Source organism: Bos grunniens, chromosome 19 (genome assembly GCF_055505025.1).
Source record: "Bos grunniens cultivar Pamir isolate PY7600 chromosome 19, Bosgru_T2T1.0, whole genome shotgun sequence".
NCBI lineage: Eukaryota > Metazoa > Chordata > Mammalia > Artiodactyla > Bovidae > Bos > Bos grunniens.
In genome coordinates, this window is record NC_141183.1 from 21935449 (window position 1) to 22006553 (window position 71105).

At 41.9% G+C, this 71105-nt stretch overlaps 5 protein-coding genes across 27 annotated transcripts; 2 read left to right on the top strand and 3 right to left on the bottom strand.

The window, feature by feature from the left end:
• Positions 1–12612: 12612 nt before the first annotated feature.
• On the top strand, positions 12613–13380 carry LOC147351634 (keratin-associated protein 9-8-like). Of its 8 annotated transcripts, XM_086360977.1 has the most exons (4): positions 12613–12659; positions 12840–13010; positions 13095–13141; positions 13181–13380. In XM_086360977.1, exons 1-4 carry the CDS (start codon positions 12613–12615, stop codon positions 13378–13380), a joined length of 465 nt encoding a protein of 154 aa, XP_086217103.1. The 8 variants fall into 8 exon arrangements, with proteins under 8 accessions (XP_086217103.1, XP_086217101.1, XP_086217102.1 ...); XM_086360975.1 differs by having other exon boundaries at positions 12840–13141; XM_086360976.1 differs by having other exon boundaries at positions 13095–13380.
• A 9959-nt stretch (positions 13381–23339) lies between these two features.
• Positions 23340–24208, bottom strand: LOC147351635 (uncharacterized). Its single transcript, XM_086360979.1, has 2 exons — positions 24162–24208; positions 23340–24095 (listed from the first exon to the last, which is right to left on the bottom strand). The coding sequence occupies exons 1-2, from the start codon at positions 24206–24208 to the stop codon at positions 23555–23557; spliced, it is 588 nt and encodes a 195-aa protein (XP_086217105.1). The 3' UTR covers positions 23340–23554.
• A 2841-nt stretch (positions 24209–27049) lies between these two features.
• Positions 27050–28096, top strand: LOC147351636 (uncharacterized). 2 transcript variants are annotated; one of them, XM_086355389.1, is made up of 2 exons: positions 27050–27146; positions 27285–28096. In XM_086355389.1, exons 1-2 carry the CDS (start codon positions 27050–27052, stop codon positions 27623–27625), a joined length of 438 nt encoding a protein of 145 aa, XP_086211515.1. In that variant the 3' UTR covers positions 27626–28096. The 2 variants fall into 2 exon arrangements, with proteins under 2 accessions (XP_086211515.1, XP_086211514.1); XM_086355388.1 differs by having other exon boundaries at positions 27050–27111; positions 27154–28096.
• Positions 28097–39859: 11763 nt separating this feature from the next.
• Positions 39860–40627, bottom strand: LOC147351637 (uncharacterized). 8 transcript variants are annotated; one of them, XM_086355375.1, is made up of 3 exons: positions 40605–40627; positions 40313–40490; positions 39860–40213 (listed from the first exon to the last, which is right to left on the bottom strand). In XM_086355375.1, the coding sequence occupies exons 1-3, from the start codon at positions 40625–40627 to the stop codon at positions 39860–39862; spliced, it is 555 nt and encodes a 184-aa protein (XP_086211501.1). The 8 variants fall into 8 exon arrangements, with proteins under 8 accessions (XP_086211501.1, XP_086211503.1, XP_086211502.1 ...); XM_086355377.1 differs by having other exon boundaries at positions 39860–40145; positions 40230–40400; positions 40581–40627; XM_086355376.1 differs by having other exon boundaries at positions 39860–40059; positions 40144–40400; positions 40581–40627.
• A 15644-nt stretch (positions 40628–56271) lies between these two features.
• On the bottom strand, positions 56272–57039 carry LOC147351638 (uncharacterized). 8 transcript variants are annotated; one of them, XM_086355383.1, is made up of 3 exons: positions 57017–57039; positions 56627–56902; positions 56272–56524 (listed from the first exon to the last, which is right to left on the bottom strand). In XM_086355383.1, the coding sequence occupies exons 1-3, from the start codon at positions 57037–57039 to the stop codon at positions 56272–56274; spliced, it is 552 nt and encodes a 183-aa protein (XP_086211509.1). The 8 variants fall into 8 exon arrangements, with proteins under 8 accessions (XP_086211509.1, XP_086211511.1, XP_086211512.1 ...); XM_086355385.1 differs by having other exon boundaries at positions 56272–56557; positions 56642–56812; positions 56993–57039; XM_086355386.1 differs by having other exon boundaries at positions 56272–56471; positions 56556–56812; positions 56993–57039.
• Between the last annotated feature and the right edge of the window lie 14066 nt (positions 57040–71105).

Genomic DNA, 71105 nt, shown 5'->3' on the forward strand with positions numbered 1-71105 from the left:
GACCTTTTAGAACTAACACCCCCAAAAGATGTCCTTTTCATTATAGGGGACTGGAATGCAAAAGTAGGAAGTCAAGAAACACCTGGAGTAACAGGCAAATTTGGCCTTGGACTATGGAATGAAGCAGGGCAAAGACTAATAGAGTTTTGCCAAGAAAATGCACTGGTCATAGCAAACACCCTCTTCCAACAACACAAGAGAAGACTCTACACATGGACATCACCAAATGGTCAACACCGAAATCAGATTGATTATATTCTTTGCAGCCAAAGATGGAGAAGCTCTATTCAGTCAGCAAAAACAAGACCAGGAGCTGATTGTGGCTCAGACCATGAACTCCTTATTGCCAAATTCAAACTTAAATTGAAGAAAGTAGGGAAAACCACTAGAACATTCAGGTATGACCTAAATCAAATCCCTTATGATTATACAGGGGAAGTGAGAAATATATTTAAGGGCCTAGATCTGATAGATGGAGTGCCTGATGAACTATGGAATGAGGTTCGTGACATTGTATGGGAGACAGGGATCAAGACCATCCCCATGGAAAAGAAATGCAAAAAAGCAAAATGGCTGTCTGGGGAGGCCTTACAAATAGCTGTGAAAATAAGAGAAGCGAAAAGCAAAGGAGAAAAGGAAAGATATAAACATCTGAATGCAGAGTTCCAAAGAATAGCAAGAAGAGCTTAAGAAAGCCTTCCTCAGTGATCAATGCAAAGAAATAGAGGAAAACAACAGAATGGGAAAGACTAGGGATCTCTTCAAGAAAATTAGAGATACCAAAGGAACATTTCATGCAAAGATGGGCTCGATAAAGGACAGGAATGGTATAGACCTAACAGAAGGAGAAGATATTAAGAACAGGTGGCAAGAATACACAGAAGAACTGTACAGAAAAGATCTTCACGACCAGATAATCACCATGGTGTGATCACTGACCTAGAGCCAGACCCTGGAATGTGAAGTCAGGTGGGCCTTAGAAAGCATCACTATGAACAAAGCTAGTGGAGGTGATGGAATTCCAGTTGAGCTATTTCAAATCCTGAAAGACGATGCTGTGAAAGTGCTGCACTCAATATGCCAGCAAATTTGGAAAACTCAGCAGTGGCCACAGGACTGGAAAAGGTCAGTTTTCATTCCAATCCCAAAGAAAGGCAATGCCAAAGAATGCTCAAACTACTGCACGATTGCACTCATCTCACATGCTAGTAAAGTAATGCTCAAAATTCTCCAAGCCAGGCTTCAGCAATATGTGAACCGTGAACTTCCTGATGTTCAAGCTGGTTTTAGAAAAGGCAGAGGAACTAGAGATCAAATTGCCAACATCCGCTGGATCATGGAAAAGGCAAGAGAGTTCCAGAAAAACATCTATTTCTGCTTTATTGACTATGCCAAAGCCTTTGATTGTGTGGATCACAATAAACTGGAAAATTCTTCAAGAGATGGGAATACCAGACCCCCTGATCTGCCTCTTGAGAAATCTGTATGCAGGTCAGGAAGCAACAGTTAGAACTGAACATGGAACAACAGACTGATTCCAAATAGGAAAAGGAGTATGTCAAGGTTGTATATTGTCACCCTGCTTATTTAACTTATTGCAGAGTACATCATAAGAAATGCTGGGCTGGAAGAAGCACAAGCTGGAATCAAGATTGCCGGGAGAAATATCAATAACCTCAGATATGCAGATGACACCACCCTTATGGCAGAAAGTGAAGAGGAACTCAAAAGCCTCTTGATGAAAGTGAAAGTGGAGAGTGAAAAAGTTGGCTTAAAGCTCAACATTCAGAAAACAAAGATCATGGCATCCAGTCCCATCACTTCAGGGCAAGTAGATGGGGAAACAGTGGAAACAATGTCAGACTTTATTTTTCTGGGCTCCAAAATCACTGCAGATGGTGATTGCAGCCATGAAATTAAAAGATGCTTACTTCTTGGAAGGAAAGTTATGACCAACCTAGATAGCATATTGAAAAGCAAAGACATTACTTTGCCAACAAAGGTCCGTCTAGTCAAGGCTATGGTTTTTCCTGTGGTCATGTATGGATGTGAGAGTTGGACTGTGAAGAAAGCTGAGCGCTGAAGAATTGATGCTTTTGAACTGTGGTGTTGGAGGAGACTCTTGAGAGTCCCTTGGACTGCAAGGAGATCCAACCAGTCCATTCTGAAGGAGATCAGCCCTGGGATTTCTTTGGAAGGAATGATGCTGAAGCTGAAACTCCAGTACTTTGGCCACCATTGGAAAAGACTCTGATGCTGGGAGGGATTGGGGGCAGGAGGAGAAGGGGATGACAGAGGATGAGATGGCTGGATGGCATCACTGACTCAATGGACATGAGTCTGAGTGAACTCTGGGAGTTGGTGATGGACAGGGAGGCCTGGCATGCTGCGATTCATGAGGTTGCAAAGAGTCAGACACGACTCAGCGATTGAACTGAACTGACTGAACTGATGGATGTGAGAGTTGGACCATAAAGAAAACTGAGTGCCGAAGAATTGATACTTTCAAACTGTGGTGTTGGATAAGACTCTTGAGAGTCCCTTGGCCTCAAGGAAATAAAACCAATCAATCCTAAAGGAAATTAACCCTGAATATTCATTGGAAGGACTGATGCTGAAGCTGAAGCTCCAACACTTTGGTCACCTGATGCAAAGAACTGACTCATTGGAAAAGACCCCGATGCTGGGAAAGATTGAAGGCGGGAGGAGAAGGGGCCAATAGAGGATAAGATGGCTGGATGGCATCACCGACTCGATGTACATGAGTTTGAGCAAGCTCCAGGAGTTGGTGATGGACAGGGAAGCCTGGCGTACTGCAGTCTATGGGGTTGCAAAGAGTTGGACATGACTGAGCGACTGAACCGAACTGAACTGAGAAACTATCACAACCTTGTAAGGCAACTATACTTCAATGAAGATTAATTAAAGAAAAGAACTTTCTACTCTGCTTTAGCCTGAGGTCTTACATGCAATACCCAGAGATTTGGATGTCCCTTCATCACTTTTCCATTCATACGTGCCCATTTTTGGTTTGTATTTTCAATGCATCATCAATTCTCTGCATCTGGTCAGGAAGGCTATAGATCATGCCCACTTAATGAGAGGTCATTTATGCATTACTCCTATGCTCATCCATGTGTTTTCAATCGCAGAAGAAGACAGGAGAGGTGGGGCCATGGAGATTGAAATCAGAGAGATGAGTATCTGCATCATTCATGTTCTGTTACCTACTAACTGCAGGCTTTGGAAAGAATTACTCTATATATTCCAACCAGTCAGTGTTCACTGTTTCTGCATATAAATTGTTGGGGAACTTCTGCACCCATTTAAAAAAAAATATCTATCACCCTTTAATATTTTTCATGTGGTAAGTTGATTCATGGAATCAATATGAATTTTCCTTCTTTCTTTCTTCCTCCTCCCTTCTCTCACTCTTTCCCTTCATCCTTCTCTCCATCTCCTTCCTACCCCCCTTTCTTTCTTTCCCTCTGTTTGGGTCAGCCATATACAATCCTGCTTACATATAGTCCTCTCAAACCACTTTTTCCATATCATTAGTGATATATACTCATAATTCCTACTTCTGGTGTATAAATTTTATTTCTTTGTACTCCACTAAGTACAGTGAGGATTGGGAATTTGAATTTCTTGTTTATTTCTATAGTGCCAATCACCTGGCATGGTATTTAACACACAGCTAAGTACTCAGTGAAGCTTGTTGAGGACTTATGGGCACAGTAGGGGAAGGAAAGGGTGGGACAACTCGAGAAAGTAGCATTGAAATATATACATTACCATATATAAAATAGATGGCTAATGGGAAGTTGCTGTATAACACAGGGAGCTCAATGTGGTACTCTGTGACAACCTAGAGGGAAAGGATGAAGTAGGAGGTAGGAGGGAGGTTCAGGAGGGAGGGGACATATGTATATCTACGGGTGATTTATGTTGATATATGGCAGAAACCAACAGAACATTGCAAAGCAATTATCCTCCAATTAAAAATAAATAAATTAAAAAAGTAAAGCTTGTTGAAATAAAAAAAAAAAACAACCACTTTCACTTCCAGATGTAACTCTTAGTTTTTATTCTCTCTTGCAAATGCATAACTACTGATAAGAACGTGAGATGAAAATGTGTGAAAGCACCAAGTAATTTGCCTTCATGTTCAAGGCTTCATAGACCAAGTTCTCTCCCCAGCCTGCTGGGAGCAGGGAGCACAGGGCACCCAACGAGTATGATGCAAACAGCCTGGTGCTTGAAGCCAAGTAAACTGTTGGCTAATGGCGCAACCTGAAGCAAGTCCCTTAGCCTATATCTCCTCCTCTGTAAAATGGGGAAAATAAAACCTTTTAGTATGGCAAGATTATGAATTACAAATGATGAGAAAATATCGAGCTTAATACTTGTATTAACTCAGTAAATGACAGTCCCTCAGCTTACCCCTCCGCATTATGAAGAAAGCCTGGCAGTCTCTTCACAGAATCCCCGTCCCTGTAAGATCTTCTGGGATCTAACACAAGAAGACAGCTCTGGTCACAAAATATTCTTTTCCTTCCAGAGCCAACATCAGGTCTTTTTTCTAGTAAATATCTGGAGGTCTTTATTGTTCAGTTCTTCTTCAGAAAATACGTCTCCCACCTTGCAGGACTACACCGCCATGGCTTCTAGGAGTACCCGGTTTCTTTTCTTTATTGAATCCTTCCATATTCAGCTAGCACTTTGATATTGAATCTTTTAAGCTCCATTTTTGCCTTACAAAACCTAGACTGGTTGGATCAGAGGGTTACATATCATTGCTCAATTACTCCTATCCCTAGGACTCTAGGGTTTCCCAGGTGGTGCTAGTGGTAAAGAATATGCCTGCTAATGCTGGAGATGGAACAGACTTGAGTTCAGTCCCTGGGTTGGGAAGATCCTCTGGTGAAAGGCATGGCAACCCACTCCAGTATTCTTGCCTGGAGAATCTCATGGACAGAGAAGCCTGGCGGGCTACAGTCCATGGGGTTGCAAAGAGTCGGACATGACTGAAACAATTTAGCAAGTCTCTGGAGAGTAAACAGGACTATACCTACTGCTGTGGCCATTTTTTTTGCGGGGACGGGGGAGGGGGTGTGGAAGAGGGTGGGGGAAATAGTGTCTGACACCAGATGAATGAGACCTAGCAAGACTTCCATTTCCATGCTATGGAGGAAAAAGTACTGTAGGTGAGTTTCCTTTTCAATGCCCTCTGATAGTCAGGAAACACAGTGGAATGAACTACTCAGCTGCAGACCAGAGCCCTCAGGCAATGAGAGTCTCTTTTCACTTTCTTGAGTCATCAAAACCAGTTGCTATTTTTTGTAGGTATGTGGGAAATGGAGTTGGAAACTGCCATTTTAGGTAGAGAAGTGACCCGCACGTGCAAGGTATTATTACTCCCACTGGCAGACAAGCAACTCAAATTGCAAAACTTCTCCAAACTCAGTCACCAGAATTATTTTCATTTACAGTAAAATCTAAATGAAAAAGTCCTGGATCAGGAGTCAGACCATCTGGTTTGGGCTATCGGACTCAATTCTATCAGTTATTAACTGTTTCACATGAGGCAAGTGACTTTTTCATTTGTGGAAATAATCATCCTTGCTCTGTTTGATTTGTGGGGTTCCTATGAGACTCACTATGAGACTAGAAGACATAAATGAGATGCAATAAATGTGTAAGGACTTTGAAAGGAATAGCCATGCAAAACAAAATCCCAGTGTATGGTTCACTTCCCTTGTGGCTCAGCTGGCAAAGAATCTGCTGCAATGCGGGAGACCTGGGTTCGATCCCTGGGTTGGGAAGATCCCCTGGAGAAGGGAAAGGCTACCCACTCCAGTATTCTGGCTAGAGAATTCAGTGGACTGTCCATGGGGTTGCAAAGAGTTGGACACGACTGAGCTAATTTCACTTTCTTTTTCTTTTGGAAGGTAATTCTAAGTGCTCATAAAAGTGAGGAGCAGGACACGGGGGTAATGAGCACATTGATATAATGTGGTTGATACTGATCATTTGCACATATACTGATCATTTGCAGATCCTTAAGGGAATAAGCCTAAGAATTTGCTTTCTAAGATTCTTTTTTAACCTGCACATATTCTCTGATATACTTATTTTGTTTGTTTTTTTAAGTTGATTTACAATATTGTGCTAGTTTCAGGTATACAGCAGAGTGATTCAGGATGTTTGCAGATTATACTCCATTGTAGATTATTACAAGATAATGATTATTATTACAAGATAATGTAATTCCTTGTGATATATATTCTTATTGTTTGTCTATTTTTTTTAAACTTTTAAAAAATTTGAGTATACCTGCTTTATAATGTTGTGTTAGTTTCTGCTGTACAATGAAGTAATTCTGCTATATGTATACATATATCCCCTCCCTCTTAAAGAGAAAGGATATAAACGTTTTTCTAAGACTGAGATCATGATATTGTGTTGAGGACAAATGAAAGAGACCACAAGGAGCTGGCACAATAATCTACAGGAAATCAAGACGACAAAAATCAAAGCAGGTTCCACTCTACTGAGAAGCCTCACAAATTAACAAGATAATTAGCAGAATGTTTGACTGTCAACAAAGTTGGGGAAGTGGAGTTTACTGGCAAGTTTGATTGACGGGCCTGTCATTTAGGAGAGCTTGTTTCCGGTTTGTTTCCTAAAGTGGCTGTGCAAATTTATGTACCCCCCTCCACCCAACTCCAAGATGTAAGGGATTCTGTGGATTTACGTCTTCTCTAATTGTCAAACTTTTAAATGATCTTTCAGATTTCAAAATAGTTTTCCAATACAGTGGTGTAAACTACAATCTAGTTGAAGTTTTATTTTCTCAATACACTTAGGATTTTGAGTATTTTTTCACATGATCATTGTCTAAGGTAGCATTACTATCCACATCTTTTACCCAATTTTCCATTCGGTGGTTTATGCTCACTCATCTTCAGGAGTTTATATGTTCTTGAGGCCAATCCTTTGCCCCTTGTATGTACTGTGAGCATCTTCTCTAAGTCAATGCTGTGTGGTACAAAAGAACTGAGCTTAGTCGGCCAAAGAGATCATGAGACATAGTAAACAGCTGTTCTTTAGTAATCAATAGTTACACAACAACAGATAATTAAAATCATGTTTGCTATTTTAAGTCTCTGTTTAATCTATATTTTATGCCTAATTTTTCTTTTATAATATTAATTTTGTCTTGTTTCTTTTTAGCTGCTCAATCTTCCCAGAGTTTTTTTCTATTTTGTTCACTTTTTTAAAAGACCAAATTTTGGCTTTGTCAAGCTTCACTATTTTTCCTTTATTTTCTGTTTTACTCATCTCCACTCTTCTGAGTATTTGTTTTCTTTTATGTGGTTTGTGGGCAGTGGTGTCGTTTTCCCTTAATTTCTTAAGATGAGACATCTAACACCTTAATTTTGAAGTCTTCTTCTCTTCTAATATGAAGATTGAAACATATAAATTACCCTTAAAAGATTGCTATTGTAACATCCTATGAGTTTTGATGTCACATTTTATTATTATCCAATTTTATATATCTATGCAGTTCCTCTGTAGATTGCACACTTGTGTTTTTACCCTTCATCCACCTTCTCCCTCCTTCTTAGCTCTGTGTGACACAAGCTAAAACGGGATGCTGGTGGCATTTAGTGGGTAGAGGCAGGATGCTGTTAACCTTTCTCCATGTTCACAACATTGTCCCCAGTCCACCAATCCAAATATTAACAGTTCTAAGTTGCAGAACGCTGATTTAGACTACTATCTAAATATAATTAGCATATTATTACCCCACCTTATCTCCTTCCCCTATTATAAACTAAGCAGTGTCTTCAGAGAATCCCAGACACATCTGGATTTGATTCATGTTTCAGTTTCATGTCATAAACCTCAGGATGTTTTGTAGAGACTGTGGATAGCTCTAAGGTAAAATTTGCATGGTGTGGTTAGCTCGTTTCCCAGTTCTGCATACATACATAATTGTCTTGATAATATTTTAATTTGGAGAAAAAAATGAACTTAGAATTTAGAAGTCTAGGAAATATGGCTGAGTGTATATGCTTCACCAGATTTCTTGTTAATATTCCATACTATGTGTGGCCTTCAGAAACCCCAGATTTATCTAACCAGACCATCCCAGAATGACACATTCTGACATAAAAAAGCAGGTGTTTTTAGACGAGCTTCTGGGTTGAATGTGCCAGCAGAGTGCCAGGAATACAAAGATTCTTAAACCTAGTAGTTGGCTTTTAAAACCAGCCTATTGGCCTTATGTGGGCAAATGGTCACTGAAGTTTGGGAAATAGCTGAGAGAATACATTTGTAGACAGGAAAATTATCTGCACAGGGAAAGGTTTATATTCAGTGGTACACAGGCAATCCAAAGCACACATATTCCCAGTGCTCAGATCACTTTGTGCTTGTAGTAAGATCTTATTGTAAGACCCTGGAGCACAAACCAGAGACCCTAGATCTCAATCAAATTCTACCTATGAATAGTTGAGTGGCTTTTATTCATCCATAAGAGGGAGGCAATCATCTTGGTACTGCCAGTTTAGGGGTCATTGTCAGGCTCAGAAATACAGTATTAATGAGAGGACTTAAAAGAAAATGCTGTATAAAAAGTCAAATCGGAATATAGGCTAGAAGACAGCAAAGACTTTATGCAGAAGGAATCAGACAAGCTTTCTCACAGTTGAGAAGACAACACAGGGTAATCCTAAGGAGGAGGAAGTAAAATAGAATGAATCATTTTCTCTTAATGAGTCCATCAGATAACAAAATGTTAAAAGTAGTAAACATGAAAGAAACCTAAGAAACCCAGCACAATGATTTGTGCTTTAGGTTACTTAAGAAAAGTGGTGATCATTTTTGCAAGGCTGACACAATGACTGCAAGGCAAGGAGACCTAAAACTTGTAGGTATCACAGAGTTTAATAGAAAAGGAAGATGAAGAAAGGCAGACTGCAGTCAACTGCATGCTACCATACCACCTCACAGAGCCTCTTAATCAGGAATATGACTCATAGAAAGATGGTGGCTGCACTCTGGATGCTAGTGAAGCCTGGCAGTGGAGCTTGTGGCAGTAACTGGAGAACTCATAGGTTAGCTGTCAGAAGATTGATGTGTCTCACATGATTCCATGACGGGAGGATCAGCAGGAGGAAGGGCAGCAGCTGGACACACAGCTGGGGCGGCAGCAGGTGGTCCTGCAGCAGGTGGTCTGACAGCAGACAGGGCCGCTGCAAGGCTGGCAGCAGCTGGATCCACAGCTCTGGTCTTGGCACCCAGGCAGGCAGCAGCACGTGGGGTGGTAGCAGATTCTTCGGCAGTACACAGGTGCACAGCAAGCTGGCTGACAGCAAGGCTGGCCGCAGCTGGACCCACTGAAGGTTTGTCCACAGCTGCTGGACACACAGCAGGTGGGCTGACAGCAGGTGGTCACACAAGTAGGCTTGCGGCAGGTGGTCCTACAACAGGTGGTTTCACTAGCTTGATAGCAAGTCGGAGGGCAGGAGGGCTGGCAGCAGATGGACTCACAGCAGGTGGGCTGACAGCAGGGTTTGCTGCAACAGCTGGGCTGGCAGCAGGTGGTCACACAAGTAGGTCTGCAGCAGGTGGTCCTGCAGCAGGTGGTTTGACAGCAAGTTGGGGGGCAGCAGGGCTTGCAGCAGCTGGACTCACAGCAAGTGGTCCTGCAGATGGGCTGACAGCACGGGGAGCAGCACGAGTGGGTCATTGTGTCTGTGGTGGAGGGTGGACTCCGGCTCAGAGCTGAGTTTCTCAGATTCTGAGGACTCCTCCTGTTCTGGGGCTTTTATACCCTAGACCCCCAATGTTGGGACCAATAAGCGGGACTTTCCTGGATGTTATTTATGTTACTGTTGTAGTTTTGGATAATTGTCATGGAGGAAGTTGCTTTCTTAGTGTTTTATAGAGAGGCCTCTGTAAATTAGTGTTTGATCTTTTCCTTAATTGGGTCTGGTACTTAAGAATCTTTCCTAGAAATGAAAAGGTCAGGAATCATCACCAGCAGCATTTCTGGTCATGTGACATCATCTGGTCATGAGGTAGTTCCTGCTGGTTCTGTGAAAGTCAGAATAGTTCTCCTTTCTGAGCTTTGTTCCTTTGGCTCTACTTAGATTGAGACGTGCCTCGAAAGGGTCGGGATGCTGATGCATTCTGTGATGAATGAAGCCTGCTTGAGTTCAAGCCTGATCTCTGACAAAGTCAGAGTTAAGACTTCCACATGTATCTATATATATCTTTATTTGGCAACTAGTTTGAAATGTTTCCCAGTTTTATCAGGGTCATCTGAGTAGAGGAGGGTTGCCACATTATTTTTCAAATGAAAATCAGCACCAAAACTGGAAGAGAGGCAAAGCTGAATCCTATTTTCAAACAGCATCCCTTCCTTACTGCTTCATTGCTGTTTTCTAGTTAGGTTAATGACCTCTGGTGAGACATCCCAACTTGCATATACTTTCTTCTACAATTTGTGACAAGCAGGTTAGATAGGAGAATAACTAAGGTATGTTTCAATCTGTAAATTTACATATTCTGACAAATGTGGAATCTCAGCCACAATTTCTTAAAGCTTTTAGGCCTCATTTTCTCTCTTTTAGATATATATGTTAGAGTATAATTGCCATGTAATGGGAAAACATATAGTCAACAGCAGTAGAAAGGATAAAATGATCATGTAGAAAGGATAAAATGATAATGTAATTCCAATGGCAGAAAAAAGGAAAAAAATTAAAATTTGTATGGAACCACAAAATAGCCAATGCAATATTGATAAAGAAGAACAAAGCTGGAAGCATCATTTTCCTTGATTCCAAACAGTAATACAAAGCTATATTAAACAAAACAGTATGGACTGGAAAAAACCAGCACCTAGATCAATGGAATAGAATGAAGAGGCCAGAAATGAGTCCACACATTATATGGCCTACTAATTTATTACAAAGGAGCCAAGAATATATTAATGCAATAAGGGGATTGCAATCTTTTAAATAAATGGTGGCGGGAAAACTGGGCAGCCATGTGCAAAACAGTGAAACTGGACTCCTCAAACTCAAAATGATATTCCTGAGGGATATCTTCCCATTTATGACAATGTGAATGGACCTTGAGGACATTAAGCTAAATGAAAAAAGTTAGAGAGACAAATACCATGTGATCTCACTCATATATGGAATCTCAAAAATTTTTTCTAAAACTGAGCTCATAGACAGAACAGATCAATGGTAGCCAGAGGTGGGAGGTGGGGTGGGTGAAATAGGTAAACGGGATCACAAGGTAGAGGCTTCCAGTTATAAAATAAATGCATGGGGAATGTAACGTACAGCATAATGACCGTAGTTAATAATACTGAAACCTTTGAAAGTTGCTAGAAAAGTAGATTTTAAAAGCTCTCATGCAAGAAAAAAGACTTTGTAACTATCAGTTGTGACAGATGTTAACGTTAACTAGACTGACTGCAGTGATAACCTTGCAACATCTACGAATATCAAATTACTGTGTTGAACACCTATAAATAATATAATGCTGTGTCAACTAAAGCTCAATTTAAAACAAACAAACAAGGATAGATACATACCAATAGAATTCAGAAGTCTCATATCAGGAGAGTACATGACACTACTGCAGTGAAATACTGAAACACTTTCATTGTTTCTACCGCTGTTGATGATATGCTTTCCCTATGACATGGCAATTACACTCTTACATATGTACCTAAAAGAGAGGGCAGAAAAAACTCTAAGAAATTATGGCTGACACATTTCACATTTATGGAAATATATAAATCTATAACTGTATCATCCTATCTACCTATTTGTCACAAATTATAAAAGAAAGTATGTGAAAGTTGTGATGTCTCACCAGAGGTGATTGATCCAGCTAAATGTAGTTATGGGACATTAATGAATTGAGGTTGTCTGAAAACAGGCTACAGCTTTTGCCTCTATTCCAGCTTTGGTGCTGAATTGCTAGTGAAGAACAATGTGCCAACATCTTCTACCTAAATGTACCTAATAAAGCTGGGAAATATTTTAGGCTAGTCACTACTGATTTGAAAGACATGTACACAGATACACGTGATCGTCTTGAATCTCAGACTTTGTCCGAGATCAGACTTGGACTTTAGCAGGCTTCATTCATCACAGAATGCATCAGCATCCAGCAAGTCTCAACCTAAGCATAGTCAAAGGCACACAGAAAAGGTGACTGTTCTGACCCTGGCCAAGGCAGGAAGAACTATCCCATGACCTGATGATGTCACATGACCAGAGATGCTGCTGGGATGATTCCTTATTCTTTTTCACTTCTGGAAAAGGTTCTTAAGTACTAGTCCTAATTAAAGAGAAGATCAAACACTAATTTACAGAGGCCTCAAAATACTAAAGAAATTATTTCCTCTTGGATAATTTCCCATTGACTACAAAAACAACACACATAACGAGGAAAGTCTTGCTTATTGGTCCCAACTTTGGGGGTCCAGTGTATAAAAAGCCCCAGAACAGAAGTAGTCATCAGAATCTGAGAAATTCACTTCTGAACAAGAGTCCACACTCCACCACTGACAAAATGACTCACTCTTGCTGCTCCCCGTGCTGCCAGCCCACCTGCTGTGAGCCCAGCTGCTGCCAGCCTTGCTGCCCTCCTGTCTGCTGTCAGACCACCTGCTGCAGGACCACCTGCCTCAAGCCTACTTGTGTGAGCAGCTGCTGCCAGCCCACCTGCTGTGAGTCCAGCTGCTGTCGGCCTTGCTGTCCCCCAACTTGCTATCAGTCTAGTGAAAACACCTGCTGTAGGACCACCTGCCGCAAACCTACCTGTGTGACCACCTGCTGTCAGCCCAACTGTGGTGGGTCCAGCTGCTGCCAGCCTTGCTGCCTCCCTGTCCGCTGTCAGACCACCTGCTGCAGGACCACCTGCCTCAAGCCTATTTGTGTGACCACCTGCTGCCAGCCCACCTGCTGTGAGTCCAGCTGCTGTCAGCCCTCCTGCCCCCAAACTTGCTGTCAAATCACTGAAACCACCTGCTGCAAGCCTACTTGTGTGACCAGCTGCTGTCAGCCCACCTGCTGTGGGTCCATCAGCGCTGGACAAACCTGCGGTGGTTCTAACTGCTGTCAGCCTTGCTGCCAGCCAGCCTCCTGTGCACCCGTGTACTGCCATAGAACCTGCTACCACCCCACGTGCCTCTGCCTGCCTGGGTGCCGAGACCAGAGCTGTGGATCCAGCTGCTGCCAGCCTTGCAGCCGCCCTGTCTGCTGTCAGACCACCTGCTGTAGGACCACCTGCTGCCGCCCTAGCTGTGTGTCCAGCTGCTGCCAGCCTTCCTGCTGCTGATCACCTTGCCAAGGATCCACTGTCCCTATACAACACCTTCTATTAATTGACTTGCTACCTGGGGACAAAACAAAATCACTTCCTAGACTTTGCTGACAACTGACATGCTCTACCAGAATTTCAGTTACTCATCTCCTTGCTTAAGAGCTTGTGAATTAGCTTGACAGAGTGCAGGGGGCTTCCTCCAATTGTCTTCCTCTGGTGCAGGAGGACCATGTGCCAACTTTCTGCATCTGTGATAAGGAAGTATGTCTTGGTTTTGACTCTGAAAATAGGATTGACCATCTAGTTCTTCTGAGTAACTTAAGAAAACAAGCTCTCAGAATGTTTCTGTGGGTTTCTATAGCCTATCATAATCTTTATAATCATATTTTCTCTTTTGCTATCCTCATAGTTCTTGTATCATGCTTTCTCCTTTTACGGTCACTTTGAGTTTTTCTGTATGTTTCTCAATAAATGGTATACCACAATTCTTCAATATGTGTTTGATTTATTGTACCACATTCCTCATATAGAAATTTATATATTATATGTCTTACCCACTATGAGCATCATATTAGCCCCCTTCCTAATTATTATCTCATTATTAAAAACCCAGTTCATTGTGTAGTGTGATTTACCTAATAATAAACAGACTCATCCAGGATGAAGTCTTCTGTTCCTGCTCAAGGGCAGGTACATTTACATCCCAAGGAACTATTAATAGATGTCTGAATCTGTTCATTTCCAAGGCAAACATTCAATATCACAGTAATCCAAGTCTATGCCCCAACCAGTAACGCTGAAGAAGCTGAAGTTGAATGGTTCTATGAAGACCTACAAGACCTTTTAGAACTAACATCCAAAAAAGATGTCCTTTTCATTATAGGGGACTGGAATGCAAAAGTAGGAAGTCAAGAAACACCTGGAGTAACAGGCAAATTTGGCCTTGGACTATGGAATGAAGCAGGGCAAAGACTAATAGAGTTTTGCCAAGAAAATGCACTGGTAATAACAAACACCCTCTTCCAACAACACAAGAGAAGACTCTATACATGGACATCACCAGATGGTCAACACCGAAATCAGACTGATTATATTCTTTGCAGCCAAAGATAGAGAAGCTCTATACAGTCAACAAAAACAAGACCAGGAGCTGACTGTGGCTCAGACCATGAACTCCTTATTGCCAAATTCAGACTTAAATTGAAGAAAGTAGGGAAAACCACTAGACCATTCAGGTATGACCTAAATCAAATCCCTTATGATTATACAGTGGAAGTGAGAAATAGATTTAAGGGCCTAGATCTGATAGATAGAGTGCCTGATGAACTATGGAATGAGGTTCATGATATTGTACAGGAGACAGGGATCAAGACCATTCCCATAGAAAAGAAATGCAAAAAAGCAAAATGGCTGTCTGGGGAGACCTTACAAATAGCTGTGAAAAGAAGAGAAGCGAAAAGCAAAGGAGAAAAGGAAAAATATAAACACCTGAATGCAGAGTTCCAAAGAATAGCAAGGAGAGATAAGAAAGCCTTCTTCAGCGATCAATGCAAAGAAATAGAGGAAAACAACAGAATGGGAAAGACTAGGAATCTCTTCAAGAAAATTAGAGATACCAAAGGAACATTTCATGCAAAGATGGGCTCGATAAAGGACAGAAATGGTAGGGACCTAACGGAAGCAGAAGATACTAAGAAGAGATGGCAAGAATACACAGAAGAACTGTACAAAAAAGATCTTCATGACCCAGATAATCACGATGGTGTGATCACTGACCTAGAGCCAAACATCCTGGAATGTGAAGTCAAGTGGGCCTTAGAAAGCATCACTATGAACAAAGCTAGTGGAGGTGATGGAATTCCAGTTGAGCTATTCCAAATCCTGAAAGATGATGCTGTGAAAGTGCTGCACTCAATATGCCAGCAAATTTGGAAAACTCAGCAGTGGCCACAGGACTGGAAAAGGTCAGTTTTCATTCCAATCCCAAAGAAAGGCAATGTCAAAGAACGCTCAAACTACCGCACGATTGCCCTCATCTCACATGCTAGTAAAGTAATGCTCAAAATTCTCCAAGCCAGGCTTCAACAATATGTGAACGGTGAACTTTCTGATGTTCAAGCTGGTTTTAGAAAAGGCAGAGGAACCAGAGATCAAATTGCCAACATCTGCTGGATCATGGAAAAAGCAAGAGAGTTCCAGAAAAACATCTCTTTCTGCTTTATTGACTATGCCAAAGCCTTTGATTGTGTGGATCACAATAAACTGTGGAAAATTCTTCAAGAGATGGGAATACCAGACCACCTGACCTGCCTCTTGAGAAATCTGTATGCAGGTCAGGAAGCAACAGTTAGAACTGGACATGGAACAACAGACGGGTTCCAAATAGGAAAAGGAGTTCGTCAAGGCTGTATATTGTCACCCTGTTTATTTAACTTATATGCAGAGTACATCATGAGAAATGCTGGACTGAAAGAAACACAAACTGGAATCAAGATTTCCGGGAGAAATATCAATAACCTCAGATATGCAGATGACACCACCCTTATGGCAGAAAGTGAAGAGGAACTAAAGAGCCTCTTGATGAAAGTGAAAGAGGAGAGTGAAAAAGTTGGCTTCAAGCTCAACATTCAGAAAATGAAGATCATGGCATCCAGGCCCACTATTTCAAGGGAAATAGATGAGGAAACAGTGGAAACAGTGTCAGAATTATTTTTCTGGGCTCCAAAATCACTACAGATGGTGACTGCAGCCATGAAATTAAAAGACGCTTACTCCTTGGAAGGAAAGTTATGACCAACCTAGATAGCATATTCAAAAACACAGACATTCCTTTGCCAACAAAAGTCCGTCTAGTCAAGGCTATGGTTTTTCCAGTGGTCATGTATGGATGTGAGAGTTGGACTGTGAAGAAGGCTGAGCATCGAAGAACTGATGCTTTTGAACTGTGGTGTTGGAGAAGACTCTTGAGAGTCCCCTGGACTGCAAGGAGATCCAACCAGTCCATTCTGAAGGAGATCAGCCCTGGGATTTCTTTGGAAGGAATGATGCTAAAGCTGAAACTCCAGTACTTTGGCCACCTCATGTGAAGAGTTGACTCATTGGAAAAGACTCTGATGCTGGGAGGGATTGGGGGCAGGAGGAGAAGGGGACGCCAGAGGATGAGATGGCTGGATGGCATCACTGACTCGATGGACGTGAGTTTGAGTGAACTCCGGGTGTTGGTGATGGACAGCGAAGTATGGCGTGCTCCGATTCATGGGGTCGCAAAGAGTCGGACACGACTGACTGAACTGAACTGAACTTACAGTCCCCTGATAGAATTCACTCACAGAGGCTACAAACAAAGATACAATATTCCAACTGTTTGGGTGTTTAGTTGATGCTTCCATACTTCCAGTGGTGTGACTTCCTACTGCCGTGGTAACCCATTCCATTTTCAAGCATCCCTCATAAAAAGAAATTGATTACTTTAGCATTTCTCCTTCCCCCAATCCAGTCTCCTGAATCTTTTGCTCACTGGGATCACTTGTTAGACAGAAGGGCGTTGCTGAGCTGTTACTCTTCCCAGGAGAAGATGCCTGTACTGCAAAATCACAGTGATTTCTCCCTTATCCCTGGCATGTGCTCGCTCTCCCACTTCTTGGGATGTGCTTTTCTGTACGCCCAGTATTTGCCTACTGACTACAGAACCTGAAGATTCTCATTTTTCCCCACGACCTCTATCACTGACATTTTCAATCAGATATGTATTGTTAAGGTTAAGTCAGGGTAGTTTCCGTAAATAGTCTAGATGTTACCAGATTCTAGTTTAGTCGAATGAAATATCATTGAAACAAATAGATGTACATGATCATTCTTTTGACTTTTATTTGTGCTTTTGTAAGATGCTTCTAGTGTACACTATCCACTTTCTGTACTAAGTTCCCTCATAGATTTGTGCTTCTGTTTATCTTATCTTCAACCATAAATTCTCCATGGTGGAAAAAGAAAATAGCTCTGTTATGGGAATTAATATCATATGGAAGAGAGTTCAAATTTCTGTTCTGCTACTCATTAACACTTGATTAGGGGAATATATACATAAGTCACCTCAAGAATTGTTTATATCTGTTTTCCTACTACTCTCTTTCTATGTAGTATGTCTACCCATAGATTAGAAGTTTTTTCTTTCTCTTTCTGTCTCTCACTGGGTCAGTCAGTCTGCAAGTAGACACCTTTTGCAAAAACAACAATTCTTATATTTTCAGAGATATCTCAAAAACAAATTGATTCATCACCATTATTAGTAGAGAATCATTGTTTCTCTTACTTGTTCCATGGTAATGTAAGATTTTATCTACTTTATTTAAGTCTGTATGCCTGACTTAACATAAACCATTCTCAAATTTATAAATTATTTAACTTCCAAGTCATAGAATTAATAAGAACCTGTAGCACATCTGTAGAGAACAGCAGAGTTTAGTGCTACCCTCAATGATTAAAGAATACATGAGTAATAACTGCCAGCCCATTTGTGGTTTGTAGACTTTTTGATGATGGCCATTTTGGTTGGTGTGAGATGATACCTCATTGTAGTTTTAATTTGCATTTCTCTAATAAAGAATGATGGTGAGCATCTTTTCATGTGTTTATTAGCCATCTTTATGTCTTCTTTGGGGAAATGCTTGTGAGAGGGTAACAGGCAGGAAGGCCAGGGGTCTCCAAATGGAGGAAGTAAGCCGCAAGTGTCAGACATTTTTTCTCTCTCTCTTAAGTGGCAGGAGGAAACAAATGACAAGTGTTAAGAATTTTTTCCCCTTCTCTATACAAATGTAAAAAGAGGTTTCTCTTAAAATCCTGTGTTGCCATGAAGGCACCTGATTCCACCTGAACGTAACTGTTCTCAGACCTTGAGCTAATCAGTGCGTTTTCTATGGAAATGTTTGTCTTAAGCTGTGTTAATGTGCTATGTATGGACCCTAGACTCTGTCTTCAAGTCGGTTCCACCAAGACTCAGAACCCACTTGACAAACGAGTGTGTTGTACTTATACACTGTTCTCCTAATCTACGTTAATGAAATCATATATTTGCTTGGTAAACTGCCTTTTCTTCAAGATTCATGTCAATCGTTTTATGGCCCGGGATGACTCAGCTGCTGCCAATGTTATCTCAAAATGCATGTTGTGGGTGAGGGGCCTGGTGCCATTCTCTGAGTTTTGAGAAATTTCCTTTCTCTGATTAGCAGACTGCTAGTAGCTATATACGGAGAAGGCAATGGCACCCCACTCCAGTACTCTTGCCTGGAAAATCCCATGGACGGAGGAGCCTGGTGGGCTGCAGTCCATGGGGTCGTGAAGAGTCGGACATGACTGAGTGACTTCACTTTCACTTTTCACTTTCATGCATTGGAGGAGGAAATGGCAACCCACTCCAGTGTTCTTGCCTGGAGAATCCCAGGGACGGGGGAGCTTGGTGGGCTGCCATCTCTGGGGTCGCACAGAGTCGGACACGACTGAAGCGACTTAGCTTAGCTTAGTAGCTATATAACATCTGGCTAAAGACTAGCAGTGGGGCATTCTCTCCACCCCTTTCTGATGTCTATGTCAGAAGCTTTCTCTATCTCGTTTATACGTTAACAAAACTTTATTACACAAAAGGTCTGAGCAATCAAAGCTCAGAAGCTCGTCACTAGCCCTGGATTGAATTCTTCTCCAGAGGCCAAGAATCCTGTCGTCTTTCATGGTTTAGCAACAACCTTTCACTTATTTAGTTCTTCTGGCCACTTTTTGATTGGGTTGTTTGTTTTTCTGGTATTGAGCTGCTTGGGCATATGCCCTCAGGAAACTTTAATTGAAAAAAAAGACATCTGCCCCAATGTTCATTGCAGCACTAATTTACAATTGCAAGGACATGGAAGCAACCTAGCTGTCTATCAACAGATGAATGGATAAAGACATTGTGGTAGATAATTGTGTACATTCCATACACAATGAAATATTACTCAGCTATAGAAAGGAACACATTTGAATCAATCCTAATGCAGTGGATGAACTTAGAGCCTATTATACGAATGAAGAAAGTCAGAAAGAGAATGACAAATTTGCAAATTAACGCATATCTATAGAATCTAGAAAGATGGTACTGATGATCCTATTTGCAGGGCTGCAAAGGAGATACAGACATAAAGACCAGATGTATGGTCACAGTGCAGGAGGGAGAGGGTGGCATGAATTGAGAAAGTAGCATCGAAACATATACATTACCATATATGACGTGGACATGTGTATATGTGTGTGTATGTGTGTGTTCGTCACTCGGCCATGTCTGACTCTTTGAGACTCCATGAACTGTAGCCCTCCAGGCTCTTCTGTTCATGGAATTGTCCAGGCAAGAACACTGGAGCCATTCCCTTTTCAGGGGAATCTTCCTACCCTGGGTTTGAACCCAGGTCTCCTGCATTGCAGGCAGATTCTTTACCATCGGAGCCACCAGGGAGGCCATAAGTGGATAGCCAGTGTAGGTTTGTAGTGTGATGCAGAACCCAAAGCTGGTGCTCTGTGCTGACCTAGAGGGTGAGATGGAGAAGGAGGTGGGAAGGTGGTTTAGGAGGAAGGGATGTATGTGTTGTAGCCACGCGTTCCGGGAAACATACTCAGTCAGAAGGGCAATGCAGGTAGTGGAGTGCAGTTTATTACACCAGCGGGCCCAAGTAGAGTCTCCTCTTAGCCAAGGACCCCGACCAGTTTTTGTGAAAACCATACATACCCTAAGTGTTCTTGCCCAAACCAACCTCCCGAAATTCTCTGAAACTAGTCTGAACAAAGGAAAAGAAAGACACAATCAAAGTTAACTTGTGATTCATATGCCTTAAGCCCAGGTAGTTAGCAGTGGACAATTATCAACAGACCTGTGGTCATACCTGAATACACATAATAGAATTTATGATTCTATTTCGTTCCACAGACAATTAGAGTATTCTTTTAGGTGATGGAGAGTCTAGGTACGAGCCCTGGGGCTGTTCAATCCAGGGGGTCTGGTTTTCCACTTGGTATGTCGTTTCTATAGATACTGGGCATACAGCTCAAAGTCCAGAGTCCGGACCAAGATGGAGTCCTGCTTTCAAGATGGAGCCTGTTCTGTCTGTTTCCTCCTTCATATATATACCTATGGCTGATTCATGTTGATGTATGGTGGAACCATTGCAGTATTGTAAGTATCCTCTAATTAAAAATAATATTGAAAATAATTACCAACCCAATTCCATTTGATTCCTACAAAATCAAACTGATCATAATATATAAGCATTCAATATCTTAAATTTCATCAACTGTTAACTTCAGTAGAAGCTTTGAAGCCAAATGGAGAATTTTGATTATGACAGATAACACTTCTGCTGTGCAAGGGCAGTGGACAGAGAAAATACTCACAGTGAACAGTGAGTCAGTACACATGTCCATTATATATGTATATATATATATATATATTTTTTGTTTTTGTTTTGGAGAAAAAGTGCCCTGACGAAATGATGTTCTTTCCCTATTTGCATGAGGTAAAAGGACTGACTATGTGGATTGAGCCAAGGGAGGAGCAAGAGTGGAAAGTAAAGGGATTTGGAGAATTATTTAGATGGAGGTAGGTGTGAGGGCAGAAAGTGTTTCCCGCTTGTGTCTCACATCAATGACCTCCAGAGTGTTTACCACAAAGGAGACACTGGACGGCTACAAGTTTGGGCTCTCCTATTCCATCTCTATCTTTAGGTGCATCGATACTTACACAAGGGAGCATGAACGGAGTATCCATGGTGGCAGGCATGGAAGATTTGTGTGGACCAACAGCACAAGCTCACTCTGACCGTGGCTGGCCCTGCTGTATATGCTGTTAGTCAGAAGCAGAGAATAATATCCCTCAGGAAAGCTAGCCATCTAACTTGAAGGCGAGCTAGTTTTCCTCTTAGATTGCATGTGCATGGAAAAGACAGCACTTCTTCTTTACTAAGATTCCATGTTGTAAACATGAATTTGTTGTCCTTATCAGCAGTGCTATCCACCAGCTTATAGTAATATTGTCATAGGATTCTGAATAGTAAAACTTTGGAGCCACAAACCCACTTTTTGATGAACAAGATCAACAGGAGGCAAATGAACATGGGATCTACTTGTTCTACCATACATCACATGACAGAGATGGCTGACCCATGGAAAACTAGAATCGTCTTGTTCAGTTCAGTTCCGTCACTCAGTCATTTTCAACTCTTTGTGACCCCATGGATTGCAGCACACCAGGCTTCCCTGTCCACCACCAACTCCTGGAGCTTACTCAAACTCATGTCCATTGAGTAGGTGATGCCATCCAATGATCAAATCTTCTGTCATCCCCTTCTCCTGCCTTTAATCTTTCCCAGCTTCAGTGTCTTTTCAAAAGAGTCAGTTCTTCACATCAGGTGGCCAAAGTATTGGAGTTTCAGCTTCAGCATCAGTCCTTTCAATGAATAGTCAGGACTGATTTCCTTTAGGATGGATTGGTTGGATCTCCTTGCAGTCCAAGGGACTCTCAGGAGTCTTCTCCAACACCACAGTTCAAAAGCATCCATTCTTCGGTGCTCAGCTTTCTTTATAGTCCGACTCTCACATCTATCCATGACTACTGGAAAAACCATAGCTTTGACTAGATGGACCTTTGTAGGCAAAGTATTTCTCTGCTTTTTAATAGGCTGTCTAGGTTGGTCATAACTTTTCTTTCAAGAGCAAGCATCTTTTAATTCATGGCTGCTGTCACCATCTGCAGTGATTTTGGAGCCCCCCCCCCAAAATAGTCTCAATGTTTCCATGGTTTCCCCATCTATTTGCATGAAGTGATGGGACCAGATGCCATTATCTTAGTTTTCTGGATGTTGAGTTTTAAGCCAGGAGTATTAAGCCTCTTTCAGTTTCATCAAGAGATGGCTGACCCATGGAAAATTAAAATGGTCTTGTAGATGTGCAGTAAGAACCAACTTAGAGACGACACCACACAAGATTGATATGTTGTTTCTGAATATGGCACATACTTTGACCTAATGGCCACTCTGTGGATCCCATATTGGTAGTACCATGTGTATCCACAAAGGTAGTATACATGGTTTCAGAAAGGGAAGTAGCAGTGAACCCTCTCACTTTAACTCAGGGTGACATATATGGGAATCTGTTCTTCCCCTCCCAATGGATCTACACTCTCCTAGATTGAAGGTTTTAATAGTATAAAAGTCACATTTTTAGGGAATATAGTCTATGTTTAAATTGTCACCTGGTCATTTTGGACTCCTCATCTAGATAGACCAGTGGGCAGAGAGAGGAGTTACTAGTTGCTGAGGGATAATTATCATGAAAAGATTGAGGGCAGCGAGAAATAGTGAGAACAAAATTTCCTTGGAGTATCTCATGGTGTGTCCAGGCCCAGCAATAGATAACCACATGAACAATGACAGCAAGTACAGATTGCCAAGGACATAGTCACTGAGGTTCAGACATCTATTAATAGTTCCTTGGGAGGTATATGTAAGTGCCCTTGAGCAGGAACAGAAAACTTCATCCTGGATATGTCTGTTTATTATTAGGTAAATCACACTACACAATGAAATGGGTTTTTAATACCGAGATAATAATTAGGAAGGGGGTAATATGATGCTCATATTGGATAAGACATATAATATATAAATTTCTATATGAGGAATGTGATGAAATAAATAAAACACATACAGAAGAATTGTGATACACCATTTATTGAGAAACATACAGGTAAAACTCACAGTGATCATAAAAGGAGAAAGCATGATAGAAGAACTATGAGGATAACAAAAGAGAAAACATGATTATAAAGATTATGATAGGCTGTAAAAACCTATAGAAACATTCTGAGAGCTTGTTTTCTTAAGTTACTCAGAAGAACTAGATGGTCAATCCTATTTTCAGAGTCAAAACCAAGACATACTTCCTTATCACAGATGCAGGATGTTGGCACATGGTTCTCCTACACCAGGAAGACAATTGGAGGAAGCCCGTGCACTCCATCAACCTAATTCACAAGCTCTTAAGCAAGGAGATGAGTAACTGAAATTCTGGTAGAGCATGTCAGTTGTCAGCAAAGTCTAGGAAGTGACTTTGTTTTGTCCCCAGGTAGCAAGTCAATTAATAGAAGGTGTTGTATAGGGACAGTGGATCCTTGGCAAGGTGATCAGCAGCAGGAAGGCTGGCAGCAGCTGGACACACAGCTAGGGCGGCAGCAGGTGGTCCTACAGCAGGTGGTCTGACAGCAGACAGGGCGGCTGCAAGGCTGGCAGCAGCTGGATCCACAGCTCTGGTCTCGGCACCCAGGCAGGCAGAGGCACGTGGGGTGGTAGCAGGTTCTGTGGCAGTACACAGGTGCACAGGAGGCTGGCTGGCAGCAAGGCTGACAGCAGTTAGAACCACCGCAGGTTTGTCCAGCACTGATGGACCCACAGCAGGTGGGCTGACAGCAGCTGGTCACACAGGTAGGTTTGCAGCAGGTGGTTTCAGTGATTTGACAGCTAGTTTGGGGGCAGGAGGGCTGACAGCAGCTGGACTCACAGCAGGTGGGCTGGCAGCAGGTGGTCACACAAATAGGCTTGAGGCAGGTGGTCCTGCAGCAGGTGGTCTGACAGCGGACAGGGAGGCAGCAAGGCTGGCAGCAGCTGGACCCACCACAGTTGGGCTGACAGCAGGTGGTCACACAGGTAGGTTTGCAGCAGGTGGTCCTACAGCAGGTGTTTTCACTAGACTGATAGCAAGTTGGGGGACAGCAAGGCCGACAGCAGCTGGACTCACAGCAGGTGGGCTGGCAGCACGGGGAGCAGCAGGAGTGAGTCATTTTGTCAGTGGTCGAGTATGGACTCCTGTTCAGAAGTGAGTTTCTCAGATTCTGAAGACTACTTCTGCTCTGGGGCTTTTTATACACTGGACCTCCAATCTTGGGACCAATAAGCAAGACTTTCCTTGTTGTGTATGTTGTATTTGTAGTCAGTGGGAAATTATCCAAGAGGAAATAATTTCTTTAGTGTTTTGAGGCCTCTGTAAATTAGTGTTTGATCTTCTCTCTAATTAGGACTAGTACTTAAGAACCTTTTCCAGAAGTGAAAAAGAATAAGGAATCATCCCAGCAGCATCTCTGGTCATGTGACATCATCAGGTCATGGGATAGTTCTTCCTGCCTTGGCCAGGGTCAGAACAGTCACCTTTTCTGTGTGCCTTTGACTATGCTTAGGTTGAGACTTGCTGGATGCTGATGCATTCTGTGATGAATGAAGCCTGCTAAAGTCCAAGTCTGATCTCGGACAAAGTCTGAGATTCAAGACGATCACGTGTATCTGTGTACATGTCTTTCAAATCAGTAGTGACTGACCTAAAATATTTCCCAGCTTTATTAGGTAAATTTAGGTAGAAGATGTTGGCACATTGTTCTTCACTAGCAATTCAGCATCAAAGCTGGAATAGAGGCAAAAGCTGTACCCTGTTTTCAGACAACCTCAATTTATTAATGTCCCATAACTATTTTTAGCTGGATCAATCACCTCTGGTGAGACATCGCAACTTTCACATACTTTCTTTTATAATTTGTGACAAATAGGTAGATAGGATGATACAGTTATAGATTTATATATTTCCATAAATGTAAAATGTGTCAGCCATAATTTCTTAGAGTTTTTCTGCCCTCTCTTTTAGGTACATATGTAAGAGTGTAATTGCCATGTCATAGGGAAAGCATATAATCAACAGCAGTAGAAACAATGAAAATGTTTCAATATTTCACTGCAGTAGTGTCATGTACTCTCCTGATATGCGACTTCTGAACTCTACTGGTATGTATCTATCCTTGTTTGTGTGTTTTAAATTGAGCTTTAGTTGACACGACGTTATATTGTTTATAGGTGTTCAACATAATAATTTGATATTTGTAGATGTTGCAAAGTTATCACTGCAGTAAGTCTAGTTAATGTTATCATCTGTCACAATTGATAGTTACAAAGTCTTTTTTCTTGCATGAGAGCTTTTAAAATCCCCTTTTCTAGCCACCTCAAAGGTTTCAGTATTATTAACTATGGTCATTATGCTGTGCATTACATTCCCCAGGCATTTATTTTATAACTGGAAGCCTGTACCTTGTGATCCCGTTTACCTGTTTCACCCACCCCACCTCCCACCTCTGGCTACCATTGATCTGTTCTGTCTATGAGCTCAGTTTTAGAAAAAAAATTTTTAAGATTCCATATATAAGTGAAATCACATGGTATTTGTCTCTCTCTAACTTTTTTCATTTAGCTTAATGTTCTTATATTGTCATAAATGGGAAGATACTCCTCAGGAATATCATTTTGAGTTTGAGTCCAGTTTCATTGTTTTCCACATGGCTGCCCAGTTTTCCCACCACCATTTATTTAAAAGATTGCAATCTCCTTATTGCATTAATATATTCTTGGCCCCTTTGTAATAAATTAGTAGGCCATATAATGTGTGGACTCATTTCAGGCCTCTTTATTCTATTCCATTGATTTAGGTGCCGGTTTTTTCCAGTCCATACTGTTTTGTTTAATATAGCTTTGTATTACTGTTTGGAATCAAGGAAAATGATGCTTTCAGCTTTGTTCTTCTTTATCAATATTGCATTGGCTATTTTGTGGTTCCATACAAATTTTAATTTTTTTCCTTTTTTCTGCCATTGGAATTACATTATCATTTTATCCTTTCTACATGATCATTTTATCCTTTCTACTGCTGTTGACTATATGTTCTCCCATTACATGGCAATTATACTCTAACATATATATCTGAAAGAGAGAAAATGAGGCCTAAAATCTTTAAGAAATTGTGGCTGAGATTCCACATTTGTCAGAATATGTAAATTTACAGATTGAAACATACCTTAGTTATTCTCCTATCTAACCTGCTTGTCACAAATTGTAGAAGAAAGTATATGCAAGTTGGAATGTCTCACCAGAGGTCATTAACCTAACTAGAAAACAGCAATGAAGCAGTAAGGAAGGGATGCTGTTTGAAAATAGGATTCAGCTTTGCCTCTCTTCCAGTTTTGGTGCTGATTTTCATTTGAAAAATAATGTGGCAACCCTCCTCTACTCAGATGACCCTGATAAAACTGGGAAACATTTCAAACTAGTTGCCAAATAAAGATATATATATAGATACATGTGGAAGTCTTAACTCTGACTTTGTCAGAGATCAGGCTTGAACTCAAGCAGGCTTCATTCATCACAGAATGCATCAGCATCCCGACCCTTTCGAGGCACGTCTCAATCTAAGTAGAGCCAAAGGAACAAAGCTCAGAAAGGAGAACTATTCTGACTTTCACAGAGCCAGCAGGAAGTACCCCATGACCAGATGATGTCACATGACCAGAAATGCTGCTGGTGATGATTCCTGACATTTACATTTCTAGGAAAGATTCTTAAGTACCAGACCCAATTAAGGAAAAGATCAAACACTAATATACAGAGGCCTCTGATAAAACACTAAGAAAACAACTACCTCCATGACAATTATCCAAAACTACAACAGGAACATAAATAACAACCAGGAAAGTCCTGCTTATTGGTCCCAACATTGGGGGTCCAGGATATAAAAGCCCCAGAACAGGAGGAGTCCTCAGAATCTGAGAAACTCAGCTCTGAGCCAGAGTCCACCCTCCACCACAGACGCAATGACCCACTCGTGCTGCTCCCTGTGCTGTCAGCCCATCTTCTGCAGGACCACTTGCTGTGAGTCCAGCTGCTGCAAGCCCTGCTGCCCCCCAACTTGCAGCAGGACCACCTGCTGCAAACCTACCTGTGTGACCACCTGCTGCCAGCCCAGCTGTTGCAGCAAACCCTGCTGTCAGCCCACCTGCTGTGAGTCAATCTGCTGCCAGCCCTCCTGCCCTCCAACTTGCTATCAAGCTAGTGAAACCACCTGCTGTAGGACCACCTGCCGCAAGCCTACTTGTGTGACCACCTGCTGTCAGCCCACCTGCTGTGTGTCCAGCAGCTGTGGACAAACCTTCAGTGGGTCCAGCTGCAGCCAGTCTTGCTGTCAGCCAGCTTGCTGTGCACCTGTGTACTGCCATAGAATCTGCTACCACCCAACGTGCCTCTGCCTGCCTGGGTGCCAAGACCAGAGCTGTGGATCCAGCTGCTGCCAGCCTTGCAGCCGCCCTGTCTGCTGTCAGACCACCTGCTGTAGGACCACCTGCTGCCGCCCTAGCTGTGTGTCCAGCTGCTGCCAGCCTTCCTGCTGCTGATCACCTTGCCAAGGATCCACTGTCCCTATACAACACCTTCTATTAATTGACTTGCTACCTGGGGACAAAACAAAGTCACTTCCTAGACTTTGCTGACAACTGACATGATCTACCAGAATTGCAGTTACTCATCTCCTTGCTTAAGAGCTTGTGAATTAGCTTGACAGAGTGCAGGGGGCTTCCTCCAATTGTCTTCCTCTGGTGTAGGAGGACCATGTGCCAACATTCTGCATCTGTGATAAGGAAGTATGTCTTGGTTTTGACTCTGAAAATAGGATTGACCATCTAGTTCTTCTGAGTAACTTAAGAAAACAAGCTCTCAGAATGTTTCTATAGGCTTCTGCAGCCTATCATAACCTTTATAATCATATGTTCTCTTTTGCTATCCTCGTAGTTCTTGTATCATGCTTTCTCCTTTTACGCTCACTTTGAGTTTTACCTGTATGTTTCTCAATAAATGGTGTACCACAATTCTTCTGCATGTGTTTGATTTATTGCACCACATTCCTCATATAGAAATTTATATATTATATGTCTTATCCAATATGAGCATCATATTACCCCCTTCCTAATTATGATCTCATTATTAAAAACCCATTTCATTGTGTAGTGTGATTTACCTAATAATAAACAGACTCATCCAGGATGAAGTCTTCTGTTCCTGCTCAAGGGCACTTACATTGACATCCCAAGGAAGTATTAATAGATGTCTGAACCTCAGTGACTATGTCCTTGGCAATCTGTACTTGCTGTCATTGTTCATGTGGTTATCTATTGCTGGGCCTGGACACACCATGAGATACTCCAGGGAAATTATGTTCAGACTATTTCTCCCTGCCCTCTATCTTTGCATGATATCTTTTCATGATATATTTTCATCCGTCAGCAATTAGTAACTCCTGTCTGCCCACTGGTCTATCGAGATGAGGAGTCCAAAATGACCAGGTGATAGTTTAAACATAGATTATATTTCCTAAAATATGTGACTTCTATAGTATTTAAACCTTCAATCCAAGAGAGTGTAGATCCATGGGGAGGGGAAGAACAGATTCCCATATATGTCACCCTGAGTTAAAGTGAGAGGGTTCACTGCTACTTCACTTTCTGAAACCATGTATACCACCTTTGTGGATATACATGGTACTACCTATATGGGAACCACAGGGTGGCCATTAGGTCAAAGTATGTGCCATATTCAGAAACAACATATCAATCTCGAGTGCTGTCATCTCTTTTTTGGTTCTTTACTGCACATCTACAAGACCATTCAAATTTTCCATGGGTCAGCCATCTCTGGATGAAACTGAAAGAGGCTTAATACTCTTGGCTTAAAACTCAACATTCAGAAAACTAAGATCATGGCCTCTGGTCCCATCCCTTCATGGCAAATAGATGGGGAAACCATGGAAACACTGAGAGACTGTTTTGAGGGGCTCCAAAATCACTGCAGATGGTGACAGCAGCCATGAAATTAAAAGATGCTTGCTCTTGAAAGAAAAGTTATGACCAACCTAGACAGCCTATTAAAAAGCAGAGAATTACTTTGCCTACAAAGGTCCATCTAGTCAAAGCTATGGTTTTTCCAGTAGTTATGGATGAAGGTGAGAGTTGGACTATAAAGAAAGCTGAGCACCGAAGAATGGATGCTTTTGAACTGTGGTGTTGGAGAAGACCCTTGAGAGTCCCTTGGACTACAAAGAGATCCAACCAATCCATCCTAAAGGAAATCAGTCCTGACTATTCATTGAAAGGACTGATGCTGAAGCTGAAACTCCAATACTTTGGCCACCTGATGTGAAGAACTGACTCTTTTGAAAAGACCCTGAAGCTGGGAAAGATTGAAGGCAGGAGAAGGGGACGACAGAGGATGAGATGGTTGGATGGCATCACCGACTCAATGGACATGAGTTTGAGTAAGCTCCAGGAGTTGGTGATGGACAGGGAAGCCTGGTGTGCTGCAGTCCATGGGGTCGCAAATAGGCAAACATGACTGAGTGACAGAACTGAACTGAACCAGACGATTCTAATTTTCCATGGGTCAGCCATTTCTGTCATGTGATGTATGGTAGAACAAGTAGATCCCATGTTCATTTGCCTCTTATTGATCTTGTTCATCAAAAAGTGGGTCCAAAGTTTTACTCTTCAGAGTCCTATGACAATATTACTATAAGCTGGTGGATAGCACTGCTGATAAGGACAACAAATCCATGTTTACAACATGGAATCGTAGTAAAGAAGAATTGCTGTCTTTTCCACACACATGTAATCTAAGAGGAAAACTAGCTTGCCTTGAAGTTAGATGGCTAGGTTTCCTGAGGGATATTATTCTCTGCTTCTGACTAACAGCATATACAGCAGGGCCAGCCACGGTCAGAGTGAGCTTGTGCAGTTGGTCCACACAAATCTTCCATGCCTGCCACCATGGGTACTCCGTTCATGCTCCCTTGTGTAAGTATCGATGCACCTAAAGATAGAGATGGGATAAGATATCCCAAACTTGTAGCCGTCCAGTGTCTCCCCTGTGGTAAACACTCTGGAGGTCATTGATGTGAGACACAAGCGGGAAACACTTTCTTCCCTCACACCTACCTCCATCTAAATAATTCTCCAAATCCCTTTACTTTCCACTCTTGCTCCTCCCTTTGCTCAATCCATACATTTTCTCCAAAAAAATATATATATATATATATATATATATATAATGGACATGTGTACTGACTCACTGTTCACTGTGAGTATTTTCTCTGTCCACTGCCCTTGCACAGCAGAAGTGTTATCTGTCATAATCAAAATTCTCCATTTGGCTTCAAAGCTTCTACTGAAGTTAACATTGATGAAATTTAAGATATTGAATGCTCATGTATTAAGATCAGTTTGATTTTGTAGGAATCAAATGGAATTGGGTTGGTAATTATTTTCAATATTATTTTTAATTAGAGGATAATTACAATATTGCAATTGTTTCCACCATACATCAACATGAATCAGCCATAAGTATATGTATGAAGGAGGAAACAGACAGAACAGGCTCCATGTTGAAAGCAGGACTCCATCTTTGGGCCAGACTGTGGATTTTGAGCTATATGCCCAGTATCTATAGAAATGACATATCAACTGGAAAACCAAACCCCCTGGATGAAGAGCCCCACTGCTTGTACCTAGACCCTCCATCACCTAAAAGAATACCCTAATCATCTGTGTAACTGAGTAGAATCATAATTCTATTATGCTTATTGGGGTATGACCACAGATCTATTAGGGAAAACCACTAGACCATTCAGGTATGACCTAAATCAAATCCCTTATTATTATACAGTGGAAGTGAGAAATAATTTTAAGGGTCTAGACCTGATAGATAGAGTGCCTGATGAACTAGGGATGGAGGTCGTGACACTGTACAGGAGACAGGGATCAAGACCATCCCCATGGAAAAGAAATGCAAAAAATCAAAGTGGCTGTCTGAGGAAGCCTTGCAAATAGCTGTGAAAAGAAGAGAAGTGAAAAGCAAAGGAGAAAAGGAAAGATATAAGCATCTGAATGCAGAGTTCCAAAGAATAGCAAGCAGAGATAAGAAAGCCTTCCTCAGCGATCAGTGCAAAAAAATAGAGGAAAACAACAGAATGGGAAAGACTAGAGATCTCTTCAAGAAAATTAGAGATACCAAGGGAACATTTCATGCAAAGATGGGCTCGATAAAGGACAGAAATTGTATGGACCTAACAGAAGCAGAAGATATTAAGAACAGGTGGCAAGAATACACAGAAGAACTGTACAGAAAAGATCTTCATGACCCAGATAATCACGATGGTGTGATCACTGACCTAGAGCCAGACATCCTGGAATGTGAAGTCAAGTGGGCCTTAGAAAGCATCCCTACGAACAAAGCTAGTGGAGGTGATGGAATTCCAGTTGAGCTATTCCAAATCCTGAAAGATGATGCTGTGAAAGTGCTGCACTCAACATGCCAGCAAATTTGGAAAACTCAGCAGTGGCCACAGGACAGGAAAAGGTCAGTTTTCATTCCAATCCCAAAGAAAGACAATGCCGAAGAATGCTCAAACTACCACAAATTGCACTCATCTCACAAGCTCGTAAAGTAATGCTCAAAATTCTCCAGGCCAGACTTCAGCAATACGTGAACCGCGAACTTCCAGATGTTCAAGCTGGTTTTAGAAAGGCAGAGGAACCAGAGTTCAAATTGCCAGCATCTGCTGGATCATGGAAAAAGCAAGAGAGTTCCAGAAAAACATCTATTTCTGCTTTATTGACTATGCCAAAGCCTTTGACTGTGTGGATCACAATAAACTGTGTTAAATTCTTCAAGAGATGGGAATACCAGACCCCCTGATCTGCCTCTTGAGAAACCTATATGCAGGTCAGGAAGCAACAGTTAGAACTGGACATGGAACAACACACTGGTTTCAAATAGGAAAAGGAGTTCGTCAAGGCTGTATATTGTCACCCTGCTTATTTAACTTATATGCAGAGTACATCATAAGAAATGCTGGGCTGGAAGAAGCACAAGCTGGAATCAAGATTGCCAGGAGAAATATCAATAACCTCAGATATGCAGATGACACCACCCTTATGGCAGAAAGTGAAGAGGAACTAAAGAGCCTCTTGATGAAAGTGAAAGAGGAGAGTGAAAAAGTTGGCTTCAAGCTCAACATTCAGAAAATAAAGATCATGGCATCTGGTTCCATCACTTCATGGCAAGTAGATGGGGAAACTGTGGAAACAGTGTCAGAATTTATTTTGGGGGGCTCCAAAATCACTGCAGATGGTGATTACAGCCATGAAATTAAAAAATGCTTACTTCTTGGAAGGAAAGTTATGACCAACCTAGATAGCATATTGAAAAGCAAAGACATTACTTTGCCAACAAAGGTCCGTCTAGTCAAGGCTATGGTTTTTCCTGTGGTCATGTATGGATGCGAGAGTTGGACTGTGAAGAAAGCTGAGTGCCGAAGAATTGATGCTTTGAACTGTGGTGTTGGAGAAGACTCTTGAGAGTCCCCTGGACTGCAAGGAGATCCAACCAGTCCATTCTAAGGGAAATCAGCCTGGGTGTTCTTTGGAAGGAATGATGCTAAAGCTGAAACTCCAGTACTTTGGCCACCTCATGGGAAGAGTTGTCTCATTGGAAAAGACTCTGATGCTGGGAGGGATTGGGGGCAGGAGGAGAAGGGGACGACAGAGGATGAGATGGCTGGATGGCATCACCGACTCGACAGACATGAGTTTGAGTGAACTCCGGGTGTTGATGATGGACAGGGAGGTATGGCATGCTGCGATTCATGGGGTCGCAAAGAGTCAGACACGGCTGAGCGACTGAACTGAACTGAACTTGCAGTCCCCTGATAGAATTCACTCACAGAGGCTACAAATCAAAAATACAATATTCCAACTGTTTGAGTGTTTAGTTGAACACTTCCATACCTCCAGTGGTGTGACTTCCTACTGCCGTGGTAACCCATTCCATTTTTAAGCATCTCTTATAAATAGAAATTGATTACTTTAGCATTTCTCCTTCCCCTAATCCAGTCTCCTGAAACTTTTGCTCACTGGGATCACTTGTTAGACAGAATGGTGTTGCTGAGCTGTTACTCTTCCCAGGAGAAGATGCCTGTACTGCAAAATCACAGTGATTTCTCCCTTATCCCTGGCATGTGCTCACTCTCCCACCTCTTGGGATGTGCTTTTCTGTATGCCCAGTATTTGCCTACTGACTACAGAACCTGAAGATTCTCATTTTCCCCCAAGACCTCTATCACTGACCTTTTCAATCAGATATGTAGTGTTAAGGTTAAGTCAGAGTAGTTTCTGTAAATATTCTAGACGTTTCCAGATTCTAGTTTAGTCAAATGAAATATCATTGAAACAAATAGATGTACATGATCATTCTTTTGACTTTTATTTGTGCCTTTGTAAGATGCTTCTAGTGTACACTATCCACTTTCTGTACTAAGTTCCCTCATAGATTTGTGCTTCTGTTTATCTTATCTTCAACCATAAATTCTCCATGGTGGAAAAAGAAAATAGCTCTGTTATGGGAATTAATATCATATGGAAGAGAGTTCAAATTTCTGTTCTGCTACTCATTAACACTTGATTAGGGGAATATATACATAAGTCACCTCAAGAATTGTTTATATCTATTTTCCTACTACTCTCTTTCTATGTAGTATGTCTACCCATAGATTAGAAGTATTTTCTTTCTCTTTCTGTCTCTCACTGGGTCAGTCAGTCTGCAAATAGACACCTTTTGCAAAAGCAACAATTCTTATATTTTCAGGGATATCTCAAAACAAATTGATTCATCACCATTATTAGTAGAGAATCATTGTTTCTCTTACGTGTTCCATGGTAATGTAAGATTTTATCTACTTTATTTAAGTCTGTATGCCTGACTTAACATAAACCATTCTCAAATTTATAAATTATTTAACTTCCAAGTCATAGAATTAATAAGAACCTGTAGCACATCTGTAGAGAACAGCAGAGTTTAGTGCTACCCTCAATGATTAAAGAATACATGAGTAATAACTGCCAGCCCATTGTGGTTTGTAGACTTTTTGATGATGGCCATTTTGGTTGGTGTGAGATGATACCTCATTGTAGTTTTAATTTGCATTTCTCTAATAAAGAATGATGGTGAGCATCTTTTCATGTGTTTATTAGCCATCTTTATGTCTTCTTTGGGGAAATGCTTGTGAGAGGGTAACAGGCAGGAAGGCCAGGGGTCTCCAAATGGAGGAAGTAAGCTGCAAGTGTCAGACATTTTTTCTCTCTCTCTTAAGTGGCAGGAGGAAACGAATGACAAGTGTTAAGAATTTTTTCCCCTTCTCTATACAAATGTAAAAAGAGGTTTCTCTTAAAATCCTGTGTTGCCATGAAGGCACCTGATTCCACCTGAACGTAACTGTTCTCAGACCTTGAGCTAATCAGTGCGTTTTCTATGGAAATGTTTGTCTTAAGCTGTGTTAATGTGCTATGTATGGACCCTAGACTCTGTCTTCAAGTCGGTTCCACCAAGACTCAGAACCCACTTGACAAACGAGTGTGTTGTACTTATACACTGTTCTCCTAATCTATGTTAATGAAATCATATATTTGCTTGGTAAACTGCCTTTTCTTCAAGATTCATGTCAATCGTTTTATGGCCCGGGATGACTCAGCTGCTGCCAATGTTATCTCAAAATGCATGTTGTGGGTGAGGGGCCTGGTGCCATTCTCTGAGTTTTGAGAAATTTCCTTTCTCTGATTAGCAGACTGCTAGTAGCTGTATACGGAGAAGGCAATGGCACCCCACTCCAGTACTCTTGCCTGGAAAATCCCATGGACGGAGGAGCCTGGTGGGCTGCAGTCCATGGGGTCGTGAAGAGTCGGACATGACTGAGTGACTTCACTTTCACTTTTCACTTTCATGCATTGGAGGAGGAAATGGCAGCCCACTCCAGTGTTCTTGCCTGGAGAATCCCAGGGACGGGGGAGCTTGGTGGGCTGCCATCTCTGGGGTCGCACAGAGTCGGACACGACTGAAGCGACTTAGCTTAGCTTAGTAGCTATATAACATCTGGCTAAAGACTAGCAGTGGGGCATTCTCTCCGCCCCTTTCTGATGTCTATGTCAGAAGCTTTCTCTATCTCGTTTATACGTTAACAAAACTTTATTACACAAAAGGTCTGAGCAATCAAAGCTCAGAAGCTCGTCACTAGCCCTGGATTGAATTCTTCTCCAGAGGCCAAGAATCCTGTCGTCTTTCATGGTTTAGCAACAACCTTTCACTTATTTAGTTCTTCTGGCCACTTTTTGATTGGGTTGTTTGTTTTTCTGGTATTGAGCTGCTTGGGCATATGCCCTCAGGAAACTTTAATTGAAAAATACACATCTGCCCCAATGTTCATTGCAGCACTAATTTACAATTGCAAGGACATGGAAGCAACCTAGCTGTCTATCAACAGATGAATGGATAAAGACATTGTGGTAGATAATTGTGTACATTCCATACACAATGAAATATTACTCAGCTATAGAAAGGAACACATTTGAATCAATCCTAATGCAGTGGATGAACTTAGAGCCTATTATACGAATGAAGAAAGTCAGAAAGAGAACGACAAATTTGCAAATTAACGCATATCTATAGAATCTAGAAAGATGGTACTGATGATCCTATTTGCAGGGCTGCAAAGGAGATACAGACATAAAGACCAGATGTATGGTCACAGTGCAGGAGGGAGAGGGTGGCATGAATTGAGAAAGTAGCATCGAAACATATACATTACCATATATGACGTGGACATGTGTATATGTGTGTGTATGTGTGTGTTCGTCACTCGGCCATGTCTGACTCTTTGAGACTCCATGAACTGTAGCCCTCCAGGCTCTTCTGTTCATGGAATTGTCCAGGCAAGAACACTGGAGCCATTCCCTTTTCAGGGGAATCTTCCTACCCTGGGTTTGAACCCAGGTCTCCTGCATTGCAGGCAGATTCTTTACCATCGGAGCCACCAGGGAGGCCATAAGTGGATAGCCAGTGTAGGTTTGTAGTGTGATGCAGAACCCAAAGCTGGTGCTCTGTGCTGACCTAGAGGGTGAGATGGAGAAGGAGGTGGGAAGGTGGTTTAGGAGGAAGGGATGTATGTGTTGTAGCCACGCGTTCCGGGAAACATACTCAGTCAGAAGGGCAATGCAGGTAGTGGAGTGCAGTTTATTACACCAGCGGGCCCAAGTAGAGTCTCCTCTTAGCCAAGGACCCCGACCAGTTTTTGTGAAAACCATACATACCCTAAGTGTTCTTGCCCAAACCAACCTCCCGAAATTCTCTGAAACTAGTCTGAACAAAGGAAAAGAAAGACACAATCAAAGTTAACTTGTGATTCATATGCCTTAAGCCCAGGTAGTTAGCAGTGGACAATTATCAACAGACCTGTGGTCATACCTGAATACACATAATAGAATTTATGATTCTATTTCGTTCCACAGACAATTAGAGTATTCTTTTAGGTGATGGAGAGTCTAGGTACGAGCCCTGGGGCTGTTCAATCCAGGGGGTCTGGTTTTCCACTTGGTATGTCGTTTCTATAGATACTGGGCATACAGCTCGAAGTCCAGAGTCCGGACCAAGATGGAGTCCTGCTTTCAAGATGGAGCCTGTTCTGTCTGTTTCCTCCTTCATATATATACCTATGGCTGATTCATGTTGATGTATGGTGGAAACCATTGAAATATTGTAACTATCCTCCAATTAAAAATAATATTGAAAATAATTACCAACCCAATTCCATTTGATTCCTACAAAATCAAACTGATCATAATATATAAGCATTCAATATCTTAAATTTCATCAACTGTTAACTTCAGTAGAAGCTTTGAAGCCAAATGGAGAATTTTGATTATGACAGATAACACTTCTGCTGTGCAAGGGCAGTGGACAGAGAAAATACTCACAGTGAACAGTGAGTCAGTACACATGTCCATTACATATATATATTTTTTTGTTTGTTTGTTTTTGTTTTGGAGAAAAAGTGCCCTGACGAAACGATGTTCTTTGCCTATTTGCATGTGGTGAAAGGACTGACTGTTTGGATTGAGCCAAGGGAGGAGCAAGAGTGGAAAGTAAAGGGATTTGGAGAATTATTTAGATGGAGGTAGGTGTGAGGGCAGAAAGTGTTTCTCACTTGTGTCCCACATCAATGACCTCCAGAGTGTCACAAAGGAGACACTGGACGGCTACAAGTTTGGGATATCTTATCCCATCTCTATCTTTAGGTGCATCGATACTTATACAAGACAGCATGAACGGAGTATCCATGGTGGCAGGGATGGAAGATTTGTGTGGACCAACTGCACAAGCTCACTCTGACCGTGGCTGGCCCTGCTGTATATGCTGTTAGTCAGAAGCAGAGAATAATATCCCTCAGGAAAGCTAGCCATCTAACTTGAAGGCGAGCTAGTTTTACTCTTAGATTGCATGTGCATGGAAAAGACAGCACTTCTTCTTTACTAAGATTCCATGTTGTAAACATGAATTTGTTGTCCTTATCAGCAGTGCTATCCACCAGCTTATAGTAATATTGTCATAGGATTCTGAATAGTAAAACTTTGGAGCCACAAACCCACTTTTTGATGAACAAGATCAACAGGAGGCAAATGAACATGGGATCTACTTGTTCTACCATACATCACATGACAGAGATGGCTGACCCATGGAAAACTAGAATCGTCTTGTTCAGTTCAGTTCCGTCACTCAGTCATGTCCGACTCTTTGCGACCCCATGGACTGCAGAAGGCCAGGCTTCCCTGTCCATCACCAACTCCTGGAGCTTACTCAAACTCATGTCCATTGAGTCGGTGATGCCATCCAACCATCTCATTCTTTGTCGTCCCCTTCTCCTGCCTTCAATCTTTCCCAGCTTCAGGGTCTTTTCAAATGAGTCAGTTCTTCACATCAGGTGGCCAAAGCATTGGAGTTTCAGCTTCAGCATCAGTCCTTTCAATGAATAGTCAGGACTGATTTCCTTTATGATGGATTGGTTGGATCTCCTTGCAGTCCAAGGGACTCTCAAGAGTCTTCTCCAACACCACAGTTCAAAAGCATCAATTCTTTGGTGCCCAGCTTTCTTTATAGTCCAACTCTCATATCCATCCATGACTACTGGAAAAACCATAGATTTGACTAGATGGACCTTTGAAGGCAAAGTAATTCTCTGCTTTTTAATAGGCTGTCTAGGGTGATCATAACTTTTCGTTCAAGGAGCAAGCGTCTTTTAATTTCATGGCTGTAGTCACCATCTGCAGTGATTTTGGAGCCCCCCCAAAATAGTCTCTCAATGTTTCCATTGTTTCCCCATCTATTTGCCATGAAGTGATGGGACCAGATGCATTGATCTTAGCTTTCTGAATGTTGAGTTTTAAGCCAAGAGTATTAAGCCTCTTTTAGTTTCCTCAAGAGATGGCTGACCCATGGAAAATTAAAATGGTCTTGTAGATGTGCAGTAAAGAACAAACTTAGAGATGACACCACACAAGATTGATATGTTGTTTCTGAATATGGCACATACTTTGACCTAATGGCCACTCTGTGGATCCCATATAGGTAATACCATGTGTATCCACAAAGGTAGTATACATGGTTTCAGAAAGGGAAGTAATAGTGAACCCTCTCACTTTAACTCAGGGTGACATATATGGGAACCTGTTCTTCCCCTCCCCATGGATCTACACTCTCCTGGATTGAAGGCTTTAACACTATAAAAGTCACAGTTTTTAGGGAATATAGTCTATGTTTAAATTGTCACCTGGTCATTTTGGACTCCTCATCTAGATAGACCAGTGGGCAGAGAGAGGAGTTACTAGTTGCTGAGGGATAATTATCATGGAAAGATTGAGGGCAGTGAGAAATAGTGAGAACAAAATTTCCTTGGAGCATCTCATGGTGTGTCCAGGCCCAGCAATAGATAACCACATGAACAATGACAGCAAGTATAGCTTGCCAAGGACATAGTCACTGAGGTTCAGACATCTATTAATACTTCCTTGGGATGTCAATGTAAGTGCCCTTGAGCAGGAACAGAAGACTTCATCCTGGATGAGTCTGTTTATTATTAGATAAATCACACTACACAATGAAATGGGTTTTTAATAATGAGATAATAATTAGGAAGTGGGCTAATATGATGCTCATATTGGATAAGGCATATAATATATAAATTTCTATATGAAGAAAGAAGTGCAATAAATCAAACACATACAGAAGACTTGTGATACACCATTTATTGAGAAACATACAGGTAAAACTCAAAGTGATGGTAAAAGGAGAAAGCATGATACAAGAACTATGAGGATAGCAAAAGAGAACATATGATTATAAAGATTATGATAGGCTGTAGAAACCTATAGAAACATTCTGAGGGCTTGTTTTGTTAAGTTACTCAGAAGAACTAGATGGTCAATCCTTTTTTCAGAGTCAAAACCAAGACATACTTCCTTATCACAGATGCAGGATGTTGGCACATGGTCCTCCTGCACCAGAGGAAGACAATTGGAGGAAGCCCCCTGCACTCTGTCAAGCTAATTCACAAGCTCTTAAGCAAGGAGATGAGTAACTGCAATTCTGGTAGAGCATGTCAGTTGTCAGCAAAGTCTAGGAAGTGACTTTGTTTTGTCCCCAGGTAGCAAGTCAATTAATAGAAGGTGTTGCATAGGGACAGTGGATCCTTGGCAAGGTGATCAGCAGCAGGAAGGCTGGCAGCAGCTGGACACACAGCTAGGGCGGCAGCAGGTGGTCCTACAGCAGGTGGTCTGACAGCAGACAGGGCGGCTGCAAGGCTGGCAGCAGCTGGATCCACAGCTCTGGTCTTGGCACCCAGGCAGGCAGAGGCACGTGGGGTGGTAGCAGGTCCTATGGCAGTACACGGGTGCACAGGAGGCTGGCTGGCAGCAAGGCTGACAGCAGTTAGAACCACCGCAGGTTTGTCCAGCGCTGCTGGATGCACAGCAGGTGGGCTGACAGCAGCTGGTCACACAAGTAGGCTTGCAGCAGGTGGTTTCAGTGATTTGACAGCAAGTTTGGGGGCAGGAGGGCTGACAGCAGCTGGACTCACAGCAGGTGGGCTGGCAGCAGGTGGTCACACAAATAGGCTTGAGGCAGGTGGTCCTGCAGCAGGTGGTCTGACAGAGGACAGGGAGGCAGCAAGGCTGGCAGCAGCTGGACCCACCACAGGCGGGCTGACAGCAGGTGGTCACACAGGTAGGTTTGCGGCAGGTGGTCCTACAGCAGGTGTTTTCACTAGACTGATAGCAAGTTGGGGGACAGCAAGGCCGACAGCAGCTGGACTCACAGCAGGTGGGCTGGCAGCAGCTGCTCACACAAGTAGGCTTGAGGCAGGTGGTCCTGCAGCAGGTGGTCTGACAGCAGACAGGAGGGCAGCAAGGCTGGCAGCAGCTGGGCTCACAGCAGGTGGGCTGGCAGCACGGGGAGCAGCAAGAGTGAGTCATTTTGTCAGTGGTGGAGTGTGGACTCTTGTTCAGAAGTGAATTTCTCAGATTCTGATGACTACTTCTGTTCTGGGGCTTTTTATACACTGGACCCCCAAAGTTGGGACCAATAAGCAAGACTTTCCTCGTTATGTGTGTTGTTTTTGTAGTCAATGGGAAATTATCCAAGAGGAAATGATTTCTTTAGTGTTTTGAGGCCTCTGTAAATTAGTGTTTGATCTTCTCTTTAATTAGGACTAGTACTTAAGAACCTTTTCCAGAAGTGAAAAAGAATAAGGAATCATCCCAGCAGCATCTCTGGTCATGTGACATCATCAGGTCATGGGATAGTTCTTCCTGCCTTGGCCAGGGTCAGAACAGTCACCTTTTCTGTGTGCCTTTGACTATGCTTAGGTTGAGACTTGCTGGATGCTGATGCATTCTGTGATGAATGAAGCCTGCTAAAGTCCAAGTCTGATCTTGGACAAAGTCTGAGATTCAAGACGATCACGTGTATCTGTGTACATGTCTTTCAAATCAGTAGTGACTAACCTAAAATATTTCCCAGCTTTATTAGGTAAATTTAGGTAGAAGATGTTGGCACATTGTTCTTCACTAGCAATTCAGCACCAAAGCTGGAATAGAGGCAAAAGCTGTAGCCTGTTTTCAGACAACCTCAATTCATTAATGTCCCATAACTACTTTTAGCTGGATCAATCACCTCTGGTGAGACATCACAACTTGCACATACTTTCTTTTATAATTTGTGACAAATAGGTAGATAGGATGATACAGTTATAGATTTATATATTTCCATAAATGTGAAATGTGTCAGCCATAATTTCTTAGAGTTTTTTCTGCCCTCTCTTTTAGGTACATATGTAAGAGTGTAATTGCCATGTCATAGGGAAAGCATATCATCAACAGCAGTAGAAACAATGAAAGTGTTTCAGTATTTCACTGCAGTAGTGTCATGTACTCTCCTGATATGAGACTTCTGAACTCTACTGGTATGTATCTATCCTTGTTTGTGTGTTTTAAATTGAGCTTTAGTTGACACGGCGTTATATTGTTTATAGGTGTTCAACACAGTAATTTGATATTTGTAGATGTTGCAAGGTTATCACTGAAGTCAGTCTAGTTAACGTTAACATCTGTCACAACTGATAGTTATAAAGTCTTTTTTCTTGCATGAGAGCTTTTAAAATCCACTTTTCTAGCAACTTTCAAAGGCTTCAGTATTATTAACTACGGTCATTATGCTGTGCATTACATTCCCCAGGCATTTATTTTATAACTGGAAGCGTGTACCTTGTGATCCCGTTTACCTGTTTCACCCACCCCACCTCCCACCTCTGGCTACCATTGATCTGTTCTGTCTATGAGCTCAGTTTTAGAAAAAAATTTTTTAAGATTCCATATATAAGTGAGATCACCTGGTATTTGTCTCTCGCTAACTTTTTTCATTTAGCTTAATGTCCTTATATTGTCATAAATGGGAAGATATCCCTCAGGAATATCATTTTGAGTTTGAGTCCAGTTTCATTGTTTTCCACATGGCTGCCCAGTTTTCCCACCACCATTTATTTAAAAGATTGCAATCTCCTTATTGAATTAATATATTCTTGGCTCCTTTGTAATAAATTAGTAGGCCATATAATGTGTGGACTCATTTCAGGCCTCTTCATTCTATTCCATTGATTTAGGTGCCAGTTTTTTCCAGTCCATACTGTTTTGTTTAATATAGCTTTGTAATATTGTTTGGAATCAAGGGAAATGATGCTTCCAGCTTTGTTCTTCTTTATCAATATTGCATTGGCTATTTTGTGGTTCCATACAAATTTTAATTTTTTTCCTTTTTTCTGCCATTGGAATTACATTATCATTTTATCCTTTCTACATGATCATTTTATCCTTTCTACTGCTGTTGACTATATGTTCTCCCATTACATGGCAATTATACTCTAACATACATATCTGAAAGAGAGAAAATGAGGCTTAAAAGCTTTAAGAAATTGTGGCTGAGATTCCACATTTGTCAGAATATGTAAATTTACAGATTGAAACATACCTTAGTTATTCTCCTATCTAACCTGCTTGTCACAAATTGTAGAGGAAAGTATATGCAAGTTGGGATGTCTCACCAGAGGTCATTAACCTAACTAGAAAATAGCAATGAAGCAATAAGGAAGGGATGCTGTTTGAAAATAGGATTCAGCTTTGCTCTCTTCCAGTTTTGGTGCTGATTTTCATTTGAAAAATAATGTGGCAACCCTCCTCTACTCAGATGACCCTGATAAAACTGGGAAACATTTCAAACTAGTTGCCAAATAAAGATATATATAGATACATGTGGAAGTCTTAACTCTGACTTTGTCAGAGATCAGGCTTGAACTCAAGCAGGCTTCATTCATCACAGAATGCATCAGCATCCCGACCCTTTCGAGGCACATCTCAATCTAAGTAGAGCCAAAGGAACAAAGCTCAGAAAGGAGAACTATTCTGACTTTCACAGAGCCAGCAGGAAGTACCCCATGACCAGATGATGTCACATGACCAGAAATGCTGCTGGTGATGATTCCTGACCTTTTCATTTCTAGGAAAGATTCTTAAGTACCAGACCCAATTAAGGAAAAGATCAAACACGAATTTACAGAGGCCTCTGATAAAACACTAAGAAAGCAACTTCCTCCATGACAATTATCCAAAACTACAACAGGAACATAAATAACAACCAGGAAAGTCCTGCTTATTGGTCCCAACATTGGGGGTCCAGGATATAAAAGCCCCAGAACAGGAGGAGTCCTCAGAATCTGAGAAACTCAGCTCTGAGCCGGAGTCCATCCTCCACCACAGACACAATGACCCACTCGTGCTGCTCCCCGTGCTGTCAGCCCATCTTCTGCAGGACCACTTGCTGTGAGTCCAGCTGCTGCAAGCCCTGCTGCCCCCCAACTTGCAGCAGGACCACCTGCTGCAAACCTACTTGTGTGACCACCTGCTGCCAGCCCAGCTGTTGCAGCAAACCCTGCTGTCAGCCCACCTGCTGTGAGTCCATCTGCTGCCAGCCCTCCTGCCCTCCAACTTGCTATCAAGCTAGTGAAACCACCTGCTGTAGGACCACCTGCCGCAAGCCTACTTGTGTGACCACCTGCTGTCAGCCTACCTGCTGTGTGTCCAGCAGCTGTGGACAAACCTTCAGTGGGTCCAGCTGCAGCCAGTCTTGCTGTCAGCCAGCTTGCTGTGCACCTGTGTACTGCCATAGAATCTGCTACCACCCCACATGCTGCTGCCTGCCTGGGTGCCAAGACCAGAGCTGTGGATCCAGCTGCTGCCAGCCTTGCAGCCGCCCTGTCTGCTGTCAGACCACCTGCTGTAGGACCACCTGCTGCCGCCCTAGCTGTGTGTCCAGCTGCTGCCAGCCTTCCTGCTGCTGATCACCTTGCCAAGGATCCACTGTCCCTATACAACACCTTCTATTAATTGACTTGCTACCTGGGGACAAAACAAAGTCACTTCCTAGACTTTGCTGACAACTGACATGATCTACCAGAATTTCAGTTACTCATCTCCTTGCTTAAGAGCTTGTGAATTAGCTTGACAGAGTGCAGGGGGCTTCCTCCAATTGTCTTCCTCTGGTGTAGGAGGACCATGTGCCAACTTTCTGCATCTGTGATAAGGAAGTATGTCTTGGTTTTGACTCTGAAAATAGGATTGACCATCTAGTTCTTCTGAGTAACTTAAGAAAACAAGCTCTCAGAATGTTTCTATAGGCTTCTGCAGCCTATCATAACCTTTATAATCATATGTTCTCTTTTGCTATCCTCATAGTTCTTGTATCATGCTTTCTCCTTTTACGCTCACTTTGAGTTTTACCTGTATGTTTCTCAATAAATGGTGTACCACAATTCTTCTGCATGTGTTTGATTTATTGCACCACATTCCTCATATAGAAATTTATATATTATATGTCTTATCCAATATGAGCATCATATTACCCCCTTCCTAATTATGATCTCATTATTAAAAACCCATTTCATTGTGTAGTGTGATTTACCTAATAATAAACAGACTCATCCAGGATGAAGTCTTCTGTTCCTGCTCAAGGGCACTTACATTGACATCCCAAGGAAGTATTAATAGATGTCTGAACCTCAGTGACTATGTCCTTGGCAATCTGTACTTGCTGTCATTGTTCATGTGGTTATCTATTGCTGGGCCTGGACACACCATGAGATACTCCAGGGAAATTATGTTCAGACTATTTCTCCCTGCCCTCTATCTTTGCATGATATCTTTTCATGATATATTTTCATCCGTCAGCAATTAGTAACTCCTGTCTGCCCACTGGTCTATCGAGATGAGGAGTCCAAAATGACCAGGTGATAGTTTAAACATAGATTATATTTCCTAAAATATGTGACTTCTATAGTATTTAAACCTTCAATCCAAGAGAGTGTAGATCCATGGGGAGGGGAAGAACAGATTCCCATATATGTCACCCTGAGTTAAAGTGAGAGGGTTCACTGCTACTTCACTTTCTGAAACCATGTATACCACCTTTGTGGATATACATGGTACTACCTATATGGGAACCACAGGGTGGCCATTAGGTCAAAGTATGTGCCATATTCAGAAACAACATATCAATCTCGAGTGCTGTCATCTCTTTTTTGGTTCTTTACTGCACATCTACAAGACCATTCAAATTTTCCATGGGTCGGCCATCTCTGGATGAAACTGAAAGAGGCTTAATACTCTTGGCTTAAAACTCAACATTCAGAAAACTAAGATCATGGCATCTGGTCCCATCCCTTCATGGCAAATAGATGGGGAAACCATGGAAACACTGAGAGACTGTTTTGAGGGGCTCCAAAATCACTGCAGATGGTGACAGCAGCCATGAAATTAAAAGATGCTTGCTCTTGAAAGAAAAGTTATGACCAACCTAGACAGCCTATTAAAAAGCAGAGAATTACTTTGCCTACAAAGGTCCATCTAGTCAAAGCTATGGTTTTTCCAGTAGTTATGGATGAAGGTGAGAGTTGGACTATAAAGAAAGCTGAGCACCGAAGAATGGATGCTTTTGAACTGTGGTGTTGGAGAAGACCCTTGAGAGTCCCTTGGACTACAAAGAGATCCAACCAATCCATCCTAAAGGAAATCAGTCCTGACTATTCATTGAAAGGACTGATGCTGAAGCTGAAACTCCAATGCTTTGGCCACCTGATGTGAAGAACTGACTCTTTTGAAAAGACCCTGAAGCTGGGAAAGATTGAAGGCAGGAGAAGGGGACGACAGGGGATGAGATGGTTGGATGGCATCACCGACTCAATGGACATGAGTTTGAGTAAGCTCCAGGAATTGGTGATGGACAGGGAAGCCTGGTGTGCTGCAGTCCATGGGGTCGCAAATAGGCAAACATGACTGAGTGACAGAACTGAACTGAACTGAACCAGACGATTCTAATTTTCCATGGGTCAGCCATTTCTGTCATGTGATGTATGGTAGAACAAGTAGATCCCATGTTCATTTGCCTCTTATTGATCTTGTTCATCAAAAAGTGGGTCCAAAGTTTTACTCTTCAGAATCCTATGACAATATTACTATAAGCTGGTGGATAGCACTGCTGATAAGGACAACAAATCCATGTTTACAACATGGAATCGTAGTAAAGAAGAATTGCTGTCTTTTCCACACACATGTAATCTAAGAGGAAAACTAGCTTGCCTTGAAGTTAGATGGCTAGGTTTCCTGAGGGATATTATTCTCTGCTTCTGACTAACAGCATATACAGCAGGGCCAGCCACGGTCAGAGTGAGCTTGTGCTGTTGGTCCACACAAATCTTCCATCCCTGCCACCATGGATACTCCGTTCATGCTCCCTTGTGTAAGTATCGATGCACCTAAAGATAGAGATGGGATAAGATATCCCAAACTTGTAGCCGTCCAGTGTCTCCTTTGTGACACTCTGGACGTCATTGATGTGAGACACAAGCGGGAAACACTTTCTGCCCTCACACCTACCTCCATCTAAATAATTCTCCAAATCCCTTTACTTTCCACTCTTGCTCCTCCCTTTGCTCAATCTATACATTTTCTCCAAAAAAAAAAAAAAAATATATATATATATATATATACATATATAATGGACATGTGTACTGACTCACTGTTCACTGTGAGTATTTTCTCTGTCCACTGCCCTTGCACAGCAGAAGTGTTATCTGTCATAATCAAAATTCTCCATTTGGCTTCAAAGCTTCTACTGAAGTTAACATTGATGAAATTTAAGATATTGAATGCTCATGTATTAAGATCAGTTTGATTTTGTAGGAATCAAATGGACTTGGGTTGGTAATTATTTTCAATATTATTTTTAATTAGAGGATAATTACAATATTGCAATCGTTTCCACCATACATCAACATGAATCAGCCATAAGTATATGCATGAAGGAGGAAACAGACAGAACAGGCTCCATGTTGAAAGCAGGACTCCATCTTTGGGCCAGACTGTGGATTTTGAGCTATATGCCCAGTATCTATAGAAATGACATATCAACTGGAAAACCAGACCCCCTGGATGAAGAGCCCCACTGCTTGTACCTAGACCCTCCATCACCTAAAAGAATACCCTAATCATCGTGTAACTGAGTAGAATCATAATTCTATTATGCTTATTGGGGTATGACCACAGATCCATTAGGGAAAACCACTAGACCATTCAGGTATGACCTAAATCAAATCCCTTATTATTATACAGTGGAAGTGAGAAATAATTTTAAGGGTCTAGACCTGATAGATAGAGTGCCTGATGAACTAGGGACGGAGGTCGTGACACTGTACAGGAGACCATCCCCATGGAAAAGAAATGCAAAAAATCAAAGTGGCTGTCTGAGGAAGCCTTGCAAATAGCTGTGAAAAGAAGAGAAGTGAAAAGCAAAGGAGAAAAGGAAAGATATAAGCATCTGAATGCAGAGTTCCAAAGAATAGCAAGCAGAGATAAGAAAGCCTTCCTCAGCGATCAGTGCAAAAAAATAGAGGAAAACAACAGAATGGGAAAGACTAGAGATCTCTTCAAGAAAATTAGAGATACCAAGGGAACATTTCATGCAAAGATGGGCTCGATAAAGGACAGAAATTGTATGGACCTAACAGAAGCAGAAGATATTAAGAACAGGTGGCAAGAATACACAGAAGAACTGTACAGAAAAGATCTTCATGACCCAGATAATCACGATGGTGTGATCACTGACCTAGAGCCAGACATCCTGGAATGTGAAGTCAAGTGGGCCTTAGAAAGCATCCCTACGAACAAAGCTAGTGGAGGTGATGGAATTCCAGTTGAGCTATTCCAAATCCTGAAAGATGATGCTGTGAAAGTGCTGCACTCAATATGCCAGCAAATTTGGAAAACTCAGCAGTGGCCGCAGGACTGGAAAAGGTCAGTTTTCATTCGAATCCCAAAGAAAGACAATGCCAAAGAATGCTCAAACTACCACAAATTGCACTCATCTCACAAGCTAGTAAAGTAATGCTCAAAATTCTCCAGGCCAGACTTCAGCAATACGTGAACCGCGAACTTCCAGATGTTCAAGCTGGTTTTAGAAAAGGCAGAGGAACCAGAGTTCAAATTGCCAGCATCTGCTGGATCATGGAAAAAGCAAGAGAGTTCCAGAAAAACATCTATTTCTGCTTTATTGACTATGCCAAAGCCTTTGACTGTGTGGATCACAATAAACTGTGTTAAATTCTGAAAGAGATAGGAATACCAGACCCCCTGATCTGCCTCTTGAGAAACCTATATGCAGGTCAGGAAGCAACAGTTAGAACTGGACATGGAACAACACACTGGTTTCAAATAGGAAAAGGAGTTCGTCAAGGCTGTATATTGTCACCCTGCTTATTTAACTTATATGCAGAGTACATCATGAGAAATGCTGGGCTGGAAGAAGCACAAGCTGGAATCAAGATTGCCAGGAGAAATATCAATAACCTCAGATATGCAGATGACACCACCCTTATGGCAGAAAGTGAAGAGGAACTAAAGAGCCTCTTGATGAAAGTGAAAGAGGAGAGTGAAAAAGTTGGCTTCAAGCTCAACATTCAGAAAATAAAGATCATGGCATCTGGTTCCATCACTTCATGGCAAGTAGATGGGGAAACTGTGGAAACATTGTCAGAATTTATTTTGGGGGGCTCCAAAATCACTGCAGATGGTGATTACAGCCATGAAATTAAAAAATGCTTACTTCTTGGAAGGAAAGTTATGACCAACCTAGATAGCATATTGAAAAGCAAAGACATTACTTTGCCAACAAAGGTCCGTCTAGTCAAGGCTATGGTTTTTCCTGTGGTCATGTATGGATGCGAGAGTTGGACTGTGAAGAAAGCTGAGTGCCGAAGAATTGATGCTTTGAACTGTGGTGTTGGAGAAGACTCTTGAGAGTCCCCTGGACTGCAAGGAGATCCAACCAGTCCATTCTAAGGGAAATCAGCCTGGGTGTTCTTTGGAAGGAATGATGCTAAAGCTGAAACTCCAGTACTTTGGCCACCTCATGGGAAGAGTTGTCTCATTGGAAAAGACTCTGATGCTGGGAGGGATTGGGGGCAGGAGGAGAAGGGGACGACAGAGGATGAGATGGCTGGATGGCATCACCGACTCGACAGACATGAGTTTGAGTGAACTCCGGGTGTTGATGATGGACAGGGAGGTATGGCATGCTGCGATTCATGGGGTCGCAAAGAGTCAGACACGGCTGAGCGACTGAACTGAACTGAACTTGCAGTCCCCTGATAGAATTCACTCACAGAGGCTACAAATCAAAAATACAATATTCCAACTGTTTGAGTGTTTAGTTGAACACTTCCATGCCTCCAGTGGTGTGACTTCCTACTGCCGTGTAACCCATTCCATTTTTAAGCATCTCTTATAAATAGAAATTGATTACTTTAGCATTTCTCCTTCCCCCAGTCCAGTCTCCTGAATCTTTTGCTCACTGGGATCACTTGTTAGACAGAATGGTGTTGCTGAGCTGTTACTCTTCCCAGGAGAAGATGCCTGTACTGCAAAATCACAGTGATTTCTCCCTTATCCCTGGCATGTGCTCACTCTCCCACCTCTTGGGATGTGCTTTTCTGTATGCCCAGTATTTGCCTACTGACTACAGAACCTGAAGATTCTCATTTTCCCCCAAGACCTCTATCACTGACCTTTTCAATCAGATATGTAGTGTTAAGGTTAAGTCAGAGTAGTTTCTGTAAATATTCTAGACGTTTCCAGATTCTAGTTTAGTCAAATGAAATATCATTGAAACAAATAGATGTACATGATCATTCTTTTGACTTTTATTTGTGCCTTTGTAAGATGCTTCTAGTGTACACTATCCACTTTCTGTACTAAGTTCCCTCATAGATTTGTGCTTCTGTTTATCTTATCTTCAACCATAAATTCTCCATGGTGGAAAAAGACATTAGCTCTGTTATGGGAATTAATATCATATGGAAGAGAGTTCAAATTTCTGTTCTGCTACTCATTAACACTTGATTAGGGGAATATATACATAAGTCACCTCAAGAATTGTTTATATCTATTTTCCTACTACTCTCTTTCTATGTAGTATGTCTACCCATAGATTAGAAGTATTTTCTTTCTCTTTCTGTCTCTCACTGGGTCAGTCAGCCTGCAAATAGACACCTTTTGCAAAACCAACAATTCTTATATTTTCAGGGATATCTCAAAACAAATTGATTCATCACCATTATTAGTAGAGAATCATTGTTTCTCTTACTTGTTCCATGGTAATGTAAGATTTTATCTACTTTATTTAAGTCTGTATGCCTGACTTAACATAAAGCATTCTCAAATTTATAAATTATTTAACTTCCAAGTCATAGTATTAATAAAACCTATAGCACATCTATAGAGAACATCAGAGTTTAGTGCTACCCTCAATGATTAAAGAATACATGAGTAATAACTGCCAGCTCATTGTGGTTTGTAGACTTTTTGATGATGGCCATTTTGGTTGGTGTGAGATGATACCTCATTGTAGTTTTAATTTGCATTTCTCTAATAAAGAATGATGGTGAGCATCTTTTCATGTGTTTATTAGCCATCTTTATGTCTTCTTTGGGGAAATGCTTGTGAGAGGGTAACAGGCAGGAAGGCCAGGGGTCTCCAAATGGAGGAAGTAAGCTGCAAGTGTCAGACATTTTTTCTCTCTCTTAAGTGGCAGGAGGAAACGAATGACAAGTGTTAAGATTTTTTTTCCCCTTCTCTATACAAATGTAAAAAGAGGTTTCTCTTAAAATCCTGTGTTGCCATGAAGGCACCTGATTCCACCTGAACGTAACTGTTCTCAGACCCTGAGCTAATCAGTGCGTTTTCTATGGAAATGTTTGTCTTCAGCTGTGTTAATGTGCTATGTATGGACCCTGAACTGTCTTCAAGTCGGTTCCACCAAGACTCAGAACCCACTTGACAAACGAGTGTGTTGTACTTATACACTGTTCTCCTAATCTATGTTAATGAAATCATATATTTGCTTGGTAAACTGCCTGTCTTCAAGATTTATGTCAATCGTTTTATGGCCCGGGATGACTCAGCTGCTGCCAATGTTATGTCAAAATATGTGTTGTAGGTGAGGGGTCTGGTGCCATTCTCTGAGTTTTGAGAAATTTCCTTTCTCTGATTAGCAGACTGCTAGTAGCTATATACGGAGAAGGCAATGGCACCCCACTCCAGTAGTCTTGCCTGGAAAATCCCATGGATGGAGGAGCCTGGTGGGTTGCAGTCCATGGGGTCGTGAAGAGTCGGACATGACTGAGTGACTTCACTTTCACTTTTCACTTTCATGCATTGGAGGAGGAAATGGCAGCCCACTCCAGTGTTCTTGCCTGGAGAATCCCAGGGACGGGGGAGCTTGGTGGGCTGCCATCTCTGGGGTCGCACAGAGTCGGACACGACTGAAGCGACTTAGCTTAGCTTAGTAGCTATATAACATCTGGCTAAAGACTAGCAGTGGGGCATTCTCTCCGCCCCTTTCTGATGTCTATGTCAGAAGCTTTCTCTATATTGTTTATACGTTAACAAAACTTTATTACACAAAAGGTCTGAGCAATCAAAGCTCAGAAGCTCGTCACTAGCCCTGGATTGAATTCTTCTCCAGAGGCCAAGAATCCTGTCGTCTTTCATGGTTTAGCAACAACCTTTCACTTATTTAGTTCTTCTGGCCACTTTTTGATTGGGTTGTTTGGTTTTTTGGTATTGAGCTGCTTGGGCATATGCCCTCAGGAAACTTTAATTGAAAAAAACACATCTGCCCCAGTGTTCATTGCAGCACTAATTTACAATTGCAAGGACATGGAAGCAACCTAGCTGTCTATCAACAGATGAATGGATAAAGACATTGTGGTAGATAATTGTGTACATTCCATACACAATGAAATATTACTCAGCTATAGAAAGGAACACATTTGAATCAATCCTAATGCAGTGGATGAACTTAGAGCCTATTATACGAATGAAGAAAGTCAGAAAGAGAAAGACAAATTTGCAAATTAACGCATATCTATAGAATCTAGAAAGATGGTACTGATGATCCTATTTGCAGGGCAGCAAAGGAGATACAGACATAAAGACCAGATGTATGGTCACAGTGCAGGAGGGAGAGGGTGGCATGACTTGAGAAAGTAGCATCGAAACATATGCATTACCATATATGAAGTGAACGTGTGTATATGTGTGTGTATGTGTGTGTTCGTCACTAGGCCATGTCTGACTCTTTGAGACTCCATGAACTGTAGCCCTCCAGGCTCTTCTGTTCATGGAATTGTCCAGGCAAGAACACTGGAGCCATTCCCTTTTCAGGGGAATCTTCCTACCCTGGGTTTGAACCCAGGTCTCCTGCATTGCAGGCAGATTCTTTACCATCGGAGCCACCAGGGAGGCCATAAGTGGATAGCCAGTGTAGGTTTGTAGTGTGATGCAGAACCCAAAGCTGGTGCTCTGTGCTGACCTAGAGGGTGAGATGGAGAAGGAGGTGGGAAGGTGGTTTAGGAGGAAGGGATGTATGTGTTGTAGCCACGCGTTCCGGGAAACATACTCAGTCAGAAGGGCAATGCAGGTAGTGGAGTGCAGTTTATTACACCAGCGGGCCCAAGTAGAGTCTCCTCTTAGCCAAGGACCCCGACCAGTTTTTGTGAAAACTGTACATACCCTAAGTGTTCTTGCCCAAACCAACCTCCCGAAATTCTCTGAAACTAGTCTGAACAAAGGAAAAGAAAGACACAATCAAAGTTAACTTGTGATTCATATGCCTTAAGCCTAGGTAGTTAGCAGTGGACAATTATCAACAGACCTGTGGTCATACCTGAATACACATAATAGAATTTATGATTCTATTTCGTTCCACAGACAATTAGAGTATTCTTTTAGGTGATGGAGAGTCTAGGTATGAGCCCTGGGGCTCTTCCATCCAGGGGGTCTGGTTTTCCACTTGGTATGTCGTTTCTATAGATACTGGGCATACAGCTCGAAGTCCAGAGTCCGGATCAAGATGGAGTCCTGCTTTCAAGATGGAGCCTGTTCTGTCTGTTTCCTCCTTCATATATATACCTATGGCTGATTCATGTTGATGTATGGTGGAAACCATTGCAATATTGTAACTATCCTCTAATTTAAAATAATATTGAAAATAATTACCAACCCAATTCCATTTGATTCCTACAAAATCAAACTGATCATAATATATAAGCATTCAATATCTTAAATTTCATCAACTGTTAACTTCAGTAGAAGCTTTGAAGCCAAATGGAGAATTTTGATTATGACAGATAACACTTCTGCTGTGCAAGGGCAGTGGACAGAGAAAATACTCACAGTGAACAGTGAGTCAGTACACATGTCCATTACATATATATATATATATATATATTTTTTTTTTTTTTTTTGGAGAAAAAGTGCCCTGACGAAATGATGTTCTTTCCCTATTTGCATGACGTAAAAGGACTGACTGTTTGGATTGAGCCAAGGGAGGAGCAAGAGTGGAAAGTAAAGGGATTTGGAGAATTATTTAGATGGAGGTAGGTGTGAGGGCAGAAAGTGTTTCTCACTTGTGTCCCACATCAATGACCTCCAGAGTGTCACAAAGGAGACACTGGACGGCTACAAGTTTGGGATATCTTATCCCATCTCTATCTTTAGGTGCATCGATACTTATACAAGACAGCATGAACGGAGTATCCATGGTGGCAGGCATGGAAGATTTGTGTGGACCAACAGCACAAGCTCACTCTGACCGTGGCTGGCCCTGCTGTATATGCTGTTAGTCAGAAGCAGAGAATAATATCCCTCAGGAAAGCTAGCCATCTAACTTGAAGGCGAGCTAGTTTTCCTCTTAGATTACATGTGTGTGGAAAAGACAGCAATTCTTCTTTACTAAGATTCCATGTTGTAAACATGGATTTGTTGTCCTTATCAGCAGTACTATCCACCAGCTTATAGTAATATTGTCATAGGATTCTGAATAGTAAAACTTTGGAGCCACAAACCCACTTTTTGATGAACAAGATCAACAGGAGGCAAATGAACATGGGATCTACTTGTTCTACCATACATCACATGACAGAGATGGCTGACCCATGGAAAACTAGAATCGTCTTGTTCAGTTCAGTTCCGTCACTCAGTCATGTTTGCCTATTTGCGACCCCATGGACTGCAGAACACCAGGCTTCCCTGTCCATCACCAATTCCTGGAGCTTACTCAAACTCATGTCCATTGAGTCGGTGATGCCATCCAACCATCTCATTCTTTGTCGTCCCCTTCTCCTGCCTTCAATCTTTCCCAGCTTCAGGGTCTTTTCAAATGAGTCAGTTCTTCACATCAGGTGGCCAAAGCATTGGAGTTTCAGCTTCAGCATCAGTCCTTTCAATGAATAGTCAGGACTGATTTCCTTTAGGATGGATTGGTTGGATCTCCTTGCAGTCCAAGGGACTCTTAAGAGTCTTCTCCAACACCACAGTTCAAAAGCATCAATTCTTTGGTGCCCAGCTTTCTTTATAGTCCAACTCTCATATCCATCCATGACTACTGGAAAAACCATAGATTTGACTAGATGGACCTTTGAAGGCAAAGTAATTCTCTGCTTTTTAATAGGCTGTCTAGGGTGATCATAACTTTTCGTTCAAGGAGCAAGCGTCTTTTAATTTCATGGCTGTAGTCACCATCTGCAGTGATTTTGGAGCCCCCCCAAAATAGTCTCTCAATGTTTCCATTGTTTCCCCATCTATTTGCCATGAAGTGATGGGACCAGATGCATTGATCTTAGCTTTCTGAATGTTGAGTTTTAAGCCAAGAGTATTAAGCCTCTTTTAGTTTCCTCAAGAGATGGCTGACCCATGGAAAATTAAAATGGTCTTGTAGATGTGCAGTAAAGAACAAACTTAGAGATGACACCACACAAGATTGATATGTTGTTTCTGAATATGGCACATACTTTGACCTAATGGCCACTCTGTGGATCCCATATAGGTAGTACCATGTGTATCCACAAAGGTAGTATACATGGTTTCAGAAAGGGAAGTAATAGTGAACCCTCTCACTTTAACTCAGGGTGACATATATGGGAATCTGTTCTTCCCCTCCCCATGGATCTACACTCTCCTGGATTGAAGGCTTTAATACTATAAAAGTCACAGTTTTTAGGGAATATAGTCTATGTTTAAATTGTCACCTGGTCATTTTGGACTCCTCATCTAGAAAGAACAGTGGGCAGAGAGAGGAGTTACTAGTTGCTGAGGGATAATTATCATGAAAAGATTGAGGGCAGCGAGAAATAGTGAGAACAAAATTTCCTTGGAGCATCTCATGGTGTGTCCAGGCCCAGCAATAGATAACCACATGAACAATGACAGCAAGTACAGATTGCCAAGGACATAGTCACTGAGGTTCAGACATCTATTAATACTTCCTTGGGATGTCAATGTAAGTGCCCTTGAGCAGGAACAGAAGACTTCATCCTGGATGAGTCTGTTTATTATTAGGTAAATCACACTACACAATAAAATGGGTTTTTAATAATGAGATAATAATTAGGAAGTGGGCTAATATGATGCTCATATTGGATAAGGCATATAATATATAAATTTCTATATGAGGAAAGAAGTGCAATAAATCAAACACATACAGAAGACTTGTGATACACCATTTATTGAGAAACATACAGGTAAAACTCAAAGTGAGCGTAAAAGGAGAAAGCATGATACAAGAACTATGAGGATAGCAAAAGAGAACATATGATTATAAAGATTATGATAGGCTGTAGAAACCTATAGAAACATTCTGAGGGCTTGTTTTGTTAAGTTACTCAGAAGAACTAGATGGTCAATCCTATTTTCAGAGTCAAAACCAAGACATACTTCCTTATCACAGATGCAGAATGTTGGCACATGGTCCTCTACACCAGAGGAAGACAATTGGAGGAAGCCCCCTGCACTCTGTCAAGCTAATTCACAAGCTCTTAAGCAAGGAGATGAGTAACTGAAATTCTGGTAGAGCATGTCAGTTGTCAGCAAAGTCTAGGAAGTGACTTTGTTTTGTCCCCAGGTAGCAAGTCAATTAATAGAAGGTGTTGCATAGGGACAGTGGATCCTTGGCAAGGTGATCAGCAGCAGGAAGGCTGGCAGCAGCTGGACACACAGCTAGGGCGGCAGCAGGTGGTCCTACAGCAGGTGGTCTGACAGCAGACAGGGCGGCTGCAAGGCTGGCAGCAGCTGGATCCACAGCTCTGGTCTTGGCACCCAGGCAGGCAGAGGCACGTGGGGTGGTAGCAGGTCCTATGGCAGTACACGGGTGCACAGGAGGCTGGCTGGCAGCAAGGCTGACAGCAGTTAGAACCACTGCAGGTTTGTCCAGCGCTGCTGGATGCACAGCAGGTGGGCTGACAGCAGCTGGTCACACAAGTAGGCTTGCAGCAGGTGGTTTCAGTGATTTGACAGCAAGTTTGGGGGCAGGAGGGCTGACAGCAGCTGGACTCACAGCAGGTGGGCTGGCAGCAGGTGGTCACACAAATAGGCTTGAGGCAGGTGGTCCTGCAGCAGGTGGTCTGACAGCGGACAGGGAGGCAGCAAGGCTGGCAGCAGCTGGACCCACCACAGGCGGGCTGACAGCAGGTGGTCACACAGGTAGGTTTGCGGCAGGTGGTCCTACAGCAGGTGTTTTCACTAGACTGATAGCAAGTTGGGGGACAGCAAGGCCGACAGCAGCTGGACTCACAGCAGGTGGGCTGGCAGCAGCTGCTCACACAAGTAGGCTTGAGGCAGGTGGTCCTGCAGCAGGTGGTCTGACAGCAGACAGGAGGGCAGCAAGGCTGGCAGCAGCTGGGCTCACAGCAGGTGGGCTGGCAGCACGGGGAGCAGCAGGAGTGAGTCATTTTGTCAGTGGTGGAGTGTGGACTCTTGTTCAGAAGTGAATTTCTCAGATTCTGATGACTACTTCTGTTCTGGGGCTTTTTATACACTGGACCCCCAAAGTTGGGACCAATAAGCAAGACTTTCCTCGTTATGTGTGTTGTTTTTGTAGTCAATGGGAAATTATCCAAGAGGAAATGATTTCTTTAGTGTTTTGAGGCCTCTGTAAATTAGTGTTTGATCTTCTCTTTAATTAGGACTAGTACTTAAGAACCTTTTCCAGAAGTGAAAAAGAATAAGGAATCATCCCAGCAGCATCTCTGGTCATGTGACATCATCAGGTCATGGGATAGTTCTTCCTGCCTTGGCCAGGGTCAGAACAGTCACCTTTTCTGTGTGCCTTTGACTATGCTTAGGTTGAGACTTGCTGGATGCTGATGCATTCTGTGATGAATGAAGCCTGCTAAAGTCCAAGTCTGATCTTGGACAAAGTCTGAGATTCAAGACGATCACGTGTATCTGTGTACATGTCTTTCAAATCAGTAGTGACTAACCTAAAATATTTCCCAGCTTTATTAGGTAAATTTAGGTAGAAGATGTTGGCACATTGTTCTTCACTAGCAATTCAGCACCAAAGCTGGAATAGAGGCAAATGCTGTAGCCTGTTTTCAGACAACCTCAATTCATTAATGTCCCATAATTACTTTTAGCTGGATCAATCACCTCTGGTGAGACATCACAACTTGCACATACTTTCTTTTATAATTTGTGACAAATAGGTAGATAGGATGATACAGTTATAGATTTATATATTTCCATAAATGTGAAATGTGTCAGCCATAATTTCTTAGAGTTTTTTCTGCCCTCTCTTTTAGGTACATATGTAAGAGTGTAATTGCCATGTCATAGGGAAAGCATATCATCAACAGCGGTAGAAACAATGAAAGTGTTTCAGTATTTCACTGCAGTAGTGTCATGTACTCTCCTGATATGCGACTTCTGAACTCTACTGGTATGTATCTATCCTTGTTTGTGTGTTTTAAATTGAGCTTTAGTTGACACAGCATTATATTATTTATAGGTGTTCAACACAGTAATTTGATATTTGTAGATGTTGCAAGGTTATCACTGAAGTCAGTCTAGTTAACGTTAACATCTGTCACAACTGATAGTTATAAAGTCTTTTTTCTTGCATGAGAGCTTTTAAAATCCACTTTTCTAGCAACTTTCAAAGGTTTCAGTATTATTAACTACGGTCATTATGCTGTACATTACATTCCCCAGGCATTTATTTTATAACTGGAAGCCTGTACCTTGTGATCCCGTTTACCTGTTTCACCCACCCCACCTCCCACCTCTGGCTACCATTGATCTGTTCTGTCTATGAGGTCAGTTTTAGAAAAAAATTTTTTAAGATTCCATATATAAGTGAGATCGCATGGTATTTGTCTCTCGCTAACTTTTTTCATTTAGCTTAATGTCCTTATATTGTCATAAATGGGAAGATATCCCTCAGGAATATCACTTTGAGTTTGAGTCCAGTTTCATTGTTTTGCACATGGCTGCCCAGTTTTTCCACCACCATTTATTTAAAAGATTGCAATCTCCTTATTGAATTAATATATTCTTGGCTCCTTTGTAATAAATTAGTAGGCCATATAATGTGCGGACTCATTTCAGGCCTCTTCATTCTATTCCATTGATTTAGGTGCCAGTTTTTTCCAGTCCATACTGTTTTGTTTAATATAGCTTTGTAATATTGTTTGGAATCAAGGGAAATGATGCTTCCAGCTTTGTTCTTCTTTATCAATATTGCATTGGCTATTTTGTGGTTCCATACAAATTTTAATTTTTTTCCTTTTTTCTGCCATTGGAATTACATTATCATTTTATCCTTTCTACATGATCATTTTATCCTTTCTACTGCTGTTGACTATATGTTTTCCCATTACATGGCAATTATACTCTAACATATATATCTGAAAGAGAGAAAATGAGGCTTAAAAGCTTTAAGAAATTGTGGCTGAGATTCCACATTTGTCAGAATATGTAAATTTACAGATTGAAACTTACCTTAGTTATTCTCCTATCTAACCTGCTTGTCACAAATTGTAGAGGAAAGTATATGCAAGTTGGGATGTCTCACCAGAGGTCGTTAACCTAACTAGAAAACAGCAATGAAGCAGTAAGGAAGGGATGCTGTTTGAAAATAGGATTCAGCTTTGCTCTCTTCCAGTTTTGGTGCTGATTTTCATTTGAAAAATAATGTGGCAACCCTCCTCTACTCAGATGACCCTGATAAAACTGGGAAACATTTCAAACTAGTTGCCAAATAAAGATATATATAGATACATGTGGAAGTCTTAACTCTGACTTTGTCAGAGATCAGGCTTGAACTCAAGCAGGCTTCATTCATCACAGAATGCATCAGCATCCCGACCCTTTCGAGGCACATCTCAATCTAAGTAGAGCCAAAGGAACAAAGCTCAGAAAGGAGAACTATTCTGACTTTCACAGAGCCAGCAGGAAGTACCCCATGACCAGATGATGTCACATGACCAGAAATGCTGCTGGTGATGATTCCTGACCTTTTCATTTCTAGGAAAGATTCTTAAGTACCAGACCCAATTAAGGAAAAGATCAAACACGAATTTACAGAGGCCTCTGATAAAACACTAAGAAAGCAACTTCCTCCATGACAATTATCCAAAACTACAACAGGAACATAAATAACAACCAGGAAAGTCCTGCTTATTGGTCCCAACATTGGGGGTCCAGGATATAAAAGCCCCAGAACAGGAGGAGTCCTCAGAATCTGAGAAACTCAGCTCTGAGCCGGAGTCCATCCTCCACCACAGACACAATGACCCACTCGTGCTGCTCCCCGTGCTGTCAGCCCATCTTCTGCAGGACCACTTGCTGTGAGTCCAGCTGCTGCAAGCCCTGCTGCCCCCCAACTTGCAGCAGGACCACCTGCTGCAAACCTACTTGTGTGACCACCTGCTGCCAGCCCAGCTGTTGCAGCAAACCCTGCTGTCAGCCCACCTGCTGTGAGTCCATCTGCTGCCAGCCCTCCTGCCCTCCAACTTGCTATCAAGCTAGTGAAACCACCTGCTGTAGGACCACCTGCCGCAAGCCTACTTGTGTGACCACCTGCTGTCAGCCTACCTGCTGTGTGTCCAGCAGCTGTGGACAAACCTTCAGTGGGTCCAGCTGCAGCCAGTCTTGCTGTCAGCCAGCTTGCTGTGCACCTGTGTACTGCCATAGAATCTGCTACCACCCCACATGCTGCTGCCTGCCTGGGTGCCAAGACCAGAGCTGTGGATCCAGCTGCTGCCAGCCTTGCAGCCGCCCTGTCTGCTGTCAGACCACCTGCTGCAGGACCACCTGCTGCCGCCCCAGCTGTGTGTCCAGCTGCTGCCAGCCTTCCTGCTGCTGATCACCTTGCCAAGGATCCACTGTCCCTATACAACACCTTCTGTTAATTGACTTGCTACCTGGGGACAAAACAAAGTCACTTCCTAGACTTTGCTGACAACTGACATGCTCTACCAGAATTTCAGTTACTCATCTCCTTGCTTAAGAGCTTGTGAATTAGCTTGACAGAGTGCAGGGGGCTTCCTCCAATTGTCTTCCTCTGGTGTAGAGGACCATGTGCCAACATTCTGCATCTGTGATAAGGAAGTATGTCTTGGTTTTGACTCTGAAAATAGGATTGACCATCTAGTTCTTCTGAGTAACTTAAGAAAACAAGCTCTCAGAATGTTTCTATAGGCTTCTGCAGCCTATCATAACCTTTATAATCATATGTTCTCTTTTGCTATCCTCATAGTTCTTGTATCATGCTTTCTCCTTTTACGCTCACTTTGAGTTTTACCTGTATGTTTCTCAATAAATGGTGTACCACAATTCTTCTGCATGTGTTTGATTTATTGCACCACATTCCTCATATAGAAATTTATATATTATATGTCTTATCCAATATGAGCATCATATTACCCCCTTCCTAATTATGATCTCATTATTAAAAACCCATTTCATTGTGTAGTGTGATTTACCTAATAATAAACAGACTCATCCAGGATGAAGTCTTCTGTTCCTGCTCAAGGGCACTTACATTGACATCCCAAGGAAGTATTAATAGATGTCTGAACCTCAGTGACTATGTCCTTGGCAATCTGTACTTGCTGTCATTGTTCATGTGGTTATCTATTGCTGGGCCTGGACACACCATGAGATACTCCAGGGAAATTATGTTCAGACTATTTCTCCCTGCCCTCTATCTTTGCATGATATCTTTTCATGATATATTTTCATCCGTCAGCAATTAGTAACTCCTGTCTGCCCACTGGTCTATCGAGATGAGGAGTCCAAAATGACCAGGTGATAGTTTAAACATAGATTATATTTCCTAAAATATGTGACTTCTATAGTATTTAAACCTTCAATCCAAGAGAGTGTAGATCCATGGGGAGGGGAAGAACAGATTCCCATATATGTCACCCTGAGTTAAAGTGAGAGGGTTCACTGCTACTTCACTTTCTGAAACCATGTATACCACCTTTGTGGATATACATGGTACTACCTATATGGGAACCACAGGGTGGCCATTAGGTCAAAGTATGTGCCATATTCAGAAACAACATATCAATCTCGAGTGCTGTCATCTCTTTTTTGGTTCTTTACTGCACATCTACAAGACCATTCAAATTTTCCATGGGTCGGCCATCTCTGGATGAAACTGAAAGAGGCTTAATACTCTTGGCTTAAAACTCAACATTCAGAAAACTAAGATCATGGCATCTGGTCCCATCCCTTCATGGCAAATAGATGGGGAAACCATGGAAACACTGAGAGACTGTTTTGAGGGGCTCCAAAATCACTGCAGATGGTGACAGCAGCCATGAAATTAAAAGATGCTTGCTCTTGAAAGAAAAGTTATGACCAACCTAGACAGCCTATTAAAAAGCAGAGAATTACTTTGCCTTCAAAGGTCCATCTAGTCAAAGCTATGGTTTTTCCAGTAGTTATGGATGAAGGTGAGAGTTGGACTATAAAGAAAGCTGAGTACCGAAGAATGGATGCTTTTGAACTGTGGTGTTGGAGAAGACCCTTGAGAGTCCCTTGGACTACAAAGAGATCCAACCAATCCATCCTAAAGGAAATCAGTCCTGACTATTCATTGAAAGGACTGATGCTGAAGCTGAAACTCCAATGCTTTGGCCACCTGATGTGAAGAACTGACTCTTTTGAAAAGACCCTGAAGCTGGGAAAGATTGAAGGCAGGAGAAGGGGACGACAGAGGATGAGATGGTTGGATGGCATCACCGACTCAATGGACATGAGTTTGAGTAAGCTCCAGGAATTGGTGATGGACAGGGAAGCCTGGTGTGCTGCAGTCCATGGGGTCGCAAATAGGCAAACATGACTGAGTGACAGAACTGAACTGAACCAGACGATTCTAATTTTCCATGGGTCAGCCATTTCTGTCATGTGATGTATGGTAGAACAAGTAGATCCCATGTTCATTTGCCTCCTGTTGATCTTGTTCATCAAAAAGTGGGTCCAAAGTTTTACTCTTCAGAATCCTATGACAATATTACTATAAGCTGGTGGATAGCACTGCTGATAAGGACAACAAATCCATGTTTACAACATGGAATCGTAGTAAAGAAGAATTGCTGTCTTTTCCACACACATGTAATCTAAGAGGAAAACTAGCTTGCCTTGAAGTTAGATGGCTAGGTTTCCTGAGGGATATTATTCTCTGCTTCTGACTAACAGCATATACAGCAGGGCCAGCCACGGTCAGAGTGAGCTTGTGCTGTTGGTCCACACAAATCTTCCATCCCTGCCACCATGGATACTCCGTTCATGCTCCCTTGTGTAAGTATCGATGCACCTAAAGATAGAGATGGGATAAGATATCCCAAACTTGTAGCCGTCCAGTGTCTCCTTTGTGGTAAACACTCTGGACGTCATTGATGTGAGACACAAGCGGGAAACACTTTCTGCCCTCACACCTACCTCCATCTAAATAATTCTCCAAATCCCTTTACTTTCCACTCTTGCTCCTCCCTTTGCTCAATCCATACATTTTCTCCAAAAAAAAAAAAAAAATATATATATATATATATATAATGAACATGTGTACTGACTCACTGTTCACTGTGAGTATTTTCTCTGTCCACTGCCCTTGCACAGCAGAAGTGTTATCTGTCATAATCAAAATTCTCCATTTGGCTTCAAAGCTTCTACTGAAGTTAACATTGATGAAATTTAAGATATTGAATGCTCATGTATTAAGATCAGTTTGATTTTGTAGGAATCAAATGGACTTGGGTTGGTAATTATTTTCAATATTATTTTTAATTAGAGGATAATTACAATATTGCAATCGTTTCCACCATACATCAACATGAATCAGCCATAAGTATATGCATGAAGGAGGAAACAGACAGAACAGGCTCCATGTTGAAAGCAGGACTCCATCTTTGGGCCAGACTGTGGATTTTGAGCTATATGCCCAGTATCTATAGAAATGACATATCAACTGGAAAACCAGACCCCCTGGATGAAGAGCCCCACTGCTTGTACCTAGACCCTCCATCACCTAAAAGAATACCCTAATCATCTGTGTAACTGAGTAGAATCATAATTCTATTATGCTTATTGGGGTATGACCACAGATCTATTAGGGAAAACCACTAGACCATTCAGGTATGACCTAAATCAAATCCCTTATTATTATACAGTGGAAGTGAGAAATAATTTTAAGGGTCTAGACCTGATAGATAGAGTGCCTGATGAACTAGGGATGGAGGTCGTGACACTGTACAGGAGACAGGGATCAAGACCATCCCCATGGAAGAGAAATGCAAAAAATCAAAGTGGCTGTCTGAGGAAGCCTTGCAAATAGCTGTGAAAAGAAGAGAAGTGAAAAGCAAAGGAGAAAAGGAAAGATATAAGCATCTGAATGCAGAGTTCCAAAGAATAGCAAGCAGAGATAAGAAAGCCTTCCTCAGCGATCAGTGCAAAGAAATAGAGGAAAACAACAGAATGGGAAAGACTAGAGATCTCTTCAAGAAAATTAGAGATACCAAGGGAACATTTCATGCAAAGATGGGCTCGATAAAGGACAGAAATTGTATGGACCTAACAGAAGCAGAAGATATTAAGAACAGGTGGCAAGAATACACAGAAGAACTGTACAGAAAAGATCTTCATGACCCAGATAATCACGATGGTGTGATCACTGACCTAGAGCCAGACATCCTGGAATGTGAAGTCAAGTGGGCCTTAGAAAGCATCCCTACGAACAAAGCTAGTGGAGGTGATGGAATTCCAGTTGAGCTATTCCAAATCCTGAAAGATGATGCTGTGAAAGTGCTGCACTCAATATGCCAGCAAATTTGGAAAACTCAGCAGTGGCCACAGGACAGGAAAAGGTCAGTTTTCATTCCAATCCCAAAGAAAGACAATGCCAAAGAATGCTCAAACTACCACAAATTGCACTCATCTCACAAGCTAGTAAAGTAATGCTCAAAATTCTCCAGGCCAGACTTCAGCAATACGTGAACCGTGAACTTCCAGATGTTCAAGCTGGTTTTAGAAAAGGCAGAGGAACCAGAGTTCAAATTGCCAGCATCTGCTGGATCATGGAAAAAGCAAGAGAGTTCCAGAAAAACATCTATTTCTGCTTTATTGACTATGCCAAAGCCTTTGACTGTGTGGATCACAATAAACTGTGGAAAATTCTGAAAGAGATGGGAATACCAGACCACCTGACCTGCCTCTTGAGAAACCTATATGCAGGTCAGGAAGCAGCAGTTAGAACTGGACATGGAACAACACACTTGTTTCAAATAGGAAAAGGAGTACGTCAAGGCTGTATATTGTCACCCTGTTTATTTAATTTATATGCAGAGTACATCATGAGAAATGCTGGGCTGGAAGAAGCACAAGCTGGAATCAAGATTGCCAGGAGAAATATCAATAACCTCAGATATGCAGATGACACCACCCTTATGGCAGAAAGTGAAGAGGAACTAAAGAGCTTCTTGATGAAAGTGAAAGAGGAGAGTGAAAAAGTTGGCTTCAAGCTCAACATTCAGAAAATAAAGATCATGGCATCTGGTTCCATCACTTCATGGCAAGTAGATGGGGAAACTGTGGAAACATTGTCAGAATTTACTTGGGGGGGCTCCAAAATCACTGCAGATGGTGATTACAGCCATGAAATTAAAAGATGCTTACTCCTTGGAAGGAAAGTTATGACCAACCTAGATAGCATATTGAAAAGCAAAGACATTACTTTGCCAACAAAGGTCCGTCTAGTCAAGGCTATGGTTTTTCCAGTGGTCATGTATGGATGCAAGAGTTGGACTGTGAAGAAAGCTGAGTGCCGAAGAATTGATGCTTTGAACTGTGGTGTTGGAGAAGACTCTTGAGAGTCCCCTGGACTGCAAGGAGATCCAACCAGTCCATTCTAAGGGAAATCAGCCTGGGTGTTCTTTGGAAGGAATGATGCTAAAGCTGAAACTCCAGTACTTTGGCCACCTCATGGGAAGAGTTGTCTCATTGGAAAAGACTCTGATGCTGGGAGGGATTGGGGGCAGGAGGAGAAGGGGACGACAGAGGATGAGATGGCTGAATGGCATCACCGACTCGACAGACATGAGTTTGAGTGAACTCCGGGTGTTGATGATGGACAGGGAGATATGGCATGCTGCGATTCATGGGGTCGCAAAGAGTCGGACACAGCTGAGCGACTGAACTGAACTGAACTTGCAGTCCCCTGATAGAATTCACTCACAGAGGCTACAAATCAAAAATACAATATTCCAACTGTTTGAGTGTTTAGTTGAACACTTCCATACCTCCAGTGGTGTGACTTCCTACTGCCGTGTAACCCATTCCATTTTTAAGCATCTCTTATAAATAGAAATTGATTACTTTAGCATTTCTCCTTCCCCCAGTCCAGTCTCCTGAATCTTTTGCTCACTGGGATCACTTGTTAGACAGAATGGTGTTGCTGAGCTGTTACTCTTCCCAGGAGAAGATGCCTGTACTGCAAAATCACAGTGATTTCTCCCTTATCCCTGGCATGTGCTCACTCTCCCACCTCTTGGGATGTGCTTTTCTGTATGCCCAGTATTTGCCTACTGACTACAGAACCTGAAGATTCTCATTTTTCCCCAAGACCTCTATCACTGACCTTTTCAATCAGATATGTAGTGTTAAGGTTAAGTCAGAGTAGTTTCTGTAAATATTCTAGACGTTTCCAGATTCTAGTTTAGTCAAATGAAATATCATTGAAACAAATAGATGTACATGATCATTCTTTTGACTTTTATTTGTGCCTTTGTAAGATGCTTCTAGTGTACACTATCCACTTTCTGTACTAAGTTCCCTCATAGATTTGTGCTTCTGTTTATCTTATCTTCAACCATAAATTCTCCATGGTGGAAAAAGACATTAGCTCTGTTATGGGAATTAATATCAGATAGAAGAGAGTTCAAATTTCTGTTCTGCTACTCATTAACACTTGATTAGGGGAATATATACATAAGTCACCTCAAGAATTGTTTATATCTATTTTCCTACTACTCTCTTTCTATGTAGTATGTCTACCCATAGATTAGAAGTATTTTCTTTCTCTTTCTGTCTCTCACTGGGTCAGTCAGTCTGCAAGTAGACACCTTTTGCAAAACCAACAATTCTTATATTTTCAGGGATATCTCAAAACAAATTGATTCATCACCATTATTAGTAGAGAATCATTGTTTCTCTTACTTGTTCCATGGTAATGTAAGATTTTATCTACTTTATTTAAGTCTGTATGCCTGACTTAACATAAACCATTCTCAAATTTATAAATTATTTAACTTCCAAGTCATAGTATTAATAAGAACCTGTAGCACATCTGTAGAGAACAGCAGAGTTTAGTGCTACCCTCAATGATTAAAGAATACATGAGTAATAACTGCGAGCCCATTTGTGGTTTGTAGACTTTTTGATGATGGCCATTTTGGTTGGTGTGAGATGATACCTCATTGTAGTGTTTTTTTTTTTTTAATTTTATTTTATTTTTAAACTTTACATAATTGTATTAGTTTTGCCAAATATCAAAATGAATCCGCCACAGGTATACATGTGTTCCCCATCCTGAACCCTCCTCCCTCCTCCCTCCCCATACCATCCCTCTGGGTCGTTCCAGTGCACCAGCCCCAAGCATCCAGCATCGTGCATCGAACCTGGACTGGCATCTCGTTTCATACATGATATTTTACATGTTTCAATGCCATTCTCCCAAATCTTCCCACCCTCTCCCTCTCCCATAGAGTCCATAAGACTGTTCTATACATCAGTGTCTCTTTTGCTATCTCGTACACAGGGTTATTGTTACCATCTTTCTAAATTCCATATATATGTGTTATTATACTGTATTGCTGTTTTTCCTTCTGGCTTACTTCACTCTGTATAATAGGCTCCAGTTTCATCCACCTCATTAGAACTGATTCAAATGTTTTCTTTTTAATGGCTGAGTAATACTCCATTGTGTATATGTACCATAGCTTTCTTATCCATTCATCTGCTGATGGACATCTAGGTTGCTTCCATGTCCTGGCTATTATAAACAGTGCTGCGATGAACATTGGGGTACACATGTCTCTTTCCCTTCTGGTTTCCTCAGTGTGTATGCCCAGCAGTGGGATTGCTGGATCATAAGGCAGTTCTATTTCCAGTTTTTTAAGGAATCTCCACACTCATTGTAGTTTTAATTTGCATTTCTCTAATAAAGTACGATGGTGAGCATCTTTTCATGTGTTTATTAGCCGTCTTTATGTCTTCTTTGGGGAAATGCTTGTGAGAGGGTAACAGGCAGGAAGGCCAGGGGTCTCCAAATGGAGGAAGTAAGCTGCAAATGTCAGAGCTTTTTTATCTCTCTTAAGTGGCAGGAGGAAAAAAATGACAGGTGTTAAGAATTTTTTCCCCTTCTCTATACAAATTTAAAAAGAGGTTTCTCTTAAAATCCTGTGTTGCCATGAAGGCACCTGATTCCACCTGAACGTAACTGTTCTCAGACCTTGAGCTAATCAGTGCGTTTTCTATGGAAATGTTTGTCTTAAGCTGTGTTAATGTGCTATGTATGGACCCTAGACTCTGTCTTCAAGTCGGTTCCACCAAGACTCAGAACACACTTGACAAACGAGTGTGTTGTACTTATACACTGTTCTCCTAATCTATGTTAATGAAATTATATATTTGCTTGGTAAACTGCCTTTCTTCAGGATTCATGTCAATCATTTTATGGCCCGAGATGACTCAGCTGCTGCCAATGTTATCTCAAAATGCATGTTGTGGGTGAGGGGCCTGGTGCCTTTCTCTGAGTTTTGAGAAATGTCCTTTCTCTGATTAGCAGACTGCTAGTAGCTATATACAGAGAAGACAATGGCACCCCACTCCAGTACTCTTGCCTGGAAAATCCCATGGACGGAGGAGCCTGGTGGGCTGCAGTCCATGGGGTCATGAAGAGTCGGACATGACTGAGTGATTTCACTTTCACTTTTCACTTTCATGCATTGGAGGAGGAAATGGCAGCCCACTCCAGTGTTCTTGCCTGGAGAATCCCAGGGGTGGCGGAGCCTGGTGGGCTACTGTCTATGGGGTCGCACAGAGTCGGACACGACTGAAGCGACTTAGCTTAGCTTAGTAGCTAAATAACATCCGGCTAAAGACTACCAGTGGGGCATTCTCTCCGCCCCTTTCTGATGTCTATGTCAGAAGCTTTCTCTATCTCGTTTATACGTTAACAAAACTTTATTACACAAAAGCTCTTAGCGATCAAAGCTCAGAAGCTCGTCACTAGCCCCGGACTGAATTCTTCTCCAGAGGCCAAGAATCCTGTCATCTTTCATGGTGTAGCAACAACCTTTCACTTGTTTAGTTCTTCTGGCCACTTTTTGATTGGGTTGTTTGTTTTTCTGGTATTGAGCTGCTTGGGCATATGCCCTCAGGAAACTTTAATTGAAAAATACACATCTGCCCCGATGTTCATTGCAGCACTAATTTACAATTGCAAGGACATGGAAGCAACCTAGCTGTCTATCAACAGATGAATGGATAAAGACATTGTGGTAGACAATTGTGTACATTCCATACACAATGAAATATTACTCAGCTATAGAAAGGAACACATTTGAATCAATCCTAATGCAGTGGATATAATAGAGCCTATTATATGAATGAAGTAAGTCAGAAAGAGAAAGACAAATTTGCAAATTAACGCATATCTATAGAATCTAGAAAGATGGTACTGATGATCCAAAGGAGATACAGACATAAAGACCAGATGTATGGTCACTGTGCAGGAGGGAGAGGGTGGAATGACTTGAGAAAATAGCATCGAAACATATACATTACCATATATGAAGTGAACATGTGTATATGTGTGTGTATGTGTGTGTTCGTCACTCGGCCATGTCTGACTCTGAGACCCCATGAACTGTAGCCCGCCAGGCTCTTCTGTTCATGGAATTGTCCAGGCAAGAACACTGGAGCCATTCCCTTTTCAGGGGAATCTTCCTACTCAGGGTTTGAACCCAGGTCTCCTGCATTGCAGACAGATTCTTTACCATCGGAGCCACCAGGGAGGCCGTAAGTGGATAGCCAGTGGAGATTTGTAGTATGATGCGGAACCCAAACCTGGTGCTCTGTGCTGACCTAGAGGGTGAGATGCAGAAGGAGGTGGGAAGGTGGTTTAGGAGGAAGGGATGTATGTGTTGTAGCCACGCGTTCCAGGAAACATACTCAGTCAGAAGGACAATGCAGGTAGTGGACTGCAGTTTATTACACCAGCGGGCCCAAGTAGAGTCTCCTCTTAGCCCAGGACCCTGACCAGTTTTTGTGAAAACCATACATACCCTAAGTGTTCTTGCTCAAACCAACCTCCCGAAATTCTCTGAAACTAGTCTGAACAAAGGAAAAGAAAGACACAATCAAAGTTAACTTGTGATTCATATGCCTTAAGCCTAGGTAGTTAGCAGTGGACAATTATCAATAGACCTGTGGTCATACCTGAATAAGCATAATAGAGTTTATGATTCTATTTGGTTCCACAGACAATTAGGGTATTTTTTTAGGTGATGGAGAGTGTAGGTACGAGCCCTGGGGCTCTTCCATCCAGGGGGTCTGGTTTTCCAGTTGGCATGTCGCTTCTATAGATAGTGGGCATACAGCTCAAAGTCCACAGTCTGGCCCAAGATGGAATCCTGCTTTCAAGATGGAGCCTGTTCTGTCTGTTTCCTCCCTCATACATATACCTATGGCTGATTCATGTTGATGTATGGTGGAAACCATTGCAATATTGTAATTATCCTCTAATTAAAAATAATATTGAAAATAGTTACCAACCCAATTCCATTTGATTCCTACAAAATCAAACTGATCATAATATATGAGCATTCAATGTCTTAAATTTCATCAATGTTAACTTCAGTAGAAGCTTTGAAGCCAAATGGAGAATTTTGATTATGACAGATAACACTTCTGCTGTGCAAGGGCAGTGGACAGAGAAAATACTCACAGTGAACAGTGAGTCAGTACACATGTCCATTATATATATATATATATTTTTTAATTTTTTTTGAGAAAATGGAGGAAATGACGTTCTTTGCCTATTTGCATGTGATAAAAGAACTGACTATTTGGATTGAGCCAAGGGAGGATCAAGAGTGGAAAGTAAAGGGATTTGGAGAATTATTTAGATGGAGGTAGGTGTGAGGGAAGAAAGTGTTTCCCGCTTGTGTCTCACATCAATGACCTCCAGAGTGTTTACCACAAAGGAGACACTGGACGGCTACAAGTTTGGGATATCTTATCCCATCTCTATCTTTAGGTGCATCGATACTTACACAAGGGAGCATGAACGGAGTATCCATGGTGGCAGGCATGGAAGATTTGTGTGGACCAACAGCACAAGCTCACTCTGACCGTGGCTGGCCCTGCTGTATATGCTGTTAGTCAGAAGCAGAGAATAATATCCCTCAGGAAAGCTAGCCATCTAACTTGAAGGCGAGCTAGTTTT

Coding starts and splice junctions, on each gene's coding strand:
- LOC147351634 (XM_086360971.1), top strand. CDS start 12,613: ATGACTCACTCTTGCTGCTCCCCGTGCTGCCAGCCCACCTGCTGTGAG. Junction 12,824..12,874: donor AACTTGCTATCAGTCTAGTG/AAAACACCTGCT, acceptor GTGTGACCACCT/GCTGTCAGCCCAACTGTGGT.
- LOC147351635 (XM_086360979.1), bottom strand. CDS start 24,208: ATGACTCACTCCTGCTGCTCCCCGTGCTGCCAGCCCACCTGCTGTGA. Junction 24,096..24,161: donor TGCCAGCCCACCTGCTGTGA/GTCCAGCTGCTG, acceptor CACCTGCTGTAG/GACCACCTGCTGCAAACCTA.
- LOC147351636 (XM_086355388.1), top strand. CDS start 27,050: ATGACCCACTCGTGCTGCTCCCTGTGCTGTCAGCCCATCTTCTGCAGG. Junction 27,112..27,153: donor TGCAGGACCACTTGCTGTGA/GTCCAGCTGCTG, acceptor AACTTGCAGCAG/GACCACCTGCTGCAAACCTA.
- LOC147351637 (XM_086355370.1), bottom strand. CDS start 40,627: ATGACTCACTCTTGCTGCTCCCCGTGCTGCCAGCCCACCTGCTGTGAG. Junction 40,366..40,416: donor AACTTGCTATCAGTCTAGTG/AAAACACCTGCT, acceptor GTGTGACCACCT/GCTGTCAGCCCGCCTGTGGT.
- LOC147351638 (XM_086355379.1), bottom strand. CDS start 57,039: ATGACTCACTCCTGCTGCTCCCCGTGCTGCCAGCCCACCTGCTGTGAG. Junction 56,778..56,828: donor AACTTGCTATCAGTCTAGTG/AAAACACCTGCT, acceptor GTGTGACCACCT/GCTGTCAGCCCGCCTGTGGT.